At 42.2% G+C, this 71,013-nt stretch overlaps 7 protein-coding genes across 9 annotated transcripts; 5 read left to right on the plus strand and 2 right to left on the minus strand.

Annotated features, from left to right (window-relative positions):
• Positions 1–419: 419 nt before the first annotated feature.
• Positions 420–5,307, plus strand: foxred1 (FAD-dependent oxidoreductase domain containing 1). Its single transcript, XM_083691880.1, has 11 exons — positions 420–778; positions 1,184–1,404; positions 1,519–1,629; positions 1,809–1,927; positions 2,021–2,115; positions 2,743–2,844; positions 3,046–3,122; positions 3,415–3,575; positions 3,874–4,003; positions 4,166–4,270; positions 4,453–5,307. Exons 1-11 carry the CDS (start codon positions 628–630, stop codon positions 4,705–4,707), a joined length of 1,527 nt encoding a protein of 508 aa, XP_083548006.1. The 5' UTR covers positions 420–627; the 3' UTR covers positions 4,708–5,307.
• A 3,867-nt stretch (positions 5,308–9,174) lies between these two features.
• Positions 9,175–13,991, plus strand: dcps (decapping enzyme, scavenger). Its single transcript, XM_083691969.1, has 6 exons — positions 9,175–9,438; positions 9,608–9,758; positions 11,901–12,046; positions 13,008–13,121; positions 13,225–13,335; positions 13,592–13,991. The coding sequence occupies exons 1-6, from the start codon at positions 9,244–9,246 to the stop codon at positions 13,856–13,858; spliced, it is 984 nt and encodes a 327-aa protein (XP_083548095.1). The 5' UTR covers positions 9,175–9,243; the 3' UTR covers positions 13,859–13,991.
• A 500-nt stretch (positions 13,992–14,491) lies between these two features.
• Positions 14,492–27,481, plus strand: LOC310820354 (CMP-N-acetylneuraminate-beta-galactosamide-alpha-2,3-sialyltransferase 4-like). 3 transcript variants are annotated; one of them, XM_083691940.1, is made up of 11 exons: positions 14,492–14,702; positions 19,186–19,263; positions 20,068–20,143; positions 20,654–20,743; positions 22,666–22,769; positions 23,078–23,141; positions 23,404–23,499; positions 23,600–23,789; positions 24,283–24,426; positions 26,229–26,381; positions 26,635–27,481. In XM_083691940.1, exons 2-11 carry the CDS (start codon positions 19,236–19,238, stop codon positions 26,722–26,724), a joined length of 1,035 nt encoding a protein of 344 aa, XP_083548066.1. In that variant the 5' UTR covers positions 14,492–14,702; positions 19,186–19,235; the 3' UTR covers positions 26,725–27,481. The 3 variants fall into 3 exon arrangements, with proteins under 3 accessions (XP_083548066.1, XP_083548068.1, XP_083548067.1); XM_083691942.1 differs by having other exon boundaries at positions 20,657–20,743; XM_083691941.1 differs by lacking the exon at positions 14,492–14,702 and having other exon boundaries at positions 19,154–19,263.
• Positions 27,482–29,609: 2,128 nt separating this feature from the next.
• LOC310801289 (G protein-activated inward rectifier potassium channel 4-like) lies at positions 29,610–31,005 on the minus strand (the record flags this gene model as incomplete). Its single annotated transcript, XM_083665284.1, has 3 exons — positions 29,610–29,857; positions 29,998–30,871; positions 30,979–31,005. 3 exons carry the CDS (start codon positions 31,003–31,005, stop codon positions 29,610–29,612), a joined length of 1,149 nt encoding a protein of 382 aa, XP_083521410.1.
• Positions 31,006–38,883: 7,878 nt separating this feature from the next.
• kcnj1b (potassium inwardly rectifying channel subfamily J member 1b) lies at positions 38,884–40,615 on the plus strand (the record flags this gene model as incomplete). The annotated part of the gene is made up of 1 exon (XM_083688714.1): positions 38,884–40,615. One exon carries the CDS (start codon positions 38,884–38,886, stop codon positions 40,033–40,035), a length of 1,152 nt encoding a protein of 383 aa, XP_083544840.1. The 3' UTR covers positions 40,036–40,615.
• A 3,910-nt stretch (positions 40,616–44,525) lies between these two features.
• LOC310819357 (protein C-ets-1-like) lies at positions 44,526–55,507 on the plus strand. The gene is made up of 8 exons (XM_083690619.1): positions 44,526–44,829; positions 50,608–50,727; positions 51,840–52,040; positions 52,271–52,345; positions 52,489–52,725; positions 53,223–53,483; positions 53,666–53,784; positions 54,014–55,507. Exons 1-8 carry the CDS (start codon positions 44,769–44,771, stop codon positions 54,227–54,229), a joined length of 1,290 nt encoding a protein of 429 aa, XP_083546745.1. The 5' UTR covers positions 44,526–44,768; the 3' UTR covers positions 54,230–55,507.
• Positions 55,508–63,949: 8,442 nt separating this feature from the next.
• Positions 63,950–66,506, minus strand: smtlb (somatolactin beta; the record flags this gene model as incomplete). Its single annotated transcript, XM_083665285.1, has 5 exons — positions 63,950–64,240; positions 64,877–65,056; positions 65,246–65,359; positions 66,016–66,194; positions 66,491–66,506. 5 exons carry the CDS (start codon positions 66,504–66,506, stop codon positions 64,040–64,042), a joined length of 690 nt encoding a protein of 229 aa, XP_083521411.1. The 3' UTR covers positions 63,950–64,039.
• Between the last annotated feature and the right edge of the window lie 4,507 nt (positions 66,507–71,013).

Raw genomic sequence — 71,013 nt, forward strand, 5'->3', positions numbered from 1 at the left:
TAACGTGTGTAATGTCTAGGGTCTTCGATCTCTTAGCCACACAGGACGAAACATGTTAGTCTATCTGTTAAAATATCCTTATTAAAATAGCCTTATAAATAATTGCCAATGGGCATGAATAAAACATTCCTGACGCAACTTAAAATATGTTCCCACTTACTTGCACTTCGTTATCCAAATGTACATTAGGAAATCTGAAACCTATCACTGACAAACCTCTTTGCGCATGCCTGCAGTGGCGTTGCTAGTTTCCGGGGAGGACAACGGCTACCATATTGGATTTCGAGCTACTCAACCATCTTCTAATTATAAACATCTTTGATTTCACTTTACAACGGCTCTGAACTCTTACTGTGAAAATGGTTTGAACTCGAAACCAATATTTTGTTCCGGGTCTCTCCTACAACTCGTGTTGTTTATTTCGGCCAAAGAGGCTCTGCCCTCTGTCATTGAACGAAACTGACAGGTGTGACTAACTTGTAGCATCATATCCAGTGTCATTTAAATCTTCATTTCAAGTTTACATAAAGGTCAGATAAATGCAGGTTAGTCAACACACCCCTTTGAATCTGCGCTTGCAAGACCAGCCAGTTTCCCCAGTGTGAGAGAGGAGATATCAGGTACAGAATGTCAACGTGGCGGGGACTGCATCTGACAGTCCGCTCGGCTGGACGGATCCCTCTTACCTCGCCAGTTCTCCACCAACACACGCGACTCTGCGCACTTGGAGGCAAACACTTCAGTACCGGTACACCTGTCCAAAATGATTTTGGCAAAGGTAGTCTACTTCTTTCACTGTTGTACTCTGTTCATGTTTCATATTTCTGTCCTATTACTACAGTCTTTATATTGTAATATATTCTATTCCTATTTTTGGATGAATGGGAGTTGATAAACCTACATGCATTTTGATGGGCTGAGATTCTGTAGCTGGCTGTGATAATCGGCTTAGGGTTGTTCATATGCTCGTATGACTCCCTCCTTTTGATAGTCTTTATTTTTGTGTTGTAATGTAATGTCAGGTCACCTGTAGGCTACTGTACATGTACTGTTTGTGTCTACTTAGTAGCCTGGCTGTGTTTTATTGTGAGTGAGCATAGAGTGACTTTAGCCTGCACATCATTCATGTTAGGTGACAACATGACAATGACCACAAACTCTCTCTCTCTTTCCTATTGCTCAGACCTGGAGGCGCAGTTCAAAGCCTTCAGGAAGAAGGCGGCAGACGCCATGCCGGGGAGTGACTGGAGTCCCTTTGAGAAGAACCATAAACTTCCCCCAGAAAGGGCTGACATAGTGATCGTAGGAGGGGGTGTGGTGGGCTGGTCCATCGCCTACTGGCTGAAGAAGAAGGAGAGGATTCGGGAAGGGGTGCGGGTTATTGTGGTGGAGAAGGATCCTACTGTGAGTGGCTTCTGCTCCCCCAAACATACAGCTACACAGTGTCTTATTGGCTGATGCCAATTTAAAGCTTAAGTGCTTTGTGCCAACCCGTTCCCCCTCCGTCTGTCTCCCCAGTACTCCCGGGCCTCCACAGTGCTGTCTGCTGGGGGGATTCGACAGCAGTTCTCCCTGGCAGAGAACATCCTTCTCTCCATGGCCTCTGCTGACTTCATGAGGAACATCAATGTAGGTCACTCGCTATGAAGTTCACAAGTTCTGTTCCACCGAATCAGATGAATGGTTATTGGCATGGCTATGAATATATTGGTATGGATTCGACTTCTGGTTGGACTTGCACCTGTTCACGTCCCCGTCCCCGTCCCCCCTGTTCACGGCTGACTATGTTGGTTGTTATGCCTACACAGGAACACCTCAGTGTGTTTAACGACGACCCGGTGGACCTGCAGTTTAACCACTCTGGATACCTCTTTCTTGCCAGTGAAAACGCGGCTCACATAATGGAGGAAAACTACAGCATCCAGAGGTGAACATCTTTCCTTTGGAAAATGTGTTCATGATTGCCCTGTAATTCTTTCCAGTGGACCTTGACCATTCGACATTTCAAATCACTTATTAGGTATGCTGGAGCGAAAGTGTCTCTTCTGTCACCTACACAACTGAAGGAGAGATTCCCATGGATAAATACGGACGGAATAGGGCTGGCATCCTATGGTATGACCCTCCCCTTCTTGTACCTGTGGCATTAGACGGTTACCAAAAACATTATTTGTGATGTGTAATGATTATTGTCTTTTATAAAGCGTATGTGGGGGTTGGTACTGTTACATTCATTTGTAGGAATGAATGAATTATATGAACATTATTGTATAATTGTATAACTTAATGTTGACGTTGCACACACAGACTTACATACTGTACATTAGTTTCTATACACACTCCATGCCAGTTACACATGCTTGCAGTGCTGCTAAGGCAGGCACTTCTCTGTAAATTCACAGCTGGGGAGAGATGTCTTGCTCAACCTTCCTTGTAACAGTGTCTCCATGTTTAGATTAGATTCAACTTTATTGTCATTGTGCAGAGTACAAGTACAGAGACAACGAAATGCAGTTAGCGTCTAACCAGAAGTGCAAAAAGCAGAAAGTGCAATGAACAGTATATACAGGTAGTGCAGTATGTGAGCAGTAAGTAGTGCAGTATAGTATAGTAGTGCAGTATAAGCAGTATATGAATAGCAGTAGCAATGTCAATGTAATCCTACATTATACATCTTCGGCCTGCCCTTTTGAGCAGCTAAGCATAAACTTGCTCTCTTCCCTGCCTGTCTGTCTCACCTAGGGTTGGAGAATGAGGGTTGGTTTGACCCCTGGACACTGTTGAATGCTTTCAGACGCAAGGCCATGTCCATGGGGGTCTACCAGTGTGTTGGAGAGGTCACAGGTCTGTCTATTTGCTCTCTTGGCTTAAAATACTGTTCTCCCTAAATGTAAATAAGCAACTTGAAGAACAAGTTGTGTGTTGAATATTACATCGGACTTCTTGTTTGGTCATTGTCACCCTTCTGTAAGCGTAGCTTAACTCAAGTCGCATTTTAGCATAACTTTGCTGTCTGTTGGCTTGTTGTTGGTGTCTGTGCTTCAGGTTTTAAGTGCGTAGTCAACAAAATGAGGACCATAGAAGGCGATGACGTGAATTTCAAGAGGATTAAATATGCTAATGTAAGAATGACTTTATTATTTTCACTAAGCTATGTTTGTCTGGAAGTTTGCTTACATATTCACTGTGTTACTTTACACCTTGGACGCCATTTTAACCATACAGTAACGTGCGGGTCATGTTTAAATTGGCCACTGTACAGTCTGGTTTGACGTTGGCACTTTTTTTGAATCATCCAAAAGAAGTCAGCTCATACTGTGTTACGGTCCATTGCCTTTAAACATGTTTTCTCTCCTTCAACTCTGTTACGGTCCATTGCCTCAGCCTGTGCCCCTGGTATCTGTCGTTGAATAGGTTCAGATGCCCAACAGCCTGGAGTATCAGCCTGTGGAGTGTGCCATCGTGGTGAACGCGGCGGGGGCCTACTCTGGTAAGGTGGCAGAGATGGTAGGCATCGGCTCCGGAGCCAAAGGGAGCATAGATGGAATCCCGCTACCCGTGGAGCCCAGGAAACGGTATGACAAATCAACTTGCAGACAGATGTTTGAACAACACAATGGTATTTCTCAGATGTACATGTCAGAACCATCCACTTGGCTGATGACGTTATCCATTCCGTATGGATCTTGAGATTGGACTATTGATATTGTAATATCCACACGCTGTGTTTTTGTATAAAAAATACAAATTGTATCGGTCCACAAACAACATAACACTTACGTAGACATCGCACAGAGGTACTCAGTGTCCTGTATGTATATTCAGTGGTGTTAAAATGATCACTATGTAATTTTCCTATGTGTCCCTGAATAGGTACATCTATGTGGTCCACTGTCCAGACGGGCCAGGGTTGGACACTCCTTTCCTGGTGGACAACTCCGGAGTATACTTTAGAAGGGAGGGACTGGGGGGAAACTACATCACTGGGATGTCACCTGAGGAAGTGAGGAACCCCACTTTTTCCTTCTCTGACTGTTGTACAGTACTTGACCTTAATAATGCTAATTTTTGTTTTCTATCGCTAAACATTTCCTCCTGTTTGTTCTTATTGAATGTAAGCATGCAGGAATCTGGGAAGTGTAATCAATCTTTATGTCCCACTCAGGAGGAGGAGCCAGAGATCAGTAACCTGGAGGTGGACCACCAGTTCTTCCAGGATAAGATCTGGCCACATTTGGCCCACCGTGTCCCTGCCTTTGAGAGTCTCAAGGTAGGCTTTGACGTTTGCTTTTAAAACTGACTCATGTAAGAACTTTTTTTTCTGACCGCATACCAGAGGGATTGTTGATAACTCTTAAACTGTCGATTTCACTATCGCCTTGTCCAGTTTGATGCTTTTGAATTGAAACACTTCCCTGATTTTAAACTTTTATCCATCTTTGCTCCTCTCAGGTCACAAGTGCGTGGGCGGGTTTCTATGACTACAACACCTTTGACCAGAACGCCATTGTCGGCATCCACCCACAGGTGAATAACATGTTCTTTGCCACGGGCTTCAGTGGGCACGGGCTTCAGCACTCACCGGCTATTGGGCGCGCCGTGGCAGAGCTTATCCTGGACGGAGGCTTCCAGACCCTGGACCTCAGCGCCATGAACTTCAGACGCATTGTGTCCCAGGAGCCCATGCTGGAGAAGAACATTGTTTGAGAGAAGATGGAGATTCTTGAGGAATGGAAAGAGTGCGTTTCATTTAGAGGGGGGAGACGGAGGAAAGAGGGAGGAATTGTGTAGGAGGAGAAAAGAGAACGGGGTATGGAGGGAGGAGAAATTGGTTGAGAGAGAGAGAGCCTTGTCAGTAGTGATGGACTTCTGAAGGGAAGTCAGCATTCAAGTTTGACTTGCCCTTTATCAGACTGTAGTACTGCTATGCAATCAGTTTGCATAATTGTATATTTAATATCGGAGTCAAATTCATTCGTTAAATGAAAAAATACGTTGTTTTTGTACAGTGGCTACCTTCTGACATTATATTTGCGTCAACAATGATATCTTGTGATATCGTTGATCGGATGTGTTTATGTTATTTGAAGCCATAGGTCAACAAGCCTTTCTGACTGTGATATGAAGTTATGTTTCAATAAGTAACCTCTAAACTTAATGCAACCCATGGTGAAAAGTGTAAATGTCAGGCAGTACTATTTTTACTGCATGTGGTCCTGTTGAAAATAATGATATACATAATTTCACAGATGTGCAGGGTCATTTATGATGATAACATTATTTATAATAAATGATTATTCTATTAAAAGGGACCACTGCTATGGGCGTTGTCTCAATTTACTAGATCGCTGAAATTCTCCTGTTTAAATGTTAGCAATGTGTTCGCACCTCTCTCCATGCAGCCAGATGCTCAGGGTTGCTGTCCCAGTCCACCTGCATACAGACAGGGTTACCCTCCGTATTGTCAAAGTTGGGGATGCCCACCCCAGCTGTGTAGTAGAATTCCCTCCACAGTCGCTGTCCATGCAGGGTTACATGTATGAAATCAGGCAAAATCAGGCAAAAATCTCCCACTGTCATAGATTAAACTTAACACATATGATACACATATTAGTTGAATCATTGATTGTGCGTCCTGAGACTCGCCCCTTGGTAGACCTATTTTAGTCTCCACCACAAGGCGCGCGCAGACAAACATCCAAATCGGATGTAGGGGTTGAGGACAGTGGTGCTGGGGCTCAGGGAATTGGGGATGTCTGGGGTTTCTCAAAGCCACATACCCATTCCTGGAAGACACCAAGTGAAAACAATAGAAAAATAAATAGTCTGAATACTTTCCGAAGGCACTGTCTACTGGTATGGCACCATGCCTGTGTGGTTGTCTGTAAGGATGAACAAATGGATAGGATGGTATGAATTCCATGCGTTATTCAGAAAATCTAAATTTAAGCACTGCTAGAGGTCTGGAATCTCAAATGGGTATAGAGCTTGCCCTAGCCTAGACAGTCACAGGTTCAAGGTCCAGGGAATCAATCGGCCGTCTCGCAGCACGCTGCAAACGCTAGAGGCCACTCTGGTACCGTTGTAGTTCGTATTTGTAGTTCTGCCCCCCAAAATAACTCCCCATACATCATTGCACGGACGTGCACCGTTCATAGGGTTATAGTCTGCCAATATGCAGGTTTTCTCCACCTCACTGCATAACTATTCAATTGATCTCATTCTGCATGCATGCCTGGCCTACTGCAAGAATAATGTTACATGTTACACTGAACGCTATTAGGACTGATACAGTGCATTACATTGAAAGTTGCGACAAGGACTCATCGCCTAAAATCCTCATGATGACATGTAAACAACGTAGCGAGCAGGCTACAAGCGCACAGCATTACTTATTTTGTCGTGTCATGGGCTTTTCAATATAGCCTAAGTTATAACTTACCTCTCCACACTGTTCTTGCCACCACCAAAGAAGAAATTAGTTAAAGTTAGTTTCTCGGTGTTTGTTACGGATGTTTTGTAATCAATCGTTATTACAAAAAGCTTGCTCTAAACGTGTAGTAACTGAGGAGCCAATGAATGGAAAGCCGATGGTGAATCTGGCCAATGAGGCAGTCTGAGTGCATTCCACTACCAACTTGTAGGTGGCTACTCCCACCACTGGGTGGCACTGGTGATATTGTCCATGAGTGATCATATAGCCAAAAGTGAGTTTGTTGTTCATTATTGCCTTAGCCATCATTATAATGCTTGAATAACAGACCACATCTGGAATAGTGGAATTCAATCAACTTTATTTGAAGATTGATGATGCATATCACTGGTGAACTCAAAGGGAGTTAAAAAAAAAATCACTTTTTTTGTGTGTGCATGTGTGTGTGAGAGAGACAGAGAGAAAGGGGGCGTGTGTGTGTGTGTGTGAGAGAGAGATTGTGTTCTCACCATTTACTCAGACTTTCTCTTTTTGTCTTTCTCACTTCCCCTGCTGACTTCCTCCTTTTGACTTCCTCCTTTTCACTTGCCTGCCTTGGCCTTCGTTTTTCCCATTGCAAGTAATCTTTGCCTCAACATGCTGAGAGGGGTAAGTTGTTATAATGCCAATGAAGCTTACTTGACAGATAACCTACAAAGAGCCTCTCATTCATGCATCCAGCTGGCTCTGTCCTTTCCTCTGCCTCTCCATTTCCTGGCAAAGCTCTGTGTTGCAGGCTCTCTCTCTGAGGCGGCGACTGGAGTTCAGGCCAACACCCGTCTTCTCCAGGCCTTCCTCCAGCTCCTGCCGCAGGGCCAACACGTGTTCCACAGTCACCCTCAAGCTATCCTCCTTGACCTTGGGCTATGGAGCGTCCTTGTCAGGCTGACCCCTGCAAGGTAGGATGGTAGGGGCCACCTCCATCAAAATGGGAGCGGCTGACCCCACTGGTGTGGGACTCAGAGTCAAAGCACCTTGATATCTTAATGAGGACATTCCTCACAGCCTGAGTTGCCCTCTTCTTAAACCTATCAAACGTCAGCTCTATAATAACCTAACTTGACTCGGAGGAGGAAATGTCCTTGAGCCAGCCAATAATACTCTCAACAAATTGTGAAATCACTAGGGATTCATTTGACCATGCCATTGACACAAAGGAGAACCCCTCCTCCTTTGATACATCAGACCTAGCCAATACCACAAGCCTGCGGACCACCTCTTTAGTCTGGGTGTCCAGGAACACCTGACTGACCTGGGAGGACCCTCTGAGAGGCTTGCAATGACCCCTATGGAGCACCGCTCCCAATGACCCCTATGGAGCACCGCTCCCAATGACCCCTGACAGAATAGACTGGCTCATGCTAGACTGAGGAGACTGTATTTACCAACGCCAGAGGCTCTTCTCCCTGAAGTGGGACCAAATCTTGAATCATAATCTGTATAAAACCGTTTTATCCTGTAATGAGACTCTTTAGCAGCCGGTAAAGATTTGATCTTTTTACAACACCAAGCTGACTGCGAAACCGACTTCAAATCAGAGACGAACGTCTGAAAGATTTTCAAAGCTCCACATCTCAAACTGGTCTGACTGAGCAGACGGATTGACGGCTCAGACCTAAGCGTGAACACATAAGCGGATACATCTCTGGAAGATCTAAGAAGCACCTTGCTCACAGCCTTAGTGGCCTTAGTTTTGAACCCCTCACTACAAAGTCTATTAATAGCTTTTATCAAAGTGGCTTTGTATTGGAGTTTGGTGCTGGTAAAACTCTGCTTTGCACTGAGTTCGGGATACGATCTGTAAGAGAATACCATATCAGTTTTTTTATTTTATATGTTTCTTTGAAACTATTAAATTGGTTAATTTGTTGATACTATTCTCATTCTTCCTAGTTGCATTCATGTGATGTTGTGTATGAGATAAAGGTTCTGTTAAAACAGCATGATATAATCGTGACCAGGTTATCACACTGAGTTCACCATTATTATTATTCACCATTCCGTGAGTTCCACCCCGTATACATTATTGGTGCACAACCTGAAATGCAACGTTCCACCTGAATTAATGCCAAGTACAGTGTGTAGTAGTCTAGTCTATAGCCACAGTCTTTAGACAGTCTATAGCCACAGTCTTTAGACATAGTCTATAGCCACAAGGGGCGCTAACGTAATCCGAATCGAAACACACTGTGTCCATTCGATTAGACTGACCTGGGCGATGGCCAGCATGTGATGGGAAGGGCGGAGCGGTTCAAAACGGTTCAATTTGAAACGCACTTCAGCGTCACTACTGTAATGACCTCTAACCTTAGAGTGTCAACAAACGAATGGCGCGGGTAGCGTTCGAGCAAGATGACTACAGTTCATTACTGCCTCAAATAATTAGTATTATCAAGATTACAGTGTGTTATCTAGTTCGATTAGGCTGAACTGGACAATGGCCAACATGTGACGGGAAGGGCGGAGCGGCCGGCGCAAATCGAAGATAAATGTACGCCGGCTTGTCATATTGTAAACAAAGCAGCATGATGACCAGAAACATAATAACATAATCCTTCACATTAAATTAATGTTTGAATTTCCTCTCTAGTTTTCCTTCGGAAGGCACATAGCAATATGATTGTGGTGGTGTACGTTTTCATCAACAACAAACACTTTTGAATCTAATGAATGAAACTTAAAATCGAATGAAATCAGGGCCTAACCCGCTGCACCTCCCGGGCGAACTAAACGAACGCTCTTCCAGCCAGAGAGCCCCGGTCTAAACAAACATGGCGGACACGACGAGTCAGCGTGATAATAACAATGGAACCGATGAATCAACTCAACATGCCAAGAGACGAAAGAGTGAGAAAGGAGGTGGAGGTGGCGATGGAACCGCATCTGAAAGTGTTTTGTCCGGATTCAAAACGACGACGGTTCTGCGGGACTCTGCACGAGAGAAAAATATTTTCATTCATGGACAGGTAGCTTTGATGTATTTTAGCGAGTCGTTAAAACCATACCTCTATCTATAGTTCATGCATGCACACAGATTCACCTTAGCTAATCATAACGTTGCTAGCTAGCTCAGTCAACTTTGAATGACTGCTCTTCTTGTTGCATTGCAATAACAATGTTCCCTCCTAATCTCAGTTGGATGACCAAGAGGCGGTCATCATTCTGGAAAAGACTCCCATCACAGAGGACACCCTGTCTGAGCTGTTCCACGGCTCCAGACTGAAGCTGGAGATGAGAAATGATATCTACAGCACTTATAAACTACAACCTCCTGCTCATTTGAATGGTATTATTATCCAAGCCTATTATCCAAAATACATGTTCCAAGAACTAGCCTGTCTGTGACCCTTCAGAACTAAGCACCTCAGTCATAAAAGCATCCACACATATTTCCTGAATCAAATGTTATTTTTTTATCCTTGACACATTGTCCAAGGTGAACTGATTGATTAGGTTAACAGCCTACTTGCTGCTGCAATAGTGTCTGCAATTCAAAACAACCTGTGTTGTTCTAGGCAAGTAAACATGGCTACACACTATGGGAGCTCCACTGTTTCTAGCCTTCTTACATGGATTAAAAAGATTGCCTAACCTCTTGACCAAGCTCATATAAACATCCCACAAAACTATATTATATGCATCACATGGCACGTAGCTTATAACGATGAGTACAATCTTAAAAAGACAGATGCTCAAAGAACATTTCTATGTTTATTATTCCTTTTCTGAAGTGGAACATTTACTCCTCGTAATGGTCTGAGTGGGTTTGGTCCAAAACTCAAAGATCAGACTGAAGGTTTGGCAGTTTGCCTTCACCGCCAGGTTCTGGTAGAGAAATGATGCAAATGTGAAAAGAGCAAATGTGAAAAGAGCATCCCCTTCATCCAAACTGTAATTGTACCATGGATGGGGAGTAGACGTGGGATTAGGTGACATGTCTTGTTGGTATTGCAGAAATTTATGGTGAAATTAGATTCACCAGATCAGAATTTCTTTAACTTATTTCTGATTGTCAATTCAGATGGCATTCAGACCACTGTCTGGTTGTGTGCTGTATTGCGATGTTACTGTATTATTGTGCTTCATTGTTGTGTTACTACTGTATTCTATGCCACTAATGTTCTATTGTGTTTTTGAAGAGGAGAGCTGGCGAGTAAGAAATTAATTGTGCTGTCATACACTCCTTCCCCAGTCTTCCAGTACCCAATCCATGCTGTTATCTCCTCATGACTGGATTACTGTAACTCTGTATACCTGTCTAGGGTCCAACAGAAACGATGGCCCGGGGCCAATAAAAAGATGCGTCTTGACCATGGATCCAGGCCTGGCCCAGTCATCTTGGGGGCCCTAGGTGTGATCTTTACTTGGGGCCAGTGTTTAAGGCCATCCACATTGGGGTCAGGGTTTCCAACTTTCACATGTAGCAAAGAGTGAGGTATTAAAATTCCACCACCTCATTGAAAGTCTATATCTGTGTTCCTGTTAATATCCCAGTATTTACATTAGCTTGATAACGTTTGTGTATTTTAACATCACGTGTTCCAAGATTAAGTTCTTGTGAATATCCAAACCTTCTCCTACGTTGGAAAATATGTATTCATCCACCTAATGCAAATTGACACAAATGAATGCAAAGTCAGTGATGATAACAAATACTTTTATGGAGGTTATACATTTGCATAAGATTGAATACGTCTTTTCCAAGGTAGGAGAAGGTTTAGATGTTCACAAGAGCTTAATCTGTGATGTTAATATAAACGAATGTTATCAAGCTAATGTAAATACTGGGATATTAACAGGAATACAGGTATAGACTTATACAGGTATAGACTTATACAGGTGTAGACTCAATGGTAGCTGGGGCGGTGACATTTTTATATCTCACTCTTTGCTACATGTGAAAGTTGGAAACCCTGACCCTAAGTTGGAAACCCTGACCCTAAGTTGGAAACACTGGCCCCAAGTTAAGATCTCGCCTAGGGCCTCCAAGATGACTGGGCCAGGCCTGGAGGGAGGGGGGGGGGGGGGGGGGTTACATGTGAAAAATTTAGCGTTAAGTCTTGAGAGCCTAGACTATGAGACAGAAGAATCTATTTGGAGAGCTGTTGAGCGGTTGTACCTGAAGAGCTTGTACATGAGACAGGAGGCCACTTAGGAGTTGAGAAACTCACAGGTAAAATCAGATGTGTTATTACTCGCCAGGCTGCCAGAGAGCCATAAAACAGTGGTGTAAGGGCACTGCATACAAGTTACAAGAAAAAGAAGGGGTAGTTAACCAAACTGAGGAGAAAATTCAAGGGTCCTTTCAAAATTGCAAAGAAACTGTCAGATGTGTACCCTGCTGTTGTATACTATAACAGACTCAAAACATTGGTTTGAAAAGTGTTATATAAATAACAACTTTGAAACTTGTTGTTTTGCCCCACAGAGATCAAAACGACAGTGGTGTGTCCAGCCACAGAGAAGCATGTGAAGAAGTACCTACGCCAGGAGACCTATCTGGCAAAGGAGACGGGGGAGGACTACCGCTCCATCACTCTACCTTACATTCAGAGCCAGAGCTTCAGTGTACAGGTATGCATCTGTTATAGCTTTTGAATGAAAATATATCTGCTTGTTTGAACAGTGGACATCACTCTTTCTGATCTTAAATGACACACACTAACACTAACACTAACATCCGGAATGCATAGTAAAGGCATTGAGTTATTTCAGAACATGTAGGGTAGGTCAAACCACAGACATAACTGCTATTGGGGAACTTGGTGGACCACATCGCACTCGGATTCTGGTGAAAGCCCATCTGACGTTTTAGAATGTCTCATGTGGTTAGGGTTGAAAATGAAAACACTTGAGCACAAAAGACACCAATGTCAACAGACCTTTTCAGGCATACAGTCATGTGTTTTTTCACATTCTAGTATCCAATAGGTTAAATAACATCACAGGTGCATACAATCATGGAAATGTGACTGCATGTCCCACATAGCAGTGCACACAAGCAGAGGCTATTATTTACAATATATCCAGAAAACAAATGGCAATATACAGTATAGCGAATAGCCTAGGCAATATCAAAAATACATGATTGAAATAGATTGCTTAGGAAAAAAATTAAAAAAAAGAGCGATTAAAGAACGCATGAACCCCACAATAATATATAATACTGTATATTATACATAAGACCATCGAATAGTTCTGAAAGGGCATTTCTCGCATTCATAGACTCATAACATGATGTTGAGCAACAGTTAATCATTCAGACCATGAGGTACCATGATCTGACTACAGCAGGTCGTGGAACCCCATGATCTGACTCCCACAATAAAGGTAAAAGGTTTTCAATAACCATGACTACGAGGCCTGGTTTGTTGTTGTTATTCCAGGCTTAGATGCGCTGTGCGCAACAGCCTGGGGACGAGGTTATATGTTTTATGCTTGTGTTTAAATTAGATTTTGTCCATAGTAGTCTCTGCAAATCTACTCAAACCTATTCAAACCTGTCTAATATTGTCTCTGTGGTTTTGTCCTTCAGTGGGTTTACAACATCTTAGAGAAGAAAGCTGAGGTGGACCGCATCGTTTATGAGGATTCAGACCCGGACGTTGGCTTTGTCCTGCTCCCAGACTTCAAGTGGGACCAAAAGCAGGTAAGAGACCTCAGAGGAGCAAAGTAGATGACTGATGCCATTTTGAACTGATGAAGCTTCGTATTGAGCACATGACTTATGGCCACTTACCTCCTCCTTATAGGTGGACGATTTATATCTGATTGCCATCGTTCATCGAAGGGACATCAAGAGTTTAAGGGACCTGACGTCGCAGCATCTGCCACTGCTGAGGAACATCTGCAGGAAGGGAGAGGTGGGGAACATTCATATCAATCCATATTATTCTTGTATAATTGAAATTGACTAAATCCTTCGCTGTTGTTAGGAGTGACGATTAGAATAACCTATTTATAGAGGGTATTCTAATCATGTTTTAAGCACCGGATAGGCCGAGCGCTGGCCCTGTTGGAGCCCGGGAGTGACTGGAAAAGCAATTGGCCTTGATCCGTGCGGTGTAAGCCCCGCTGTGGAAAGCTGGCTATTGTGTCAATCCATTTTGCTTTTCACAGGAGAACATTCTAAAGCGATACAGCATGCCAGCCAGTAAGCTGAGGGTGTACCTCCACTATCAGCCCTCCTACTACCACCTCCACGTCCACTTCACGGCGCTAAGCTACGAGGCCCCGGGCTGCGGGGTGGAGAGGGCCCACCTGCTCTCCGACGTCATCCAAAACCTGGAGGCAGACCCCCAGTACTACCACACCCGCTGCCTCGCCTTCCCCCTGCGGGCAGATGATGGACTGCACAGCAAGTTCAAGGATGCCGGCAGGCTGTAGGGTTCCTCATGTTGCACTAGAGTGTAATGTACTTCCTAAGTGGATTCCGATTTTGCAGTTAAACTACTTTTCATTTTGTCTCTGTATGATTGTTTTTATATTCAACAACAATAAAGATTGTTGGCCAATTGGAGTTGTCTTCAATTATGAAAGTGACCAATTGCCACTTTGGTTTGAGGTATATAAGATTTTGGAGGTGGAGAGTGTTGGGAGTGCTGTACTATTTATGATTGTTATGTTCAGGTAGTTTCATATCAGGAGTATAGTGATTTGCCCTTTGTAAAATAATACAAAGTAATACTTTTTTTATGGTGGTAAAAGTCTTGGTACAACGAAGTAGGCACAGAAAGAGGCTGAGGAAAACCTGTGATTCCAACCTCAACTTGTGTGCACCTGTAGTGTAGGCTAGAAGATATGGAGATAGAGGATCTATCACTTACATCATTCTCAACACATTAGAAGCTCCATTCCCAAATGACATGTGTTTACACAATTCCACAGTTGCACAATGTTTTGCACAGTTGATGCTAGCCAGTAAAATTAAAATGAAATCCTCTGTAGTGCAAACTTCCTCATTTGAAGATAGTGCACAAGCGTTTGCAAGCGCATGCGTTACATAGTGGAAGTGTTCGGATGTCGTGTCCTCCAACGTGCGCACACTGACAGAGGGTCAGGCAGACACGGTCCTAGAACGTGTATAACGGCGGATTCATCATCTGACTATTGTGTTAAATGTTGTCGACACCGTCAGGTTTCGGAAGAAGAGAAAGAGACCAGAACGAAGTATACGGCCACCATTCTTGCATTTACGATTTTGTTTTTCAGAAATACAAAAGTCCGAACGGTAAGTAGGATAAAACGCCTTTTCTGTTCCATTTCATGCTTCGACCTTCATGAGCAGAGTGTACGGTAGTTACTCATTTGTTTTATGGCATGTTGTGTATTCGTCTTGATCCGTCAGAAATATTGGGCTTTAGGAACAAAACATTGGTTACCGGATGACAGACACAAGTGGATGTGAATCAATGAATTTAAAAATATTGATTACATTTGCCTTTGATAAAGTTGTTTTTACAGGATAAACTGGAATGTGGAGCAAATAGGCTATATGTATACATATTAAATATCCCTTATACGCCAAGTCATTGTCAAGGCAGAGAGTTATTTTGATAATTGGAATTTAGAAGTAGGCCTAGTGTCAGCTAATTGCATGTGAAGTGCCATAGAGAAAACATTACATATATATTGGTGTGTAGAAGAATACCAAGAAGAAGAGGGATGCCCAGTCCAGATGCTGTATGTATGTTGGGACAAGGCTCCCACCAGATGTTAACCTCTCTCCCAGAAAGCATACCTTTCATAGGTTTTCCACATTTGGTAATTTTATACATCGAACTCTATTCAACCTGAACTCTCAGAAGGATTGTTCTTACAAATTAATTACCTGGAGAAATTCCTTCACTTCTGACTCCCATATATGACTGCCAAATTTCAGTCAAGAAGATTTTGCCCATGAAGGAGAATTGAGGTGGAGGCCAGCAGCTTTCCTTTGAAGTGAAATCAAGTGTAGGCTTGAAGATTTAGAATAGAAATTCCTAAGAATGACACACTTCCTTGATACTGGATGATGCAACGAGGTCTATCTGTTCTCTTGACATGTATTGACATGTATTGACATGTATTGTAAAGCCTAATCAACAATGTTTGTTGATTAGGCGATACAAAAAGCCTACAATCTGTCCACTGCAGCTTCAATATGGGTTAGTTCCATGCGTTACAGTTTACAGCTCTTCCTCCAGGTCTTCAATGCTCTCTTGAAAGCCGTCAGGTCTGCTATTGGCATGGAGGAGTATGGAAGCTCCTACATATTATAATGGAAGTTTGACTCACATGCTCCTATCAAACAGAGACATACTGTGTGATTTGTTGAAGTGAAACTAGGTCTTACTCACAGTTTTCCTACTAGATTCACACACTAGTTCTGTGTCAAGTTCCTAGAAATAGTTTAACCATTAATGTAGCCCAGCAAATGTGTGCCCATGTCTGTATTTATGAGTTTGTACAATCAGTAGTTCATCTCATAGAAGGTAGTCTATCAACCGGTGAGGAATCGTGTGATACCAAGCAAAGAGGGCATTAGGGTAACAACAGTTTTGCTTCATAGAGGACCTTTATATGCTCCACATCTTAAAAAGACATGATAAATCACGTTTTGTTTTCCCTTTCATACTGTCAACCATAAAGATTCATATAAAACCACCAACCAATTGGATCAAGTGAGAGATTGATGCTGACATCTCAGCTGTGTATGTCTTTCTTGAGTGACTCCATTACCAAATTGGCTAAGTGGTTTGAGTGGCTTGCAGTCCCATACTGGTTGGCTGGGGAAGGGAAATGCCACTTACCGTTTTAGTCATGTCCTCCTCTATCTGTGATTGACAGCAATCTGATACGGATTGTGGCAAATCTGGAGGCAACATTTTAGGTGTTTATCTGATGCATTTTCAAGAGATAAACACATCTTGACAATACACCAAGAGTGTTTCACATCGCATATCAAAGCTTTTACCCTGTTTACTTTGAATATTAGGGAGGCTAATCTCACAAGGCCCAATCAGCAATTTCAACGGCTTGACAGGCTGTGCACATTCTCTTTGAGTGTGTTCAGTGGTGCGAAGCAGAAAACAATGGCAGCCCATATCCTGTTGAATGATTAATAAAAGGTGTGTCACACTGTATTAAGAATTTAAAAAAAAACATAGTGTGCACATTATCCTCTGTGGATCAATGAAGGTGTTAAGATGATTTATACAAGACTGCCTTCTGATCTGCCACATTAAGTGTTCTCTCAGTGAGAAGATTACCATCTGCTTAATGGAGAAGGAAGTCCATATAAACAGCCCATATAAATAGTTTGTTTCCTGGATAGGGCAGTTCTCTTGGTTACAGAGTAACGTAACTGGTAAAGTACCTTTAATTTCCATCTTCAGATTGTGTACTGGAATTGTACTGGGTGAGGTTGTGAGCATATGTAGCATGCCTAAGAAGGGATTTTGAAGTTGTTCCGTGTTGTAGCAAAGAACAATCGTGCATATTGTTTAATGCAAACAGGTGTCTTTGGAGCCAATTATGCTAATTAAATCAAACTGCATTTCCATTACACCAAAGTATTAATTTATCGCTTATACTCACTCACAACTTGAATACAGAATATATTCTTATAGGAGGATATGTGTAATTCACCAATAAAGCATAGGCCTACATTTAATTTGGTTGGCTTGGTTTTCTTGTGTCTTGGCATACGGCATACCGTCGATGTCCCTGATGAATTACGTGGGGGAAACCCAGTGAATGGACACCCTAATCCCAATCCAGGACAGTAATCTGTATGAAGCCAACCGCCATGAGTGACATCAATAACACTATTAATCCCAACTAATCTTTCATCTAACCGCTCTCTAAAGCAGAACTGAAGGGAATCCGATCATTTTTCTATATAGGTCTATGCTTTTTGGTGATTTACACTTATCCTATCCTAGGTTTAGAAAAACATCAAACCTCATTCATGTTCAAGTACAGACCTCAGTCAACTAATATCAACAGTTATATTTTGTTTTGTAGAAATGGTTTGGCTTCTGTAAATTTAAGAATCATTGCCCAGTCACTGGGTCATTCTGTTACCAAAAACCCACATAAGTGTAAGATATTTTCTCTCTGCCTCATGAGGAGCAAGGATAATGAAAGTGAACAAAGTAAGAAGTATAGGTAGACCTACCAAATACTTGTACATACTAGTGTTTTTACTGATATCGATTTAGTTCATAAATTAATAGGTGATTAAAACTGGTCATTCTGTTACCAAATCGTGCATTCTCTTACCGTTTTTACATTTTCAGTCGGAATTGTTAGAACTAGTCCTTGTGCATAGAGTTGTATGCTTTGTTAAACTTTGCTATCAAGGGTTTTTGTCTGGCATATGTTTGAAGGTGAAAATTCTAGTTCCAACAGTCATTCTGTTACTCTGGAATTTTCCATATACAGTACTGTACGTCACACCGGCAGTAAGACAAATAACATGTTTTCAAACACGTCTTATTACAGTGTTATTGTCCAACTGTGGGACTGGTAGATAAAGGGAAGTACTGGGAGAGACATTGGACAGTATTGGAGAGGATACTTAGATCTAGGAGGATAAATTCAAGATTCAAGATTCAAGATTCTTTGTCACGTGCATACAAGTATACAGTGAAATGCAAAAGTGACAGTGCCACAGAGTAGTGCAACAATACAATAAGTTTTAAAATAGAATAAAATAAAATAGAAGTACTAAAAAATATACAGTATGGACAGTATAAACAGTATAAACAATATGAACAGTATAAGCAGTAAGCAATATAAACAGCAGATGGATGATTATGTGTGTGCATATGTGTTATGATGTCAGTGAGTGTGTGAGTGACTTGAGGGGGGCACTGGTGGGGTCATCGTTGTTCATGATTCTGATGGCGTGGGGGAAGAAACTCAGCCTTAGCCTCTCTGTTCTTGCTTCATGACAGCGGAGGCGTTTGCCTGACCGCAGCGGCTGGAACAGTCCGTTTTTCGGGTGGTGAGGGTCCTTCATAATCCTGTAGGCTCTGGTCCTACACCTCCTGGTGTACAGGACATGGAGAGGGGGGGTTGGAACTCCCATGGACTTTTCTGCCAGGCGTACCACCCTTTGCAGAGCTCGACTGTCCTGGGCTGTGCTGTTACCGTACCAATGAGAATGGGGATAGTTTTAATTAAGTGGGTTTGTTTTGCTGATGCATGTGGTTGTATGCTTGTGATAGTTAGGCCTAACAGGCCTAACAGGATCTGACAGTTGTTTCACTTCTCTTGAAGAAGCTTCCACTCCATACTTCTTCAGTTTCACTTAACCCTACCAGCTTACCAGTAAAGGAATTGCTTAGCAAGTCTCAAATGTCTAAGCATACAATTGAAATTGGTCACGTGTCTCTAAAAACAAGTGCTGTTTCAGATGTTAAAGCCACCACCACACCACAAACCATAAAAGGATCATGCAAGTGGATCTACAAAGACCTGTCCTGTACGATATCATCACGTTGGTAGTACTGTAGTATGACCGTAGAGTATGTACATCTGTACAGTTGTATATTGAGAGTTGCAAATATAAATGCCTTTCAACTTGTGAGACGTCAGAGGAAGACATCGACTGATAGTGCTTTAATCTGTGAGGAGGAGGAAAGAGAAGGTGTGGTCACAGTTACTGGTAACTGATTAGACAAATAACAGTTACTCAAAGAGAACATGTTTCCTCTCTTTACAAGGGTGACTTATTCACCACAAACAGTCCAGAAATGAGAAGGAGAAGGAGCAGATGAAGATGTCCCTGAAGACAGCCAAAGGTAAGCATCTCTCAATTTGAGGAATATTTTAGGAGGGGGTTAAATTAGTAGTCTTTGTATGTTATTTCTCATGACATGCTGTAAGCTTGAGATAAGATTGGTGCCAAGTAGTGGGAATAACTTAACACTAACTTCAAGTTCATTCATGTTTTAAGGTTTTCCTTTGTATTCATCTTAGACAGCCCAAGGTGAAGTAGATTAGTAGAAGTAGTCAATTTGGATGAAGATATTTCTTGTGATTATTTTGAAATGTGCCTACTTTAACTTTATCCTGTTGCTTTTCTGCTGTTGTGAAATAAAGATGTTGAAATAGGAGAAAAGGGAGGCATACCAGATTAATCATTTAGTCACTGTACAGAGTTCCAGGAAGTTTAAATTTTTCACGATAAGTGGGCCTTAGTTATTTTTTGTTTCCTTATAATGGACTTTGCAAGACAACTGTTCCATTTGCATTTAGCTGAAAATGAAGGTTGCAGATTTTCAGTTACCACACTCATAAACGGCTACTATACAACACAGTGTACACATTAAGCAGTGGTCTCCAAAACATGTATCGACAGTTATTTTACTCTATGGCCACCTAATCTGAGAATAGCAGCTTCTAACTGTCAACAAGGACTGAAATACAACATACATAAAGATCCCAAGGGCCATTTTTCTCTCCAAAGTCAGTTTTGAGCTACGTTTCATATAGTATTCAAATGATCAAATGAACTATTTCCTTCTGCTAAGGCCATGACTACACAACCTTACTGTAAAGAGTTTGACCCTACTGTGAAGTACCCCTCCTGTATGTATTTGTAGCATGGTCCATACGACTTCTTCTGCCTGTGCTGCTCGTCTGTGTGTCCTACTACTACTCCGATGTTTTTCTTCAGAGGTAAGTCTCCCCTTCTTCTACAGACTGCTGGTCCCTCTAGAGTTTCTCTGTATTTGACTGGTTCAAGTGCTCAATAGCATGGTAGAGTCTATGCAATAGCAAGGTATAGTTTATAAGAGAACACTGTAGCGCAGTTGGGGAGAGCGAGATAAAGTGTGGGTAAATGTTGTTTGGTAAGCAGCTGGTTGAAGAAGACTGTGCTTGAGAGACTGTGAGACCAATCCAAAGAAAGTGTTGCTCAGACCACCCTGTCAAAAACGAACATTTAAGAGATCAGGAGGATAACTAACTGATACACATAGTAGTAATTTTCAGGAACATTTCTGCGATGGTTGGTGAGGTCTGTGTAGTTTCACCATGTCTCATTTTGGGATCCAATATTCAGTAGGCAGGTATTGTTTCCCAGGAGAGACCTTGAACCACTCAGGCCTTTTACTGTATGTCCTGTGTTGGTTTCAATATCTATTACGGTTTATTTTGAGTTAAGTATTTATGTGTTGTCTGTTTCAGTAGTGGAGGAGTGTTCAGGTCTCCTGGCCATAATAAAAGTCTCTGTAACAGCTGGGCCATGTCTCAGAAGTGGGAGAGCCTCCACTTCAAGTGAGTAATTAAGCCTGTTTAATGAGGAATATTGAGGAGAGGAGTGTGTGTTTGCTCTCTCTCTCTCTCTCTCTCTCTCTCTCTCTCTTGCTCTCTCTCTCTCCCTCTCTCTCTCTCTCTCCCCCTCTCTCTCTCTCTTCTTCTTCTGCTCTCAAACCGATAAAATTGTGGTTGAGATTGGAGCTTAATTCTGAAAGGGATCCTTCACTATGCTGACACTTTAATGTTGATGATTGACCCAGATCGTTTTTAAATGCTTACCTTTGTTATTTAGTTATGTCCAGCAGCTGTGAAGCTTGGAGAGAATGGAATTAAGGGGCAAGCAGCTTCTTGCTCCATTAAACAACAAGACTTTCTTTTAGGAATTCAAAGCTACTTTAGGATATCAGCAATCTAGATATTTCACATATAACCAATGTTTCTCTCTGCTAGTGTTCTCTGGCAATGCTGAGCTTTGTTGACAAAGTTTGAGTTCTGACAAGAATATTGACTGGGGATTTCTGTAAAGTCATCAGGTGACCTCCTTACTACCTATCAAAGTGTTACATTGAAAATATGCTCACTGTCTTCATAAAACACAATTTTCGAAGTGGGTCATGCTTCTTCCGCATTACTTCCATAAGGGTTACACAGCGTTCAGCCTGTTAATCAGTTTGCCCAAAATAAAAATATAAAATCAAAAGTGATGCTTACTGAACAAGGAGCCATTCACGCGGAAGTAACGCGGAAGAAGCATGACCCACTTCGAAAATTGTGTTTTATGAAGACAGTCTGTCTAGTCACAAATTGGGGCTAGTATCTACAGTGACCTCTACGAGCCAGTCAGGCTAGACAGTACTTGCTACACAAGTAGCTGTGGAATATCTAAAAGGACGTTTTGGTGCTTAATGGAGCAAGAAGCTACTTGCCTCATTTAATCCCATTCTATCTCCGAGGTCACGGGTGCTGGACATAAAACCATCTGGGTCTATCATGAGAGAGTCACCATGAGAGATAAACTGTATCTAAAGACAACTGGAAGTGTCAAAATAGTAACCATCCCTTTAATGGTTCTTAGTCATCTTTTCAAGAAGAGACAAGAAGAAGAAAAGAAGAAAATATAACTATATAGATGAATGTATTATGAACTAAAACTATGGTTTTTCACACCAACAACCACCAAATCTTTCTTTCATCAGCTTTTTTCCCTCACCTTGAGCTTATTAGAAATATAATATGGCTTACTAGTGAGGTGGGCCATGTTTTTTTTCCTGTCTGAAAAGGATAGAATTTCTCCAACATTGCCCAACCTGAAATTACAGTACATGATGCAGTGAGTCTAAGTTGATCTCAGCAGAAATGTAACCCTAAAAGTCCAGTATGCAACATTCAAGCTTTCTAAAACCTTCCCTAATGGTTGTAATGACATTCTGTCTCTGGTGTCTGCCTCTTCGAATCGTTAAAGGAGCAATCTGGAATTTAATTCATGAAATATAGCCATATACTTGATATATAGCCAGATACTTCATGAGCTTAGTTCAACATTCTTACCCATCAGAACCCAAAATATAATCTTGTTTTACTCCATTGTTTGTAAACAATGTAATTTTAAAACATAGCTTCAACACATATTTATAACTAAAATGTAAACTAATGGATGATCCATCCTTGCATCCATAGCTCTACCTATGAATTTGAGAGTGGTGACATTTCTTCAGCCCCATTCTCAGCTGTGTGACCCAAAAAGTGTGTGTTTGGGGGATGGGACGGGACTGCTTTGTTGTTGTTTGAATCCCAGATTGCCTCATTAAAGTAGTAGTATTGTCATTTGACTCACCTCCATAATGATAGTTGTTTTATTGGCCTATGGCACTAGGATATCTTTTTCTAATCAGCAGTGTATTTATTTCTTCTTTCCTACTTGTATTAATGTTCCCTACTAGTGTGAGCAGAAAAACTCAACTCTTTTTGAAACTGGAGGATTTCTTCTGGAGACCCTACTGGTCATCAAGCTTGTTACCCTTGCCTTATGGTGTGAAGGGCAGTGGTACGTTCTCACAACGGATGCTGTTTATGTGCTCTTATGTGCATGTTCTTCTTCATTTTTGAACTACTGCATGTTATGCCATTCCTATTACGACAGTATGTCATTGTAGACACCATGTTATCTAAATAATATATGCCATTTAGCTGACGCTTTTAGCTGACGCTTTTATCCAAAGTGACTTACATTGCAGTGAGTGCATACATTTCAGTATATATGGTCCCAGCAGGAATCAAACTGAGCCAAAGAGGACCAGTTATGTTATGTGAGTGGACCATGACTGTGTCTGATATGTATATTTGGTTTTTCAGAGTTTTTCCTTGTGAAGGCATTGGCGGCCATAGCCAGCTATGACATGCCAGAGAATATAAAAAAGTAAGGAAAATTGGTCACCCCTTGACAGTTGGGCCTCTCTATAGTTATTGGATGAAATAATAATCTTTTGGAAAAATCTATGGAGGCTTATGATTTAATCGTAATCAGGATCAGTGTGTGTCATTTTTCTGCTTTGTATTGTGACTGAGTTTCTAAATGCAATACATATATTGACAAATTCATCCCTCTGTGTCTGAAATCTGTCTGTGCTATGATGCCTTTCTTGAGTTTAGACATGAACTGTATTGTTCTCTGCCTGTAGCTTGCCTTGCAGAACCTGTGTAGTGGTTGGGAATGGCTTCGCCATCAGGAACACCTCCCTAGGAAGTGCCATTAACAATCACGACGTAGTGATCAGGTGAGAGACTGTCGCTGCACTCTGCCTGGTCACCTCATGTTCATACAGTAACAGCTCTATGATGACTATGACTGCTGGTCTTATTATGTGTTACACCCAGGCTGAATAATGCCCCAGTTCGGGGGTATGAGGACGATGTGGGAAGCAAGACCACCATGCGCCTCTTCTACCCAGAGTCAGCCTCCTACAATCCCAGTGTCCATAATGACCCTGACACCCTCATGGTCCTAGTGCCTTTCAAACAGCAGGACGTTCGCTGGCTCAAAGAGATCCTGTACAATGAGAAAAGGGTACTGTGCTACATCTATACACAATAGATAAGGATGTTTACTCGTGAAACATCTCTGGCTTCTCTCTTTTGCTCTTTCTCCCTCCCTCCCTCCCTCCGTCTCCCTCTCTCTCTCTCTCTCTCCTCTCTCTCCTCTATCTCATTCTTGTGACATTTCTCTCAATTTTCTCCCGCTTCTGTATTAAAGCCACTAATCAGTTTAAAGCTGCAGCTGCTAAAAAAAAAAACTAATTTCCCACACTATCTCTCAACTCCGAGGCACTGTTTATGTTTAACCAGTGTCTAATAATAACATTTGCAAGAGTGGCCTTGCGGCTTAAGCTCATGCCACCCTCCTTAACACAGAACTTTTCTAATTCCAAAAGGGAAGAATAGGCTTTTATGTGATCAGCCACTGAGGACAGGAGGAGCAAATGGAGATGTCTGATGTGATGAGCTGCTTTCTTATGTAATCTTTCTTATGTGACCCCACTGTGTCTGTGACCTCTCTGCAGATCAGAAACGGTTTCTGGAAACCCCCTCCCCAGATCTGGCTGGGTGAGAGCAGCCACATCCGCATCCTGGACCCCTGCTTCCTCCAGCAAACAGCCAGCCGTCTGCTCCAGCTACCACTCAAAAAACCGCCTAGGAGCAACCAGGTGAGAGCTGCTCAGAATAGTAGTTCAACACCGTTCTCATATCAACAGGCGTCAACAAGGGGTCAAGAGGGTTCAAAGGTCAACGTTACAAATAATGTATTTTTGTGTCTTATGATGTTGTTTTAGCAGTCAAGGCGAAGTCAATATACTTGAATGTATAGAATGGGAATAATAACACATAAGTGTAATTTTCTCATGAAAAGCATAGTTGGCTTGGTCTCTTTGGAGATTTAACAGTTAACAACTCTCCTAATTCTGTCAGTGCCTTGAATTCAACCTCAAACGTACACATTGACGCGTACCTCAGTAACATATTTCTGTATGCTGACCTTGTAGTGTGCCAGCTTCCTAAGGTGCCCTGTCTTCCTCTGTGCATAGGGGTGCCATTCAGCCCTGAATGAGGACTCATGGCTCTAACAATAGTGCTTTGTTCACCTTCACTCATGAAGAGCTCTTCCAGTTCAAACTGTGGCATACCTCTGGTCTCAGAGGATGTGTTGGAAACTTAAGATAACAGACTTAAAATGGAAATGAGTGTGAGAAAGGAGAGCTACAGAGAGGTTCAAGGTTAGGGTGATGAGCCTCAAGAGAGGGTGCTCTCTGTAATGACTATGAACCTGACTATTGAACCTGACTGGCTGTCCTAACTTGTTTGAACACTGCGAAATTAAAGTGCATAGTTGAAGAAGTCTAAATTTGTTCCTCTCAGGAAGTAGTTTCTGAACCAGAGCTTCTCACAGTCAGAATGGTCAGACTTTGGCACCACAAAGCTGCAGCTAAAGTACACAGCCCACAGTGTCATCGCCCCTGAGTATTTCCATGAACTTGCATGAACTTCCTGTGAATGTGATTTCGAGACCTTGATATTGAGGTCGCCATGAGGTTTTCCTCCCTACTGTATTTGTTGTTGTTGAGTTGGGTGGCTGATGCTCTCCTTCCGCTTTCCTCTTCTCCTTTCACTGGAAGGAGTGACTAAGATAACACATATCATTTAAGCAAATCTACTGTGCTTTGCACACATCTAGACCTCCACTTTGTTTGAAAAATCCTCTTTAATTAGACTACAGATACTCACACTATCAACAAACTGTAAATGGCAACACTGCTGACATGCAATCATTTTTAAAATATATTTTTAGGGTATTTCTGCTTTATTGGGATAGAGACAGTAGAGATTGACGGGAAGGATGGGTGAGAGAGAGAGAGGAGGGATGACATGCAAGAAATGTCAAGGGTTGGAATTGAACCAGGAACCTTGTGATGATATGGTATGAGCATTAACTACGCCACTGAGTGCCCCAGACATGCAACAATTTGCAAGAGTTGGGGATAAGTGGTTAAGGGTTATGGTTTGGCTTGTACTAAGGGTTAGGTTTAAGCTGGTCTAGTGTGGGTAAGGGTTCAACAACCCTAATAGGGTAAAGGCTATCAGGGTCAGGGTTAGGGTTATGGTTATGATTAGGATTAGGGTTAAGGTTAAACCATCTGTAGGGCTCCACCCATAGACCTTGGAGTCTAGACGTTTTGTACACAGTACATTCTGTTTTTCCTCCAAGCAGTCAGACTGGTAGCAGGGACGGGTACCCTTTCAATGAGAGTGATACGTTTAGTTCCCCTTGATTGCATCATTTAATACAGTATTTGTGTAGTTGTGTGTTGTGTAGTTGTGTGTTGTGTAAGTGGGAAGCTGATGTTGCAAGGATGCTGAAAGCTGCTCATCCCTCTGTGTTGGTGAGTTGTGTTAATGCTGGTGGAATATAGTATCACATCTCTCACAGGTCTCAATGATCTTTTCCTTGTAGATTCTTGCTCACCCTACTACTGGAATTCTGGCCATCTATGTGGCGCTAAACTACTGTGACGTGGTTCACATCGCTGGATTCGGGTACCCACAGCTTAAAGATCAAAAGCACCCTATTCACTATTATGGGTATGACACCATGAAGTCCATGGCGGTAAGGAAGGAATCTTAAATTGACTTTCGTCTTGACAGTCCATTTAATAATAATATAGTATTATCTTGACTTGATATCCAAGAATGTAAAATGATGCAGATATGACACTTTTATATGTTTTATGGAGAGATTCCAATTATTTGTATCTGTTTGTTTGAAAGTGTAAAACATTTTTCAGTCATTCTAAATGTTACATATGTAGTTGAAAGTGAGTTGATGAGGGTCGATTGAACTGCTCTTGTTTCCCTTTCAGAGTTCTTACCACAATCTCTCCTACGAGGCGAATGCTCTGAAGAGACTGGAGGACTCTGGTGCCATTGAATACCTCCACCCTCACTCCTGACGAAGGCTATTGCACCTTGTATCCTGACTCATCTCACCCCGACCACACACACTCCTTACCTCCCCCCCGAGGCCAGGACAGCTTCATCGTTTGTCCCAGAAACACTCCACCTCCGCCCAAAGTCATGCCAAGGACTTTGCCCACTCACACACCTCCATCCAAATGTTAGCAATATGCATTCAATACCCACCCTCTCTTCCCCTTATAGAGACACTGGGCTCTGTTTAGGGCTATGCACAAAATGGACGTAGGTCCAAATGGAGGCGTATTGGCAATTTGTATCAGCGGTAACTGGTGAAAATACCACAGCGCTGAAGCACTGTCTCACCTACGCTCAGGTGGGTGGAGTAGAGGTAATAGAGATGTGTTTATGACCATGAGCAGGTCAAGTCCCATCAGGTGCGCTGAAAGATTCTGGCTTTGAAAATACCACTCATTTCAGACACACCCCATAGCGCCAGCGCCCGCGCCCGCGCCCGCATTTGCGCTAAGACTGTTGCATTGTTTTGTTTTTTTAAATTACAGTTGAGTTTAACTTTGTAAATGCATTGTGACAAAACAAAAACAATGTAGTGTTGGGGGAAAGACTAGAGAGCAATGCTCTTTAAGAGGGAGACAGTCTCATCAGGCGATGTGTAAATATTGTGAGAAAAGTATTCCCAGATGTCGATTTATTTTTGTAATAACAAAACAAGTAATGTTTATCTTAAAGTATTTTATTGTTCTTAAAATAAAAAAGATGATGTAGCCTACAGTATTTGTGGATGGCAGTTGATGGTAATTTCTCTCTCATGGGTTATGCTATATGTTTCATATGTTTTATTAATAGTTAGTTAGTTAAATTTGTTTAATGCATTTTACATTAAATGGAGGGGAAGAACCACTAAGTGCCTAACCAACTGATTTAACTGGTTCCTCAGGTGGCTCCTGTCCATTGGGCAGTTGCAATATTGTGCCGTAATCAAAGGTGTCCTCTAGTGGCCAAGGGAGGTAGAAGAATGCTGTCACACACTGGAATGAGTTACATAATGGTTTTGCTGTGGCAATGTTGTCAATGTTTATGAAAGCATCACACAAGGTTTACATAATGCTCAACATCAACAAATGCATTCTGCATGTGAAAAGGATCATGGCATTGGACTGCTAAAGATATGGGCCATTTGCCTCCCCCCCTTCCCACAAGGCCTTTATGACTAAGCAGTTCTATTTTAGCAGTACAGTATGCGCATTATATTATGTAACAAATGTACTCTATAAAGGAGGATTTATTCAGCGATTTATCAGTGTAGCCGACAGAAAGGGGTTGTGTGAATTTGAAGGATTTTACTGTAAAACCCTATTTCTGTGTTTTGGTATCTTAAAGCAGCTTATTATAATGTGTTAGATCTGAACATGTAAGCCTCAGGGTCTAAACATATTCATAACAGAGAGGGCAGAGAGTCATGGAGCATAAGGAGACATACAGTGTCACATATCACAGCCTCTGCCTATATTGCTATGAATTGTTTTTCACACTTTGATATGAATTCACATTCCATTTACTGCACATTTTAATACAGTTACTTGAAAAATATTTTATCCAAAATTGAATATGAGGCAATAGGCTTCTGTTGTTTTAACTGCACTTACGCAGCCTATACCAGTGATGGTATTTCAAACACAATTCAAAATGTAAAAAGCATAGACCTCATCACCAAAGAGAAATGCCTCTGTAGTGAGTGCTGTATTATGGGTTAGGATTGAAGGCTGTTATTTTACTCAGTGCTTTCTTTCTTTTTTAATGTTACAAACTGTTAATTTTGGTAAGTCTAAGGTTTTGGCTATGTATCTATCAGAAGATTTTTCAGATATTTCAGTCTCATAATGGCTTCCTTGACTTTCATTGACGTCTCTTTGGTCCTCATGTTGACAGACACCAATAGCAGACTCCAAAGGCAAGTGCAAAGCCTTGAATCAATACTAGACATTGACAGCTCTCTTATGCCTGCACAAATTATGTGACGGAACACACCTGACTAAGCAGAAACTCTTGTCAAGCCAATTTTCCAATACCTTTGGTGCCCAGAAATAGGAGAACTATGTATAAGGACTATGGATTTTTTCGAAATGGTAAACCAATTTGAAAAAAATAAAACATTGAATTGAAGTTGAGAATCTATACTTTAACCTCATAGCAATTGTTGAAGTATAGAGCTAAAAGAAGACCAATGCTTCCTCTTTCCAATACTCTATATGAGCACAATAACAGGCTCAACTGATATGAATTGAGATCTATCTATCACAAACACACTGTTTCTATCACAAACACACTGTTTCTATCACAAACACACTGTATCAATCACAAACACACTGTTTCTTCACAAACACTGGCCACGCTGAGTACATGATACCTGTTCACTCTGTCCGTGGATTTCATTACCAACTGTAGGATGAGGTGTAGTGCCCTCCACTCTTGACAAATGGGATCCTTCAATAACAGAAATCAATCGCTCACAGGATAGGCAGCAAACAACTGTCTCTTTTTCATCATTCTTGAGGTCCTATAACAACCTTCATCTATTCATCATTATTTGTGGTCAAGCTTTTGATTGTGTCCCTTCAAGAGACTGAGGCATGCATAAGGCTGCAACCTTGGAACTGCACCCAGGTATCCTTAAAGTCAATGATAATGAACAGCTCATGAGGAAACATAGCTCGAGAGTATTGAAGAGATACTTCAGATTTCCCACAGATTCTACCCTGACCTGCAACTGACCTTTGAGTGACATACTATTATGCCATATCTTTACCGTATTGTTAGGGGGTTTAGTTTTTCATTCATTCACGTAGCATCTGAATTATGTGATAATTACATCAAAACACATAGACATCATACAAAGAGGCCATCACACTGATGACACAGACTGTCTGGGAGTTGGTAATGACACCAGCCCTGGTTTGAACTGTTTCTTCCTTGCTGTGGTCGCTGCCAGGTCTTTGGCACTGCAGCATGGGGTGTTGGTCTGGTAGATGTCATGGAAGCTGTTATAGTCCACCTCGTAGAAGCCCTTCTCCAGGGAGAGGACTGGGGTGAAGCGGTAACCCCACAGCACTTCAGTGTCCAAATAAGAGCTCCGGGCCTGACAAGTCATACCTGCAAAAAGAAGGAGATGAACAAACTGAAATCTTTCAGAGAGCAATTCTCAGACTAAACAAAAACAATATCTCCTTTGCAAACAAAATAAAAACACTCTTCAGAGTTCAAAGGTGTCTCAAGTGTCTTATAGCACCCACCTGTGGCCTCCACCATACCCTCCAGAATCACCACAATCTCAAACTCCTCGGACTCCATCTTGGCCCGGCTCCACTCCCAGAAAGGGCTCCTCTTGTTGATCTCGTGGCAGATGATGAGTGGTGACACCAGGAAGAGCCTGTCATCCCCCGTGTCAAAGCCAATGTTGATGTCCGTCTGGTTGAGCGGGATGAACTCCCCTTCCTTGGTCTGCTTGGACTTGATCAGCTTGGCCCTGATGGAAGCCTCCACGATGTGTGAGTTCCGGAGGTCTCCGACCCTGAACATCAGGCACAGCTGGCCGTCCCTCATGGAGATGACCGCACTGGTGGAGAACACCAGTGTCTCTGCCCGCTTCTTGGGCTGCGCGATCTTGACAAACATGCAGCCCACCATCATAGCGTTAACAACTGAGCCCAGGATGGCTTGAATGAGGAGCAGGACAATCCCTTCAGGGCAAGCATCGGTGATGACGCGATAGCCGTACCCTATGGTGGTCTCTGTCTCAATGGAGAACAGGAAAGCAGAGACGAAGCTGTCTAGATTCTCCACGCAGGGTGTCCAGTTTTTGTCGTGGCCGTGGACGAGGTCGCCGCGGACCAGCGCTATGAGCCACCACAGGAGGCCGAAAGAGAGCCATGTGAGGCAGTAGACGAAGGTGAAGATGAGGAGGCTGAACCTCCATTCGAGGTCTACCAGAGTGGTGAAGAGGTCGCTCAGGTAGCGGTAGGTCTCGGTGACGTTGCCGTGGTGGACATTGCACTTGCCCTCCTTCTGAACGTAGCGCTGCCTCAGCCTCTTGCTCGTCTCGGAGATGAGACGTGTACGATCCGTGGAGATCCGGGACTCTGTGATGTGCTTAGGGAGTCCCTTCGACTGAATGGAGATGACATGCTGGGTTAGAAGCTAATATACTGATAGACAAATTTATTTATTTATTTATTTATTTTTTCATCACCACTGACCTTCAATTAATCACTAACCTCTTTGGGAAGCACTCCTATCTCCATGGCATAATTCATAAACTACAGGAGCTGTGGTCCAAGCAGGGAGAGAGAAATGGTGATACAGAGCAAGGGACAAAGAAATACAGGCAAGCGCAGGCAGGCTACTGTTGTACCAAGAACATACTGTACAGAGGCACTGAGTTCTAAAAGCCTAACCCTAACCCTAACCCTAACCCTAACCCTAACCCTAACCCAATCTCAATGAACAGAGGATGGGCAGTAAGGTTTCCTATTTGCATTAATTTCACCTCTAAACATGGGTGGCTTTGTCCTCTCTGCATGCAGACCAAAAGTGTATGTAATTCTAATTGTGTGTGGCTGTGATTCCTTACCACTCCTACATGGTAGTTTGCCTCTAAAACAGGTGCCCCCTGCCACCCCAGACCCAGGGTTCACCTTTAAAATTTCCCTTGAGTAGATGTTCACTGAAGAGCGGCCTTGATGACTCAGTCCTATTGGCAACATTACACAACACAGCCCACGGTTGGAGGAGAGAAACGCATTGGAGAGATGTTTCTGTCCAGGAGCCTCTGCAGAAGATTGAATCAAACAGATGCGTTTAGCCTAGCATTTGGCAAAACTCACATATGTCATGAAAAATAAAATCATCTTGTAGAAACTGCCACATATTACTGACATTTTCTGGGGGGGGGGTTTCCAAGAAAGATCTAAATAATGTATTTGAAAATATCTATGTGAGAGAATTTGCCTTCAATGCCTCTGTTCACATATCTACGTTAAGCACTCAGAGATTAAGAGGTCTTTAGTGTCAACAGAGAAGTCAAATGAGCAGCACTACACCCTGTCACTGATATGTTTTAGTGGTTTTGCCTTGTGGTGCGGATGGCTCCACAGATTTACTGTGTCTAGTCATGTGTAATGCAGGGTCGCAAAGACAGCAATAAATACTAGTCCAACAAAGGTGATCAGTTTTTTGGGGTTTGCAAGTACATACATACATATAGGACCAACATACTGACAGTGTTATTGAAATGTCCTCAAACTAATTCTGTTTGAATTCACAAGTGCCTGTGTATTGCAACAACATACACAATATTTCACTAACCACTAAGTAATTTTTTTATAGAATTAGACTGCAATTAAACAAGCGTTTCAGGTCAGATAGTCAAACAAATCAAAACAACTCAAACTTGGCACCATGAGAGTTATTGTCACAGTTCACCCTCTGGCAATATCTCAATGGGTAATGAGATAACTACTGCCATTACATTGAGATAGCATGTAATGAAGGTTAATGAAGGACGTGGCTGCTGTTCAGCAAAAGGAATCAGCATCAGAATCTCCCCTCTGTTCACTCTCTGTTGCGACTCACAGTGGGCACTGTTAAGCTATGAGAGAAAATGCATTGAAAGTTGTCAATTGTATTTTTGTTATACGTTTTGTGTGTGTTGTGCAATTCAGAGGTGTATCAGTTGTGCACTTAAGTCTATTTTTAGGTATATCAAACCTCCACCAGCCTCCAGAGGGTTGGCACTGGCCGATCTCATCAGAGCCCATTTGTAATTTTCTGTTTATTTTAATCATTTTAATTTTAACAGGACCATTATCTTAGAGGCAATTGGTGTAACCATTAATATCCTTCTGTATTCCATCCCCCGAGATGTACATCTGTATTTCATGATTTGAGCCATAATCGAATTTCAGGTTCTCTTTTGAGACAATTTGAATTTCAAAACAAATGCTCTTTGTTTGGTTCTAAACAATTGTCTACATCAAGGTTTGAGCAATTGGGTTTAGATGAAAAAGCGCTGTCCTCTAGATAGGGAAAGTGAATTTATGGCATTTCAAATGAGGGTGCTTTAACTATAATGCAGTTACAGGGCATCTGTCTGGATAGTGCTGCAACAAGATTAGATCTGGCCATAGTACTTTCACATCTGATTAGAATGAGAAATATATATTGAAAAAAATTATACTGTGGGTGGGTGTACTTGCTGCAGACTCATACTGTCAAGAATCAACCTAACTTAGGCAACAACTATACACAAGAAGCAAGAGAGAGAGAGAGAGAGAGAGAGAGTGTGTGTAATGCTCTCAAGTTTAAATGCTTCTGGATAGGAAAGAAAAGAGGAAAGTGATGTCATCATCATCATCTGCCTCACCATCTCCCAGTGACCCATCAAGAAGGCAATACTTCTTCCTGAACATCAAGACATCAACACTCTGCCGGTTTCTATTGCCTGATGTGTCAATGTACACACACTTAGCCGGTAACTACAATCATATGAAAACACGCATATCTTTTAAACAACTGGTCTGTGACTGTATGACCTATTGCTTATTGAACAATCTGAGTGCAGCAGGTCACTCTAAGCTTTGGTGGCGAGAGAGAAATAGAGAAATAGAGAAGAGAGAGAAATAGAGAAATAGAGAACATAAAAGGTAATCTTACATTTGGAAGAACTCTGCTAGATTGGTGTGTACAGGGGGTACTTATACAATACAGAAGCTTTACAACACATAGGAGATTATAATCATGGACTAACTCATATAACTGTACTACCTCATGTAACTGAACCCGACTGTCAAATTTTCAGTTTGCACATGCATAATTGCACTGTTTACATTTGCACTGTTTTATTATTATTATTGTTGCTTTTTTATTATCACATGCTGCCTTAAATGTTGTTATCTTGTACATTTTGTTTAGTATATATTGTATATTTTTTAGTATTGTACATTTTACATTGGTTGGCATTCTGCGGACAGCAAAGCAAGAATTTCATTGTACAGGGAAACATGTTTTCTACTGTGCATATGATAATAAACACTTTGAATCTTGAATCTTGAATCTTGAATCTTGAATCTTTATTTGATTTTGCTATAGGAGAACAATCAGTATCTGTTTTGATTGTTTAGATGGAGGTCGCAGCACTGACGCTCTGTAAGATCCCATAGAGGATTGGTTTAGTTTCAGTAACACTTTACAATAATTAACATGAAATAATGCAGGAGTGTATAAACCGTTTAGTAATGCATTTACAAAGCATAACACATTATAATATATGTCTACTACACTATTAATATAGACACTTAAACATACTATTTGTTCACATGAATAAAGAGTTGAAATAGTATTTAATGGTCTTAAAGATGCAATCTGTCATTCAAACAACAACAAAGCAGACTTCCCGCCACCTTTTTTGGGAAACAGCTGAGGGATGGGATTGGAAGAATGTGACCACTTTCAATTTCATAGACAGAGCTATAGATGCAAGGACTGACCATTCATGAGATCAAAATGATAGTTTTAACCATGTTTTGAAGCTATACATTGTTTATAATTGCATTATAAGTTATATTCGTCAAGAATCAATGGCTATATATCATTAATTAAAAAGTAAACTTTTATATCTTTATCAAATAACTGTTTTTGTGATCCTTATTGTAAAGCAAGAACACTTTATTGATGTGATAACTAGAGTTTACTAAGCATGTACAAGGTGTTGTGAATGCATTAAGTCATGTTTACAATGGCATTAATTGATGTTTATTAAGGTATCCTTATTGTAAAGTATTACTGAAGTTTCTATACCCAATAAGCAGTGTCAAATATCACTAACACGAAACAAACAGAGGGACTCTCTGTCTTTCCTAGTCCTTCAAATAAATCTGTTGCCCGGTAAACACTGGAAGATCTACCTCTCTGATTTCTGGGCAACATTTTCATTAAATTATGTTGTGATACAGTCTAGTGCAAAATCCCAGATACACTATATCAATGTAATAAATTAATACATCACAAAATACAGTAATCAACCAGTTTATCACACACATTATATCATAATAGTGAATGCAGAGAAGAGTGCCTCAAGCACCACATAGTTCATCTGCACAGAAAGGTTCTTACCTTTAAGTTCCAGAGGAAGTAGCATCGATGGTGGCACCCGGGCATTTCTCAACTACTAACCCAGCTCAAGGGCTATTTACCAGCAGTAGACATCTCTCCTGTTTATATCACATCCCCGCTCTACCGCTTCTTTCTGGCTTTCTCTCTCTCTCTCTCTCTCTCTCTCTCTCTCTCTCTCTCTCTCTCTCTCTCTCTACTCCCACCTCTACATCTCTTCCTGCCTCTATCTCTCCTAGACAGAAGTATTATTCCCTCTCTTCAATGTGTGTGTGTGCGTGCGTGCGTGCGTGTGTGTGTGTGTGTGTGTAAAGCACATGGATTGGCTCGCTATCTGCAGAATAAGGGGGAATGAGAGATTGAGAGAGATCTGGCCCAGTATAGATGCAGAATCACCTGATCAGTTCTGAGTTAGGTAGGCGGTGGAATGCAAGTGGGCAATGAGGCGTTAGAAATAGAGAGGACGAAAAAACAGGGAATCTGTTTTTGACCCAGGCCACATTTGATATTCAAGATAACATAACAATTATGTATTATTCCTTGAACAAGTTTTGGCAAAAATTGCATTTGTCAAATCATGATAACTCAAAACTGTTGCGTAATGAGTGAATGGACAGAAGAACACTGCAGCATGTGCACTTCTCAGAAATGCAGAGATTTCCAGTGAAAGAAAACATGGTTTAATCACACCTCCACACCCAATGAAAACTCCCCACAAAACCCATCCTCCCACAAAAAAAAAAACGTTTTACTTCCCATTTTCTCTCACTGATTTCTCTCACTTATTTTTTCTTTACTTACATCCTCATACATTACATATTTTTTTTATATTTTTGAATAAGGTGTGGCTGGACTAAACTATACCTGCATATACCTGACATAGGGTAACCTTTCTTCCACAATTTGTATGGTTGTGAATCAAAAAAGAGTGACTCACTTTGAATGTTTGTAGTTCTTGAATGGTATTTTGTATGTGTCGTTTTGTTATTGTGTAAATATTGTGGACAGGGTGCACCTGCAAAAGAGGCCTTGGTCCCAGTGTGTTTCCCCTGTATAAATAAAGGTTAAATAAAGAAATATACTGTTCATTTGTTAAGTCACACGATCATATATTGTGCATTTGGAAAGTGAGTTGATGGTAAATGTACTGTAGAAGTGGGTGTGTCCCAGCTTTTCATTATCAAGGATGGGTTGGCATTTATATGTAAATATCAGCTATATAGGTTTCTAAAATCCAGTGTCCCAGTCTCATTGCTACAGCAGGTTGCAGCTGACAGAACACCTTGTCTAGTTTTGCTCCTACTACCACTTCATCTTGGGGAGGTAAGTGTATTGTTTTAGTTGTAGCACTGTCTGGCTGTTCTCGTGCAGCTTATTACTACAACTGAAAATGTATTTGAGTAGTTAGTATCATTTTTGGGTAGGTAATGTTCTTTTTTTTAAGTTGTGTTTTTTCCTTTTATTTCCCCCCCTTGTTCCTATGGTATTGCATAGTAATAAATAATAAACAGTGTGTCAGACATTTGTTTACTTGTGTTCATTACAGTAAGAGTTGGATTAAAGGAGTCTATGAAAGAAAAACCTTCATCAGAGTTTATCAATTGAATATTAATATGGTTATAGTTGCTCCCTTCAGAATAAAATGACTGACCTATGACAAGTAGCACAACTGTATTTGATATCATCAATAATATAAACCATGTAATCTGTCATTAAAATAGAGAAAAAGATCAAATCTTTCCAACACAGTCAACCATATGTCAAACTTGAATTGTATTAGTTATACAGTACTGTTTGACATGATCTTGAACCTGTCTGAGACAAAAGCAACACACCAACCTTTTAAGCAAACCAACAAGGACTAGCAAGTATCTACATAACATAGATAATCAAATTATCTTAGATAAAAATGTGACACAAAATTAAGCAAAAACATTATCTAGGGCAAACTGAAGACTTTAGTCAAAGGAAGTGGTGAAGTTACAGCAGGATGAGTAAATAATGAGGGTTTTCTCATTACAACTATGCTTTCCTGTTTCCTTTCTACTCATTAACTTTCATTTTTGATGTTCTGCATAAAGATGCGCTTAGTATGTTTTTTTCAGTATGGTAGAGCTACCATCATAGGAAAGAGGAAACAGGGTCAGATTGAAACAGTCCCTGAAACCAATGACACCCTTTCTAATGGAGTCTGCAGCATTTGAACAACAACTGAAAGGAATAGCCATGAATGTGTCATGTCCTTTCCCGGTACCTCTTGGTCAGTTGATACTAATGGTTTCACCTTGAAAGTCATGTGACTTAATTCTCTAGTCCCCCTGATTTACATGCAACTAATGTGTCTCCTGCCAAGGGTCAGCATGCTAGGCTCTCTTTGGAGGGACTGCTCCATTGCAAGCACTGAAACCTCCTTCTCATCCTATTGTAAAAAGAGAATAGTGAACAAATTGAATGACAATAATAGTCCACTGATAGGAAATTTCTACTTTTCAAACTAGTTTGAAGGTCTCTACCACTGCAGCACTTCATTCTAATGCAAATGCTAAACAGGCTGAAGTTTTGAGGGGGAGGGGAGGTTGAGGACCAGGGAAAAGAAAGGAGAAACGCAATTCAAGGATTTCTTTGTCCGGCCTGACGCAAAGCCCAAATGTTCTCAGGGTGGAAAACAAAAACAGCATGGGTGCTGCACTAGTCACGTTGTCCCCCTCAATAGGTGCACCTTCTGCCTGCACAACAGTATTGTGCGCTTTCTGGCTAACTGTGCAGCCATGGAATCCAGAATATTCCACTCCTGAACTTGAGTCTTCATGTGTGTTCGTGTAGAGACCATTCTCTTGTCCAATGGGCCACCATGTCAGGGAGACCGAGAGGCATCCATGACACCCTGAGTAGGAATGATGTGAGTGGCTGGACTGGGGGCAGGAGAGTGTGGTGGGGTGTTGATGGGCGTATAATGAGGCTAAAAAAGTTACGCACAGTTGGAACATTCTGGCCTGCTTCTCTGTCTGTCTGTATGAGGCCAGTATACACCATGGCATGTGGCTGGGATTAGGAAATTTCACTGTGGATTAAAATCTTTGCAACGCCTTCATGGCAACTTGCTAGGAGAAAGGAGTTAAGAGTTCCCAAACTGATCTTGTCTGAAGTTTGGCCCATGGTTTCACTTAGCAGGTATGTAAAGTGTTTTTACATATTCAGTGTTGTTCAAATGGAACTGAGGTGTGAGAGTTATTTATTTATTATTTTATTGGAAGTATTGTGGGTTTTTTAAAACAATAGAGATGTTTTCTTTGTGTGAGCTGAATAGGACCGTGGTAGTGTTAGTTTTTCTAGGTGTAAAAAAGAATAGCTGTTGTTTGATAGCAGAGATTGTGTTACCTCATTGGTTTTATTAGAGGGCCAGTGACCTATGTTAAACAGTTACTTATGAAAGGGTTGCCATAGCTATTTAAGATCGTAAAGTGCAAGGACATAACTTTTGTCTGGTTTTCCCTCAGTGGAACGGCTGTCAGGGATTAGTGTTGGCCAATTACATAAGAGTGGAACTCTTAAGGACACAAATGTACCGATGATGTTTGGAGTGTATCTACAAAATATCTTATTTAACTTTTATCAAGTGGCACTTAAAAACTAAATTGAAAAGAATCCTCTTCTTAGATACAATAGATCTCAGAGCTCTAAGTTGAATTGAGTATGTCTTGTTGCAAACAATGTTGAATGGCATATCAAAGATCTATAAATGCATTGCATCTGTCTTGTCAAAAAATATCAGAGCTAGCAAAACATTTATAGGAGGAAAATAGATTTTCTCTTTGAGGAGGATGTTTTGGGGAGTTTAAATAGGTTATTGGCTATATCTAAAGGTCTTAACCTTTCACATACACTATTGACTTACATTATTGTAACCAAAAAAACCATACTTTGTCTGGTAGTTGTTTAGTATATGGCGTTCCTCCATTTAATTTTAACCTAGCCTAATATCTGTGTTACTGTTCTGTTCCCAAAGCTCCAGGATGTTCCAGTTCATCCAGAGACACTTCCATGACCACCTGGCAGAGCGCAGGACCCACCGCTCCCGACTGGTAACCAAAGATGGCCGCTGTAACATTGAATTTGGCAACATTGAATACCACAACCACTTAGCCTTCCTGCTGGACTTCTGGACCACGTTTGTAGAGATCCGCTGGCGTTTCGTCATTCTCCTCTTCATTGCCTCCTTCACAGGCAGCTGGTTCGTCTTCAGCCTGCTTTGGTACTGGATTGCCAAGAGCAACGGAGATCTGATTGGACAGAACATCACCGAGGGACACGTTCGATGCATAGACAATGTTAATGGGCTCACCACAGCTTTCCTGTACTCCCTGGAGACCCAAACTACAATTGGATATGGTGGACGGGCACCCACTGGGCACTGCACTGGTACTGTGGTCCTCATCATCATTCAGTCCCTCATTGGAGTCTTCATTAATTGCTTCATGTGTGGGGTTATCCTGGCCAAGATCTCCCTACCCAAGAAGAGGGCAAAGACAGTGACCTTCAGTGATACAGCAGTCATATGCCTGAAGAAGGGCAGTCTGTGCCTGCTGATCAGAGTGGCCAACTTGCGCAAGACCCTGCTCGTTGGGAGCCAAATCTATGGCAAGCTGCTGAGGACAACAGTCATGCCAGACGGTGAAACTATGATTCTCGACCAGGTCGGGATTAACTTCGTAGTGGACGCTGGCAAGGATAACCTGTTCTTTGTCTGTCCACTGATGCTATACCATGTCATTGACAATGACAGCCCGTTTTACGAAATGTCGGCAGACACCCTACAGCAGCAGGACTTTGAGCTGGTGGTGTTCCTGGATGGGACGGCTGAGTCCACCAGCTCAGCTTGTCAGGTCCGGACCTCCTTCATCCCCGAGGAGATCCAGTGGGGATACAGCTTCCTGCCCATCATCTCCCGCACCAAGCATGGCAAATACAGAGTGGACTTCTCCAACTTCTCTAAAACTGTGCCAGTGAGTGCACCACATTGTGCCTATTGCTTTCAAACAGACGTAGGCCAACTCAACTGCAACAACCACAATCATTACAACGACCATCACAAGAAGCACGGCATTGACAACCCCGGATTTGAGGTGATTGACATTCAAGACTCAATGGATGTCACAAAAATGTGAGACAGAGGATCTGAAAAAGAACGTTTCCCCTGGTTACGCACAGCAGCCCAGGATGTGGGATAATACACCTGTGAAGGAATGTGGGTTTAGCACTTCATGCTGTAATGAAACTAGTCTGGTCCTCTCTAAAGACCAACATACCAACATATTTACTATCTATCTAAACATCAGTATGTGTGTTGTTTTAGGAAGCTAAATCCAAAGGGCAGACACAACAAGGCACACAATGTTAAAGGAAGACATCCCATGATCAAAGAGAGTTGGATATGCAAAAATATTGTTTGTCAAACTTGAACCTGTTCTCAGGTCCCTGTAGGAGATAAGCTGCTGCATAGTGAGAACAGCTTATTATTGTGCACCTTTGTGACATGGTACAGTAACTATGGTAAAGGGCTTTGGTCATGACAGAGAAAGCCATAGAGCGATAGAGCACGAAAAAACACAGTGGGTATCCATGAGAAGATTATGACCTGAGCCTGTTTTAATGAAATGCTGTATGTAGCTTAAAACAGTAGCTTAAAGCTTCCCTTGTTTTTTTCCTTTTAAGAACAAGCTGAAATGAAAATGTTTAAAATGTGTATTTTGTGTCAAGCTACAGGTACATGTTTTATGCCTTAATTAATTTAGAATACTGTGAATATAGCTGCTAACTGCACTGTCTGAAAATATGAATGTGACTAATCTACATTTTGTAGAGATTATTTTGTAACTTGTTCTCAGGGAAAGCAGCATCCTTGGTTACAATAAATATATGTTTTTGACATTACCTTGACCTCCTTCCTTCTGGACACTGGACTTTTTGGCTGGGATATTACCAAAATGTGTTGTGGAAATTCTTTCAAAATACCATGAGGGGGCAATATTGATCATCTGATTTGATCCCCATCGCTTATCCATGGTAATGAATTACTAAAAGTTGTGTGAAAGAAAAGTAATTTAGTAATTTTTAGTAATTTTTATAAGAGCCTTATTCATCAATTTTACAGGACCTACAGAATGATGCGACTACTCACAAAACATTGAATATTTGACATTCAGAAATGCATTTCAGCTTTTAAATGCAGAAATGCATTGATGGTGTTTGCTGATAAATAAGTGAGTAAACCATTTGACAAAATCGTAGAAAGGGATGTGGCTCAATTGCAATGGGTTAGCGATAGAGCGTGGACGCATTCAGTAATGATCCTGTTGAAACGTAACTCTTAAACCTATAATGTCATCTGCATATGTTTCTCTGCTGGAGACTAAGCGTGGTTTAACAACCGTTACCTCCAAACATATGCTGGATCATATGCCTCTAACGCTACCTAGGGAGACAACAAATGCCCCCACGGACTCTGATGGATCGTGGTACGCAGCTTTGAGAGTGAGCCAAGACCCAGTCAAGCAGGTAATTGGCCAATAGGTGCATATTGTGAGAATCAATTACCTATTCATTTTTTCTTCATGGAGATGCAATTCAAACATATTTTCACCAGCAGTAGATGTAGACAAAACATGGATACAGTATACCTGACATGCAGTGGCATGATAATACAACTCAATTCCAGTGCTCAGGGAGGCATTACCTACAATAAAAGATTGGGTATAAGCTTGAACACTAAAGATGGAAAGAAGTTTTCCACTACACCCCCACTACCAATTACAATACATTGAACCTGTCTGAAGGGCGGGGAAACCAAGTCAGAATGCGGATGTGCTATATTTGGGACCCTCTCTACACATTAACCCGGAACTGGGCACTCTGTGGGCTAGCCTGGTCTCCTATTGCGACTTCATCAGTGCTGTCTCTCTGCTTAATATAGCTCCACTGTAGTACACAATTTCTTCACCAGGTGGTGTAGCAGCTCTGTGTTTTCAACATACCAACTTTATCACGCAAAAGGATCATTTGTTTTCCCTTCCAGCCTAGACACTGCTTCTCTCTGTGTGTCTCAGCTATGGCTGGGGCTTGTGGACCCTCATCAGTGGAAGCAAGCCTACCATCATGGGAACACATTGAGGACTGGGTGGCATTTCTTTCCACACACTCTGGTCTCCTATATTGTTTTCATTTAGACAATGCTTTAGACAATAATGAACACAGTTACTCCGACACCTGGAGCCCTGGAGCCCTTGAGAGCAGGGTTTATCATACTCATACATCCTGTACAGTACATTCACACTAATGAGGGCTCATGAACTCCAGCCTTAGGTGAACCCTGCCATGCTGCAAGTCTGCACTTTGGGCACTGCAGCAGAGTGTTGCCACTGCAGAGTGTTGCGTGTGCACTTGGGAGTAGTGTGAGTGTGTATGCATGCATGCAATTGAATGTGAAGTTCTCTTTACCACTTGTGATAAACAGATATTTTGGGCACGTAGGGTTGACTGTAAGTGACACCCTATTATAACCCCTATTAGCCTCTTGCTTCATAAGCACTTTTATTTCCCAAACATGACTAATAGACCTTGACCAAAATAGTTTTGGACTCTATGGGTGCTTTTTCTTAGCTGAATGTTGTATTAGAGGGGGCACCATTCATTTAGATATGTCTACACACATTTACTGTATATACTGTACAAACTCTTCAGTGTTTCCATCAGTATACAGAAATCATTCATTTACCTTCAAATGCAGCAATGATAATCTATATCAATCCTTGAAAACAAGAATAACATCAGTTGATAGATACAATGTGTGTGTGGTGTGTCTGTGTGTGTGTGTGTGAGAGAGAGAAAGAGAGAGAAAGAGAGAGAGAGAGAGGAGAGAGAGTGGGCAGAGCAGGCCACAGGCAACTCTGACCCCAAAATAATAATTTCCCCCAGCTGTGGCTACATACCCTACATATTTGTTTTTTTTTAGCTGGACCATAGGCCGGGGGGGGACGATGACACATGCTCTGTTCTGTAGGTACTGGCATCTCTCGTTTTGATGCTTGTCACTTGACGCTTGACAGCCTGAGTGCAGTCTTTTTCTCTCTCAGACATGTGGGCCTTGTCTGACACACAACCCCCACTCACAAACACATGGAGTACAGGAATGAAATCTCATGTGAAATGACAGAAACTCATTCAAACACACAGACTAGCCTAAGTTTGCGCTCACCTAACCTCAGAGCCGTAGTTGAAAGCAGACACACATGTATGAATAGTACACTTACTATAGGTATAGACTTCCACATTTGGCACGGGCTGTTACATAAGAGAAACCCTTCTGCTGTTCTCTTTTGTTCAACATGATGTTTTGATCTGTTTGAACGGCTTAACAATGAGGGCATGATGTTACAGGAACACTTTGGGGACAGGGTGGGGGTTCAGTCCTATTTCCGTTGCTCTTTTCTGTAAACAGATCCGCCAATGGTCTAGGGGCACTGGGGGAGGGAGGAAATGGTGATACACATCAGGCTAGAGCACATTTCCCTCTGTCATAAAGCATAAGACAGACCAAAGCCTGTCACTCCCAATGATGTAAGTTAGCCCTGGCATTGTGCCACGCCTTACCATCAATCTCAATGTACCATTTATAGGGCTAAATTCCCATTTTGATGCCAAGTCCGTTGATGGGAAACTCTTTGGTAACGTAGGGCCAAAGACTAGATAAGTTCCAGCTGTGTACATACATGAGGGACAACAGCCAATGTGCAAGGGCTTCAGTTAAGAAAGCTACATTGAGGGCGGTCATGTTGAACAGTTTCTGAGTTGTATCATCATAAAGGTTGGCCATTTGTCTTGTCTGTGCAGAACAATACTCTATTCACTAAAGCCTATATACTAATTCAGTCAGTCCTAACAGAACAGGCTCTGGTTGGCCAGTTCATGATTGAGCGCGTAGACAGCATTAAGAAAGGCTGGGGAAGGTTAATTAAATGAACAGCAGCATGGATTGATGGAGGGCACATGGTGGTAGTAATGGGATGAGCTGGCTCTTTGACAGGGTTAATTGGTTGGAATGAGCAGGGGCTTTGTTTACCATGACCCCCTGTTGGTCCCTCCCTCTCTTCAGGGGTCCCTGTGATCTCTGCAGTTCAGGACACTGCTTCAGTGCATTGTCTGTCCCCGCTCCCCACATGTGAAGGACAGTAGACTAAGATGGACAGGCCAGGGCGAAGGACAAGAGATGCATTGTGTGCAACGAGGTGTAAGTGTGTGCTCATAAGTATAGCTGCAATCAAACATTCCTATTAAAAGTGAATGTAAACTGTTTTGAGCAACTGTGTACTACTGATTACTGAGTAATAACTTTTCAATAGGTTTAGTCAACAATATTGGTCCATAGCTCGTGTATTAAAATTATGTTAGCAAGGATTTACACATTTTGTTCACCATTTACACTTTACTATAAGAATTCAATTTACCCGAAGTTACTCTGATTATGAGTAAGCTGATTGGCATCACGAAGTACATTGCCACGCCTCTATACTGCGTCATGTGTCATGTCCAGCCCCTCTCAACTGAAGGAGTACAGCAAAACCATCAAGAATGTTTTTAATAGTTTACCATACTAACACAGCTTTGAGCGATTGGGAAAGTGGATTTATTCCGTTTTTAACAGACTAAATTGTGTTTTACCAATGTTTTAATGAGAATGGGGAACAATGACATACTGATTTGAGGGAATTGCAATACAAAGACTCGCCCGGGAAGTTTCGAACAAAAATATATAAATTGAACAACCCATCAATCGATAGTGGCAGGAACATATTATATCAAGTTGAAATTTGGATCAACGTTCTGTGGAATCTATCGGACGGAGATGACGGCAGCCTTTGATATAAAACCAACTTTGACTTTGATAAAGTCCGAGAAATTGGAGGGTATGTAGTCCAGCTCTACTACAAAAATATTGACAACATTTATATTGTAAAATGCATTTAAATGGTGGTTTGGATGTGACAAGTTAGTTACAAGTGTGTCATGTTGTCCTAGATGATCGCATGGATGCAACGGTTGAAACTCAAACTAGCAGAATGTGTCTGACTACAAAATATTTCATTTGTAGCATGGTATGAGGTTTTATCTAAAGTTCATATAATGCATTAGATCAAGTGACACGACGGTACGGAATAGAATACACTCTATTGTTTTGAGGCATTGGTTTTCATTGTGATTACAGCAAATAACTCATTTCATCTACTGTAGGGCTGTTACGCTTAAAACGACAATAGGTAATTAATTGGGCAGGTGCGCAATCAGAGAAATTGTGCACACCTGTGTCAACATGTCATTTCGATTCATTTGCTGTCACTACAGCTGGGGACTCAAAATGTAAAACTCACTAGATGTTCTAAGTAGACTCAATTTCGCACTTTCAATGAATGCTGATTTGCGTTGAATTCATCAATGCATGCAGTATGACATATTGTAACGAGCCTGGGAAAGGCCCGTTAGCAGCTCCGCCAAAGGAATTAACTGTCTTGGTGTTGTAGCCGGTTTGTGAGCGGAGGATGGTGAGTTCGATTCCCGCTTGGGGCAAGCTTCTCTACCCCGCCGTTCGCAACAATATATTAGGAAAAGTCAGAATATACACTATACTAAAATATATTAGGAAAGTCATCCTCATAATGAACTCGATGATATGAATGCCTCTCTCACCAAGACCTTTCAACAATCCAATATGAGATCTCCTGTCAGACACATTAGCTTAGGAAACTCTTGTACGTATTTCTCTCAATGAATCAAAAATAATCACAATAGTTGTGTAGCAATAGTTTTCTAGCCATCTGATGTAAGCCAGTAGAAACATTCTCAAATGTTTTTCCTGTGTTGTCCTGTAAGTTCTCTTCACATCTGCTCACAGTGACGCTGACGTCATGGAAACTAACTAAACATTCACACATTTGTCAACCACATTAAACGGAGTATAGGTAAGATGACGCCCACGTACTAAAAGAGAGCTGTGTGTGTGTGTCTGTCTGCGTGCACACAAACACCCACAGAGACACCTGCAGAATGTGCATGGTCATGTGATCACCATAGCGTGAAAGCAAACGTGAAAGACAGTTGCAGCATTGTCTGCAGAAGCTCACACCACCCTACTAACTCCTAACAGCCAGCCTCTTCACCACAGGCGAAGAGCTCCCATACTCAGGAGTAACACAACCATGCCACTGAAGTCCTTAACTTGCTTTTATGGCACTCTTGTCTCTGTGACAATGACATTGTGACCTAACCTAAGGAGGCTGAGATGAAAGAAACGCGTTTGAAAGGGGTCTCATTTATGCTGTGGTACGTCTACAACTGAACGAGAAAACGTACGTCCCCTGAGATGTACTTTTGAAAGGAGCCGGGAATATTCAGTGAATATTGTATGTGATGGCAAGACACTGACAGGTGCTCTAAAGCTTGACAGTGATCACCTCCAGGTGTTCCTGACACGAAAATGACTCTCAGTTATAAGCATTACTTTCCTGGTCCTGATGTGTCTACCTCAGGATGTGTGCAGTCACTCGATTATAGTATCTGTGTCAGTCTGATACATGCCTATGATCAGTACTGTTGCTTGTCTGAGCTGGCCAGATCAAGTCAGCAGGACATTCGCATGTTTAAACATCAGCTGTCAAAATAAAGGCAACAGTGGTGAATATGGGCCCACACCTGCCTGCGCAGAGAGACGTGTGAGGGCTTTTACAGTGATGAAAGGAGACACTGGGAGTTGAAACACCCGTAGACTGTGACTTTGATGCATTGTCGGCCACCATGTGACCCGCTCACATCCCGTGGGTTTAATGAATACCTCTACTCCTCAAAGAAGTGGACAGTATGTTCTGAAAGATGGTGCTTGCATAATATATCGTTGTCAATCAATGTAACATACTGCTTTCATTGGTCTTCCCCTCGCTGTGGTCTTCCCTTCCCAGATGGAGGTGTTAGTCAACAGATTGGCAGGCTGACACATTTTTTAACTTGGATGTTTAAAGCCTTTGTGGTGGGTGTCCGGAGGCAAAGGGTGGGGGAGGTATTGTCCAGGGTGGCTAGACTGTGTATGGTGAGCCATTTCCAGGTCGTGGATGGGAGCGTGGGCCACATTCCATTCCCGCTGCTTGGCACTCCCCTGCCCTTTGCGTGCTCTCTCTAAATTGTTTAGCTCCCTTGGCATGCCGGCACACTGACTGGTCTGCCCCGTCATGCCTTGTACACACTTAGTCATAACACACACACACACACACACAGTCCCATAATCAGAGATACATCACCAGCTCATTGAATGACTGCCATGTTAGAGAATAATTAGGGTGTTGAGTGATCACAGAAACCAGGCTTACTCGTAACTGTCATAATGGGTATGGGTCTTTTTGATCTTCTAACCAGACCACCGGGAAAACATGGCACGCGTGTGTGTGCGTGTGTGTGTGTGTGTGTGTGTGTTGCAGAGGGTGTGTCCTCAGGCATGACTCAATTGTCAGCTTGTGTGTGTGTGCGTGCGTGCGTGCAGTTCTTGTGTAGTTGTCCTCATTGCCTTCTCCCAGCATGTGCTGACACATGGATGAGTCAGGCTTAGAGGGGCATGAAATCCAGCAGTGTCATAGAGGTGGTCATACTGTATTAATTCAGTATTTTTCCATCCCCTTAAGTCCTTTGGGTATTCATGCTCATTTGTTCCTCAGAATCTCTTTTATGGGAGCTGTTAGCCACATTAGCTAGCATAGACCTGTGGAAAAGAGGAGAACATGGATGGTTTAGGTTTCACAACGTCAAGTCATTTCAACAAAAACTGATGAGACAGAATGAAGTCTGTTTTACATTGCCTGGGTCAAGTCACTGATGACATGTAGGAGGTTTTAGAGTAATGTTAAGAGTTTAGGCTCTCATGTTTTTATTTTGTCCAAACAGACATGAGAGTTTCTTAAACAGAAATGATGGATGTGTCTATTCGGAGACTTATCTCTTAACTGTTTACTTAGGAGAGGGTAAGAAAAACAGCTTGGTATAAACTACACTACTCCATTCACTTATACTGAGATGCAGCGAGACAGTAGTAATGACATCTACTTTAGCGCTTAAAACAGAAAATGTACATGTGCTAAACAAGAAAATGTCTTATTGACAATTTAAAGCATCTACTTGGACATTATTCATTGTTAATTATGTCTGGCCTAGGGCATGCAGTGGGAATCTCCCAGCTCAGAGCCATATTGTTTTGGGAATCATGACCGGAGATTCCCGTTTGGCCTTGTGACTTCCCCCAGTGTCGCATTTGGCGGAAGGGCCTGGATTATCCTTGTGACATCACAGCAGGATATCCCACATGTGGTTCCCATTCCCGCTCTCTCCCTCTGCCCACTGATTCCAGGGAATTTCCATAAGTGCCCAAATGGGAATTTGTGAGGCTGGATTGTTTTGCTGGACTGTCTCTCTTTAATATTTCAGTTATTTTTCTTTTACAAAAACCACTAAAGTCAGTGGCTGGGTTGAATCATGTTTATGTACTCCTCCATAGATGGCTGCATGGTGGTCAACATCAATGCCCTCTGGGTGTCTTTGCAACATATAAACAAGCTTCGGAAATAATAAAAATAGTCCTGCTAGTCACTTTTTGAGCACAGAAGTTCCCCGTTTCCTCTCCATTTCCCCTCCACAACCACTCGCTCCGTAGTGATGCATTCTGTTGGTAAGCAACATTATCCTGATTTCACACCCCCTGCCTCCCGGGATGTTCAAAAGAGGGACTGTGTTAATTGGGTTAATGTGTTCTGTTGACAACTCTGGGTGTTCTGGCTGTCTCTGGGCGGGCTCACATCACAGTGGATTAGATAGTTAGCGCCCCTACACTGTCAGTCAAAGCGGCTTCCTCTTTCTTAGAGGGCTCTCTTCCTTACCAGCCTATGGTAATTTCTAACACTGATACATGCATGCATATACACACGAGCACACATTGCTGTCATTAATATCTCCAGCTATCTATCTCTCCCCCTTGTACACCATTCCCTTATTAAGTCAATGGTAGTCATAAGGCTCTGATTAAGCCATTAAAGACCACTTGGGGTGCAGCTGACTGCCCTAAGAGTGTGTGTGTGTGCGTGTGTGCGCACGCGCCCCAGACATCAGACAGACACCATGCTGGCAGTGCACAGGGTTACATTACTGCCTTGACCTTTGCCCTCTGACCAGGCCAGGAATGCCCCTGCTGGGGTCCAGCCACAGTACTCCCTCTGTCTCTTTGGCTGGGTTGATTGTTGACAGCTGCTGTGGTGCACTCAATCATCTGGAGCGCTTTGTGTTGTTTGTGGGTATAAAGCTGTGTGAGTTGTGGCTGGAACGTGTTGTTAGGCAACAGACATTGAGACATACCAGTGCCCTCCATACGCAATGGAAAGAGGAAGCATTTTGTCTTCTATTACCTCTATACTCTAACAGTTTGGATAAAATAATTACGATCAATTTGGTTTCACCATTTATAAATTACAACCCTTTTTATACATAGCCCCTCTACTTCAGGGAAACAGTAGTATTGGAAAATTGGCTTGACAGGTGTTCTGTCACATCATTTGTGAAACATAAGAGAGCTGTCAGTGTATAGTATTGGTTTTAGGCCTTGTGTTTGCCTTCGCAGTCTGCTATTGGTGTCTGTCAACATGAGGACCAAAGAGTTGTGAATGAAAGTCAAGGAGGGCATTGTTAGGCTGAAATACTATATCAGAAACATAGCCAAAACCTTGAACATTATCATGTACCAGGGTGATTGCAAGTGGAAAGAGAAAAACGCATCTGTCCAAGATTTACAGCACACCACCTCATCTATGAAACATGGTCGAAGGAGGTGTTATGGTTTGGGCATTCATGTATAGCTGCCACTACAACTGGCTAACTTGTCTTAATTGATGATGTAAATGCTGATGGCAGCAGCAGAATGTATTCTGAAATGTACAGAAACATCTTGTCTGCTTAAGAACAAGCAAATGCCTCCAAATTCATTGAATGGTGTTTCATCATACAGTAAGACAATGACCCAAAACATACTGCCATAGCAACTACAGAGTCAAAAAATGGAAGGTTTTGATTCGGACAGGGCAATACGGGACAATACTTTTGGAACCCTGAAATAGAGGGAGTATGTTTAAAAAATGTACTTTCTAAATGGTGAAACCAATCTGAAAGAAAAAAACATTGAATTAAAGCTGAGAATCTCTACTTTGACCCCGTATTAATTGTTTGATTTCAAATCCAAACTGTTGGAGTGTAAAGCTAAAAGAAGACAAAATGCTTCCTCTTCACAATACGTATGGAGGGCACTGTAGCTTTGGCGAACTAACTATTGAGGTAACATGCTTCAGGCAGAAGCAGAAATAGACTGGCACAATCTGGCAACCAGGCAAAATCAGAAACCGACTGGCACCCATGCTAGTATTGAGGCAGCGTTGCTGAACTGTGTCCCTTTGTTCTTATTGTTGGGGTATAGAGCTGAAAGAAGACAAAATGCTCCCTCTTACAATGCTCTTACAATGCTCTCTCTTACCTCTTCCCTCTTACGCCCTGTAGCTTTGGTGAAGTAAGTATTGAGGTAACATGCTTGAGGCAGAAGCAGAAGCAGACTGGCACCCATGCTAGTATTGAGGCAGCGTTGCTAAACTGTGTCCCTTTGTTCTTATTGGCAGATGTGGAATTCAACGACGTGCCCCTGCTGACCCCGGGGAGCAAGGAGATGATGTCACAGGCCCTGAGGGACACATTCAGCGGCTTCACAAAAGAGCAACAGAGACTGGGCATCCCCAGAGGTAAGGCCACAACAATCCTGCCTACAGCACTCAGAAACACATGGCTTGTTGACGGGGAAATGTACTGTTAAGTTGTCATCTGTGTGGCCTTCATGTGGCAACCCAAAAGCTTGAAACAGAACTAACGTAGGTTCAATGCACATTTCAAATTGATGAAGCTTAGTTTCAAACCACTGTTGTCAAAGCCAACCCTATTAGTTTTGCATGTGGCTTCCAGACACTTTCCAACAGGAATGTGCTGCCTCAACATTGTTTACAAGTGCTCGAGGGCACAGTTTGTCAGAGCCAAAACTTGTAAAACAGTATGCAAAAATCCCTAGACGCCCCATTCACTCCCTATAGCGCAGACATGAAACCACATGACCTGGTAGGGGAGTCAGAGTGGCCTGTTTAGAGCCAGACGGTGAACGTACGTGACGTTGACAGACATTGACTCACCCCTGGAGGGCGGCTGTTAAAATGCTCGTATCAGTTTTGGCAGTCGCTGAGGAATTTCTGTCAAGGGAGGTATGGAGTCGGACAAAAAATTAAGGTGGGAGGATCTCTTAAACGCTACAGTACACTAAGTGTCTTGTCTTTGCTGAGGACTAAACTGTTAGGGATGAGGTATGCTGCGTAAGCATACACAGAGACTAAATGTCCGTTTTGGTTTAGACTCTGCTAACCTCAAGCTGACCTATTCCCAATTCCCATGGAAATCGGATTGTCAGATGTTTAAATTGTCATTTATTAGCTGGTGCAAGTGATAATTCACCAGGAATAACATGTCAGGAAAACAACCCATTATTTCTTACCTTGTTTGGGCTTGTATTGGAGAAGGAATGTTGTGATTGAGAGACGTAGCCTACTGTGAAGTGACTCCTCCTGCAGGGGATACATGTGGTGACTATGTACAGGGACACCACTACCCTGATCCTAACCGTGCTGAGCTGAGCTGAGCTGAGCTGTGCTGTGCTGTTTACACATCCACCGTAGTCGCGGTAACAGCGCTGGAGAGAACAGTGTGAAAAGACAATGTCAGAGCCAGCACGTTACAGTTTGAGTCGGCCCTGTTTTGTCTAAAGCTCCCTAGGAGAACAACGTCTTGACAACGCCTCCCACTATCTGTATAGATCCCCGGCAGTGGTCTGAGAGCCAGGTGAGCGAGTGGCTGATGTGGACCGTGAATGAGTTCAGTCTGAAGAGCGTGCAGCTGCAGCGATTCTGTATGAGCGGGGCCGGCCTCTGTGCCCTGGGGAAAGAGCGCTTCTTGGACCTGGCTCCTGATTTTGTAGGAGACATCTTGTGGGAACATCTGGAGATGATGCTGCGAGGTAGGACCTGTCTGTTAATGCTAGTTAGCAACATATGGCTATCGTCAACTTATGTCACTGTAACGGCAAGCAAAATTGATAGTACAACATGTTTATCTTGAAGGCAGCTCACAAACATGATCTTGCCTGTGTCCCTCTTTTACGTCGCTAAATTGTTATTAATGTTTAACCAGAAATACTTCAGCACATTTGTGTACCATGCTAATCATCACTTATCTTCCTTCGTGAAGATGTTCGACATTTCCCAGTCAATGGGTTAACGTCCACGTTTCAGGAATCCCGGCTTACATCAGACTACTTTGCTAGTGAGTATAGCTGCTCTTTCTTGGATGAAAACGTACCACTCACACATTTACCCAAGTTCAAAATTGGAAAGCAATCTCATGAATGTTCATCTCGATGTTCCTCATCTCTTACTTCCCTCTCGTCTCCTCTCTGCTCTCTGTAGACTATGGCATTGAGCGTGCCCAGTGCGTCCCTCCAACCGAGTACTCAGAGTCAGGCTTCATCACAGAGTCCTATCAGACGCTTCTACCAATCAACTGTGAGGACCTGCTGTCGATGAAGAGTGAGAATGGACATCCTAATGGGATCACACGGGACAGCCCGCAGCGGCGGGACTACCTCTCTATCAAACAGGAAGTTGTCTCCCATGACAACATGTGCATGGGCCGTGTTAGTCATGGTAAGACCACTAGAACCCCCTCTTTAAAGGGGCAATCTGGGATTCAAACAACAAAAAAGCGGTCACCCCGCCACCTTTTTGGTTATTAGCTGAGGGATGTGGCTGGAGACAGGGAACCACTTTCATAAATTCATAGACTGAGCTATGGATGCAAGGACTGACCTCCATGACATCAAAATTATATTAAATTACAAGTCTTGAAGCTCTGCATTGTTTGTTTACAGTTATGTTGTTTACTAACAAAGGAGTAAACAAGCTTTTATGATGGAGTAAGACAGTTGAATTCAGCTCGAGGCATTTCTAAGTATATATCACTAATTTCAAAATCCCAAAAGTGATGTACCAATCCCAGATTGCCCCTTTAACTACTTGTAATCAGATTGGTTTGAGATGTCTTACAAGGACGATGACAGGGATGATGCGTATGACAATGATTAGTGTTATTACATTTGTATATGCCATTATAGAGGGACTTATACCCCTTTCTGTCCTCCAAGGTAAACTCGGAGGCCAGGAGTCCTTTGAGAGCATTGAAAGCCTCGAGGGCTGTGATCGCCTCACCCAGTCTTGGGGTAGCCACTCATCCTTCAGCAGCTTGCAGCGCGTTCCCTCCTACGACAGCTTTGACTCTGAGGACTACCCCGTCATGCTGCACCGCCACCAGGCCAAAGGCACATTTAAAGACTATGTGAAGGAGCGCACAGACTTGAGCAGAGACAAGTCTGTCATCCCAGCAGCGGCTCTCGCAGGATATACAGGTGTGGTTGTGGTTGTGTGGGTGTGTGTGTGTGTGTGTGCGTGTGCGTGTGCGTGTGTGCGTGTGCGTGTGCGTGTGCGCGCGCGCGCGTGTGTCCGTGTGTGCATGCCAATAAAGACGAAGTTGATGAGACTCGTAAACAGCAAGATAAACACATTATGTCCATGGTTGTGATTCACACAGGAAGTGGTCCTATCCAGCTGTGGCAGTTCCTGCTAGAGCTCCTGACCGACACATCCTGTCAGTCCGTCATCAGCTGGACAGGAGACGGCTGGGAGTTCAAACTCACTGACCCCGATGAGGTAAGAATGACCTCACACTGGAGCAAACAGTAGGGGTTCTTGATACTTTATTGATTCGTCTGATGATTGGTCCAGCTAGCATCTTTACATGTCTGTACATACATGACTTGGCATTAGTAAACATGACATGAGGAAAGAGACACATGTTTGAACTATACTTGCTTGAACTTGCCGCAGGAGCAGGGGAATGATAAAGAACAGGCTAATTTCACCTCCTGTCTTCTGTCAGGTGGCTCGGCGCTGGGGCCGCAGGAAGAACAAGCCCAAGATGAACTACGAGAAGCTGAGTCGCGGCCTGCGCTATTACTACGACAAGAACATCATTCACAAGACCTCGGGCAAGCGCTACGTCTACCGCTTCGTCTGCGACCTGAAGGGGCTGCTGGGATACAGCCCAGAGGAGATCCACAACATGTTGGATGTTACACCTGACACTGGAGAGTGAAGAAATGGACCTCTCTGTGTGTGTGTGTGTGTGTGCGCGTGTGAGTGAGCGAGCGTGCGTGCATGTTTGTTTATGTGTGTGTGTGTGTGTGCATGTTTGTTTATGTGGTCTGGGACCAAGATGCAGCTTGTTGGCGACAATATTTGGAGGCATTCAATATTGCTAAAAAGACTTGGAGAGTGGGTCTCATACAGTTGTACCAAGTATGTTAGTAAGTGCAACAATCAGGGACATTTCATAATTATTTCTTGAATACGTCATGTGACTGAAAGTCCAATGGCTGAAGACAATGGGACTGAGTCACTTGGACATGACCACCACATGTGTAACAAAATTGTGCATGGTCAAAATGTTACTCTTCGGGACCAAAGACTTTTATAAGATGTTTTTTTTTTTCTTTCTTTTATTACCAGTCATGCCCTCCAGACTTGCAACAGAATCTGCGTTGTCAATCCAACAGCATTGTTGCGGTATAGCATCCGACTTTTAGTGTTGAAGTCTCAAAGCAATGAATGTACTTTTACACAATGACTGTCTGAAAGACTTTGGAACTGTTGATTGTCATCTGAAGACTGCCATCACAGTTATCCAGTCTATGTTCTTATATATCCACAGTACCTGACATATGTACAGTGCCAGACCAAAGACATGGAGGCCTTTTGAATAGCTCACAAGCTTAATTCATCCTCACTGCATGCTTTTTATTAGGGACCTGAGAAATACTTTACTTGTTTTTTCTCTCGTACTTCCGTCTCCCAGCACCAAGAGGACAACATGGAACAGTCTCATACCACGTGTTGCCTGGAATGTGGAGGCACATTGCCTTGAGGATAAGCTTTGAGTTTCATGTTGATAATGTGACCGGTCAGGTGGTCAAGAATTTCTCAGGTCCTAATGGATTGCCTTAGAAATACTGCTACCCAGATGCCCGGTCAGAAAGGTGTTCTAAATTCTAACACCAAGTAAAATTGAAGTCAAGAATTGTATGATGTTTTTTTTTTTTTATCTTTGTGTACATGATTTTTTTAAAAACATTTTTTCAAGTAAGTTATGTTTTATTAACTTTGACATAAGAAGGCATAGACAGCTGGTGCTATACCAGCCATAAATGGCAACAATATTCTCTTTTTTATACAGGCACCAGATGTCTTGTCTTTGTGGAGTGAAATAGAGGAGAGGAGAGGCTGATGCTGGCCCATCACTTTTATAGAGCTGCGCTTTTATCACTATTGGAATTGAGAATGTTGTATTTTATAATGTATAAACATGTTTCAGAAAACCCTGCTCTTGTGTGTCCATCATATTTTCTCTAACACCTCCCACGCAGAGCCCTTCAGAATGGCTTTTGAGATGCTTGTCACACACACACACACACACACTGCTACAGTGCTATCTTTAGCCACAGTTTATAAAAGACAGAGAGGTCAGACAGATGTTACGGCCAATCATTCAGAATTCCCCTGTCCCATGGTTTTAATCTAGCTGTTGAAGTGATTTAGTGTCCATTGTTTTGCTTCCTCCCCTCTACATGTCACAAGTGCTATGACAGGGGTTGGAACACAGACGGATCAGGGCCACGTTCAGTTGGCACAACGTTCAGTTGGCACAACGTTGTGATCAACGCTTTTTTCAACAACTTGCTGAAACGCACGTTCTCTTAACGGTGCGCAGCTTTAAGCTAAATGGCGTATAACGGAGACTCTGCTACCTCTGCTACCTTTCGGTGGTTGTGGTGGGTGTAACGGGCTGGCGTTCATACATGGTGCAGCTCACACGCCAGCACCGATCAGCATCGATCGTTACCACCTTTTCTCAACTGGTCGCTCAAAACACTTACGTTTTTGTTAAATTAAAGGCAAAGTTCACCCAAATTACAAAATCACATTCTTGGTTCCTTAGTCTATGGATAAAGACAGACTTCAATCCACACGTTGGTTCTGTTTATCTGGGCACTGTCACTAACTGCTAATGGGTAGCATTTTAAACCTAAAACCAATGGAGGTCAAATTTCTTTGAAATTTCTTGAGTAATCTCGAACTCATTTCTTTTCAGAGAATTTGGCATGGTTTGTAATTTTGGTGAGCTTTCCCTTTAAATGTTGCACAACATTGTGGCTTGCTGAATTCCCCACCCAGATTCATTGTAGAGTTTGGAATAAACACTGTCTGATGTTGGATTAATGCCGATCATAATCTCTTTATGCCTTTGAAGAAATGCCAATAGTGCTATAGTTAGTCCTTCTTAAGGAAAATCTCAATTATATTTGAAATTAAAGCACCTATAAAACCATGCATAGTGAACAGAACTTTGGTGTAAGTCGAGTGTGTGGGTGCAAGTTGTGGTGTCGTTATATTGCTCTAAAAACTAAAACCACAAAACTCCTCTGCATGCAAAAAAAGTGATGCATTTACTTTTAGCTCCTTAGCTGTAACCTGAATTTAGAATATCTACACGGATATCACACGTTGCTCTCATCCATCCTCGTCTCAACATGCCGCTTACTCATCCCCTCTCCCCTCCCCCGCAAGAGTGTCTGCAAAAGACAACATGTTCTCCGTCAACTTACTTACCTTTGTGAAATAAGGGATACATTAAAAAAAAGTTTGAATAGAAAAATCAAACATGGATTATAATTCCTGTTCTGAATAAGAGGCACAAGCACACGTCCTCACAAGGATGACTAGTCCCAGTTGGGCTTCGGACTGGAAACAGTTAACAATCCAGGTCACGACCTCAACCCCATTAGATAATGCCCCCCGGGGATTTGTGGGATTTATGGGATCGTGATAACAAAACAGATTATGTTTTTTTTTTTTTGTAAAACCAAGCCACCCTGGAGAAGAGGCAGACAGGTCAAGGGAATCAGGTCTCAAATGACACCCCTGTACCATTCAGCTGGAACTAGCTCATGCCCTGCATCGCAGATTTAACTTTTGACCTTAAGTGAGTGGGGCAGACCAAGGTGGGAGGATCACTCTGGCTTATTACGAGAGAGGCTTTGTCTCTGGTGGAGGAGGCAGTGTTGAGAGGCCTGTCTGAATGTAATACAGAGAGCAATAAGAAAAGGGGGAAAAACAAGTCTTGGGTGGAGAGATAAGGTGTGTGTAAAGTGTCTGTCTGATGATGCTGTCGATTGAAACAGGGCCCAGTGCATAATACGCAAAGTCATCTCAGATGCATCACATACCAATGGTTGTAATGATTTACTTCATCATTGCAATTTAGCGATTTGATCAACACTACACTGGGGGCTTTCAGAATGTGGATTGAGGCAGAGTGAGTTGAGGCCCAAGTAAATCAGAGATAATGCGTTTCATTTCAATCACACATTTCATTACAGTTGTGTCATTGCTTTATATGGTCACTTGAAACTGGAGTCTTAGGGCCCCATTTTCCGTTGTGAGCAAAGTTTCCCAAAATAAGTGCTCAAGGAAAATGGGACCATAGTTTCTTATCTGATGGTGACACACAGTAGGCCTATTGTTACCACAATGACTCAATATATCACCAATACACTGGTATGAGAATCTCACAATAATTATATTTCAGCCTCAAAGGTGATAAAACCTGTGAAAGAGGAGAGCTATTTAATGAATTAATATATCAACAGGCGTGTGTTTTAACCACACTGTGGTAGACATAACCACACACAGACATATGGGTTCAGCATGTCATACTATGGGTTCTGAATTGGACTGGGACTGGGATTGGCTATATTGTGGGTAGGACATTAATGAACCATGCAGCAATGTTCCTATGAGGGCTCCTCAGGGAGACTGGGGAGTGGGACACACACACACTCACACACACACACACACACACACACCCACACCCACACCCACACACCCACACACACACACACACACACACACACAGCCACGCCTCAGTCATTTTACGGTTGTAGTTGTGTGTGTGTGTGTGTGTGTGTGTGTGTGTGTGTGTGTGTGTGTGTGTGTGTTTGCGTGTTTGCCCTAAAGTGTTTTCCGTTGCCATGTGTTGGGGACCCAGACAGGGGGAGTGTACTGTACAGTAGACTGCTCACTCTGTCATCTACCCAATCCCACCACACAACAGCAGTTTATCATTAAGTCCATAATCACCGTTCTCTGACAATTCATTGGCAAGTTATAAGATGAGGAGTGAGATCTGAAATTTAGCAAGAAAAGAGGGGGACTTGGGTTTGATTGAGGCTAGAATAGGCTAATGTAGTATGGAATGTGACTGTGAAGTAATGCCACAATGACAAAATAGTTTGTATTTTTTTAAATGACGGGTTGGCATGCTTGTATACTGAACTTGCCATGGAGTTTTGCTCATTTTATTTGGTTGTGGATCAAGGTCATTTCTTTCCCCTTTGATCAAGCTGTACTGCCCCCTTGTGACAGTCATTTTATGTGTCAAACAAACTCAGTACAATCTAGCTGCTGCACTGTCTATGGTGTTATCTCACAGTGGATAATGCAAGAGAATACAATGATTGAAGTTGATTGGACGTGATATATTCTCAATGTTCAGTATTTTGTAGGGATATGATTATGATATTAAGTTAAATATCATGTCCAGTCAACTTCAATCATAGACTTTATAGAGGATACAGGCATTAAAGGGAACAGCATGTTTCATTGTTTGTTAAATCCCATTTATACACAACATTCATACTAAATTATAGCTTGTCATGTTTCTCGCCAGAGTGAGAAGCCGTTCCCATATATTATGTTGTGAGTAACCACGGGCCTCCCACAGTGCAGGCCTAGGTAGGCTTAGCCTACTTTCTTTAGTGCAGCCTACTGCCTAGAGCCCGCCAGTGATGTTATGCTTTCATTTCAAGATTTTTAAATTTGGAAAGGTTACTTACTTACAGTGCCCTGCGTAAGTAATGTGACAGTGAAGCATTTTTTTTTCTTCTTTTGGCTCTATACTGCAAAAGTTTTGGATTTGAAATCAAACTATTACAATGAGGTTAAAGTAGAGATGGTCAGCTTTTTGTACATGTTGGTTTCACCATTCAGAAATTACAAAACTGCTTATATATAATCCCACTATTTCAGAGCATCAAAAGCAATTGGACAGATTCATATGATGTCCAAATTAAGCACTCATGTTTAGTATTTGGTCGACAATCCTTTGCATACAACATCTGCCTGAAGTCTGCGACCCATTGTCCCCACCAGATGCTGAGTATCTTCTCTGGTGATGCTCTGCCATTTCCTGTACTGCAGCCCTCTTCAGTTGTTGTTTGTTTTGAGGTCTTTTTGCCTAAAATCTTATCATTATCTGTGAAATACTCCCTAGTTGCTATAGCAGTATGTTTTGGTTCATTATCTTTCTGTGGAGGCATTTGCTTGCACTCGAGCAGACAAGGATCTGCTGATCCTTTTTTTCTCCAAAGTTTCCTCTTGCAATCACTCATGATACATGATACAATGCAATATTTGTCTTATCTGTACACAAGACCATTTTTCAGACCTCTGCAGGCTTTTAAGGTCTTTTTTTTTTTTTAGCAAACTGTAATCTGACCATCCCTTTTGAAGATAACTAGTGGTTTGCACCTTCCAGCTAAGCCTTTATAGTTTGGCTGGTGACGTATTCTGTGGATAGTAGTCTCTGACACATTCATGCCTACCTCATGGAGAGTTTTCCTGATCTGTCACTTGTTTTGGGTTTTCTCTTAATTATGGTAAGCATTATTCTGTCAGAAATCTTCCTTAGCCTACCAGCCTGTTTGCGATTGATTTTTTTTTTTTCCTTTTTAACGATGTTCCTGTTGATTGAATCAACTGTTGATTCAGATTTTTCAGCCTAATAATGGCTTGCTTGACTTTCATTGACACCTTTTTGGTCCTCATGTTGTCAGACATCAATAGCAGACTCCAAAGGCAAACACAAAGCCTAAACAAACACACCTGACTAACCCCTGTCAAGCCTATTGTCCCATTACTTTTGGTGCCCTGAAATAGGGGGAATATGTATACAAAGTATACAATATGTATCCCTCCTAAAGACCGCTTCACCCTCACTACCCCCCCTATACTAACCCTAACCCCAACCCTAGAGACCTCTTCATCCCCGCTACCCCCCCTGTATAAGTTCTCTCCTGCTAATAAAAAAAATAGCCTACTGACATTACGACTGCCTATGGCCCCTGGTGTGAGCATAGATTACTTTGTCTTATGATGACTGTTGGACAGATGATTCACTTACTTAAACAAATATATTTGTTGTAAGTCGCTTCGGATAAAGGCGTCTGCTAAATGCCATAAATGTAAATGTAAATGTAAACAAAGTGTTGTCATTTCTATGGTGGAACCAATATGTACACAAATACCATCAAATAAAAGCTGAGAATCTTTACTCAAACCACCACAACAATAACGCTCGGATAATAGAGACAAGCTTCCCTGTCCCATTACTTATGCAGGGCACTGTGTGTAATGTCCCATTACTTATGCAGGGCACTGTGTGTAACACAGTTTCCAGTCTGACTAAAAGTTGATGAACATGTATTCTCCTACTCAACGCCATGGCTTTAGGAGATTCATTATTCATTTATCTAAGGTTTCAAGATACAATATTCACCACATGGGAGTGCCTGGCTCCAAAAGATAGCCATGTGACCAATCATCCTTGCATATATTTAAGGTGGCCTGCGGTTGATCTCTGTAGTTTCAGCTCTGTATGGGCTTAGCTCACAATGAAGGACTTCATAACCCAATGTCTGTGCTGGTTGCATGGCAAAGCATGCTAGCTCTTCATTCTGTATTCTTTTCAAAATATGTTTTTCGGGTATTTCTGCTTTATTGGGATAGAGACAGTAGAGATTGACAGGAAGGATGGGGGAGATACAGAGAGGAGGGATGACATGCAGGATATGTCGAGGGTCGGAATCGAAGCCGGAACCTTACGGTTATGTGCTACGCCACTAAGCACTCCCCCATTCTGTATTTTGTGTTGGAAAACAATAGTGTCGTGTTGAACCAGTGTATTCTGCAGTCTTTTGAGAGATGTGTGGTGGAACAACAGTGGCCCCTAGTGAATTTTAACATGGTGAAGGAGAAGGCAAGGCAAGTGGTGTGATAGGAGAAAGCAATTATACAGCAGTATCAGAAATGCTGTATTGGCAGTTACTCATATCTATACGTTTTGTTTCATGCCAATATATTCCTTAGCTTCCCTAGAGCAGCGTTTCCCAACCGCTGTGCCGCGGCACACTAGTGTGCCGTGAGAGATCGTTGGGTGTGCCGTGAGAAATTATCCAATTTCACTTTTTTTGAATTAACATTTATTAATTATTATCTGCAAATAATATGCCATTGTCGAGTGTCTGTGCTGTAATATAGTGACTGGCAGAGTAATGTAATATTCGTCCGGGTGGCAGCAGGTAGCTAATTGCCTCGTTCCTTCTTAGAGACAAGATAATTAGTGACGCATGCGACAGGTCGTGGTGACAGTGATGGAGAAGTTTTTAAAAAGGAAAAATGCAAACTCCGAACTGGGCCCTGGACAAGATTCTGACCCAGGTGAAGGCCCTAGTATGAGTGGTGGTAACAAGAACGCAAAGACGGTGAGCTTGAGGCAATACAGCGAAAGCTATCTTTCGTTCGGATTTACTTTCACCGGGGATGAGACGACACCGACTCCATTATGCTTGGTGTGTGGCGAGAAGCTGTTCAACAGCGCCATGGTGCCAAGCAAGCTTAAACGCCATCTCCAAATGAAACACCCGTCGCTTCAAAACAAGCCGAAGGACTATTTTGTTCGCCTGCGTGAAAACACAGAGAAACAGGCAACTTTTATGAGGAAAAACCACAAAGGTAAATGAGAAAGCACTCAAAGCTAGTTACCTAGTTGCTGAGCTAAATCAAAAAAGTCCCACTCTGTGGCGGAGACATTAATACTACCTGCCTGCAAAGCCATTGTCAACAAGATGCTCGGCCCTGACGCGGTTAAAGACATAGCTAAAGTCCCGCTCTCAGATAACACAATTGCCAGGCGTATTGATGACATGTCTACAGACATCGAAAGTCATGTTTTGGGAAAGATACGCATCAGTAGGAAATTTGCGTTGCAACTTGATGAGTCTACGGATATTATTGTATCAGGCTACAGAGTGTCATTTTGTAACATTTTTGGTTGGTGGTGTGCCGCAAGATTCTTTCAATGTAAAAAATGTGCCGTGGCTCAAAAAAGGTTGAAAAATACTGCCCTAGAGTATGTCATGGTGTGTGTGTGTGTGTGTGTGTGTGTGTGTGTGTGTGTGTGTGTGTGTGTGTGTGTGTGTGTGTGTGTGTGTGTGTGTTCAAGATTGAATACAGGATGAAATAGAGTGTTTTTTCCCCCAAGACATTACCCACTAACCCTTATGTAACTGTGGACTATTTGCAGTCGTGATTACATCAAAGTGTAAAATGTTGTATCACTGTTGCCAAATCCTCTTGTGAATTCAGCATGATGGACGCACAAACACTGTTAGAGAGAGGATGAAGTGTAATGATCAACAAATCATTCAAACAGTATCATTTCATGTTATAATGTTGTCACGTTTTATTCCCAATAAAGCATTTGAAATAAATACATCCCTGACTACCATTGAAATGTCTCCCTATTTACCGGCATAGAAAATTATTGGACAGTGGTTACAATGAGACAAATAACACTATCATACACTATACCCTAAACAGTAAATATACTATAACTCTGATGTTCAGAAGTTGGAGAATTCCTTCGTCTGTCCTTGCTGTCATGACTGTCCAATTTTACAATCTGACACATAATCATTAGTTCTTGTCATGCAGGTTTCTCAAATCTATCTATTTTCTTACAGATGAGAGGAGGATTGTGAGTTTATCACATACATCGTGGGAAAAAAGAAATCAGTGTGCTGTTCTTACATTCACTCTTCTAATCTTTTCTCTCTTGCCTCGTTAGAAGAGGTGGCTCGAGTTTGAGCTCTGGCTACTTTTTTAATGAGGATATAATTGGGACGACATGGTGCTAATTGAATCAGAACGGTACTTCTCCATCATCATGCAGTCACAGGTGATGGAGGACACGGACCAACTACTTTAAAGTTTGGAACTGTCAAATCAGTCTGAAAGGAGAACTTATCCTATTATGCACACTGACAGCATATAAAAGCAATGTGTTGACATTATTTCCCGTGGTTCTTACCTTTGTTGAACGGTACAGTATGCCATCAAGTTGTACAGGTATTAGTGCACAATGAAGTGATTTGCAATAAACGCATTTCGAATTCACCTCTTTCCCTCCGACCTCCACTAAACTATGACACAACTCAACTCCTTCTGTTTTTTGGTCATAAACAAGCATTATTGAGGTGGATGATTCAGCCTACTTTCATGTTTTCCTGAAGTTGTCCTCATAGGCCAGTAGTGAAGGGTGCTCCGGTTCTCTGTTCTCCGCTTCGCTACAGCAGCCAAGGCTAACTTTGTTTGAAAGTTTCTCTGAGGAGATTTTGGCATGTAATTACAACAATGCTAACTTAATGCCATTGGAATCCTGTCTGTTGGAGAAGACGCTGCTAACGACCTCTGCTGCGGTTACAAGAGAAGCTTTCATTACTGGCCTATGAGGACAGCTCAGGCTAAGATGATAATTCACTTAAACATGAAAATAGGCCAAACCGTCCCTTTAAGTAATTTACAAGGCATATTTGTTGAACTTTAGAATGCAGTATAGAAAGCAGATTAAGCTTTTGGGGGAAGAAGAGCATTATGCTTGTAGGGGACAGTGTTCATTCCAGGCGGTTAGGTAAGGGCATAAATTGAGTACTGGGGAGCCTCTCCCTATCTGTTATAAGAGAGAGCAGTCAAGTCCATTTGTCCTCCGACACTTGAGCTGTTTCAGGAAGGTCTCTATCTTGTGGGTGTCTTTTTTGAAGCAGGCCAGTAGGCTGTAGTCCCTGAGCACTGACTCCACCATGTCAGAGTGCACTGGGTAGTCAGCCAGGCTCTCGTTGTTCTGCACCAACGTGATGGTACCATCTTGAAACATCTGGAGGAGAAGAGAAACGACAGGTTAACAATAGAGAGATAGAGGGATAGAGCGAGGGAGAGAGAGATGGACAGAGAGAGAGAGAAAGAGAAAGAAAGAGAGAGGGGGAGTGAGATAGAGAGGGAGCGAGAGAGAGAGAGAGAGAGAAAGAAAGAGAGAGAGGGGGAGAGAGATAGAGAGGGAGAGAGAGAGAAAGAATGAGAGAGGGGGAGAAAGAGAGAGAGAGAGGGAGAGAGAGATGGAGAGAGAGGGAGAGAGAGAAGGAGAAAGAGACATGGAGTGATAGAGTGAGAAATAGAGAGATGGAGAGATAGGGAGAGAGAGAGGGAGAGAGAGTGAGAGAGAAAGAAAGAGAGAGAGAGGGGGAGAGAGATAGAAAGGGAGAGAGAGAAAGGGAGATAGTGAAAGAAACAGAGAGAGGGGGAGAGAGATGGAGAGAGCGGGAGAGAGAGAGAGTGAGAGAGAAAGAAAGAGAGAGAGGGGGAGAGAAATAGAGAGGGAGAGAGAGAGAGAGAAAAGGAGATGGACGACAATCAAGTGTGAGACGTAACCCAGTGTGTTGTGACAGTGATTCACTGTATTGTGTTAAGACCTTGCACACAATTGGACAGTATTGTGTTGGATGTTCTGACTGACCTTTTTGATAAGGACTATCACTCCTTGTTCCAGGTTCATCAGCTTGCTTAACATCCACTTGGTCTTGGTGATCAGTGCCAGGGGAGAGTTGTCATAGCGATCCAACGAAGTCTGCAGGTTGACTAAAGGATCAATCCAGAACCTGATTAGGAACAGGATGGTGTGAAGAAGCCACTGGTCCTGCAGTTTTACAAGAGAGATCCAAGCAACATGACATTCAGCTCTTACAGTGTATTATGAACTATGCAGTAATACAAAAAACATATAAAGGAGATTGTAGATTGTGGATTTATTTTATTTTCATACAAAAGTCAGCATACACATACAGTAACACATCCCTCGCTTCCCTGTCAGTTCCCTGTCACTTACAGAGTTTTGTTGGACCTCACTTCTTGAGGTGGGGAAGGATAGGGTGCTGCTAGTACAGACGTTTCCTGTGCGAGTCAGTGATGTTCGCACATTGAAGGGAATGAACATATCCTCCTACGCAGAGCCGGAGAAAGAGAACAAAGTAAGCAAACAGTAACAAAGACTGCCACGTAGCAAGACTCTTCCAGCGAAAGCCATCTGTTGACGACGAGACGCATTTGCGTTCCGATCGGTTTTCATCTCAGGTTCACACACCTCCTTCTTGACAGTACACCATACTGAGCTTTCTAAATGGGACATTTTTGACTGAATTGTTACAGCGGAAGCATATGTCTGTCTCTTTTTTTTTCTCTCTCTTCACATCCTATGAAATTGCTTTTTTGATTCAGAAAATAGCAATAGCAACATAGTATAATTGCACAAATCTAACATTACTCATCAATCTCTCAGCAACACTAACCTTACGACAATCAATGTTTGAATATCTTTCGGAAAATATGATTCATATCCATCATCAAATAATCAATCAATGGATCATATGGGAAGGTTGGAGAGAAAGGCTGCTCTGGCCCTTCCAGGGCATTATGGGATACCCGTGGGTTGTGACTCTGTTTATTTACATCATCTCAATGCACCATTTGATTAGACTGATGGCAAAATAGGAGTGTGTAACATCCATTTGTGAGAACTAAATGTTTTTAGTGAGGGCACGTTCAAGGCTGCATCGATGGGGGTCCTTGAAGAACCGTAGGTCTATCTGCTCTACTTACAAAAAAGGCGAGAGATTCCTCTGAGACCATGTAGATGAGCTCCGCATGTTGGATGGCCCGGTCCAGGAGCTTCTCCAAGGATATTGTGCAGTGTACACTTCCTGGATCATGGCACTCCACCGGGTATCCCATAATGCCCTGGAAGGGCCAGAGCAGCAGTAGCATACAGCCTTGCAGAGCTGGGAGACACACAACACACAGGAAAAAACAGAATATTGCCATTCGTCATGACAACATAGTGATACACGTGCATCTTTGAACTCTCTGTGTTTCCATGCTCTGGCTAGGTTAATAGACAGCAACCCTTTCATGCACACATGCATTTGTTTGTTTTGACTAATCTAGCTGAGAGTCATTGTAAGTACTTCGAGAGAATTAGCAGTTGTTTTCAATTTCCGTTTCCTTTTTTTAGATTCTGAGGACACTCAGAGTTTGTAATCATTTCCATAGTGCTTTGGAGGATGGAGTAGCCTACCTTTGTTCTTGTTCATTTTGTTGGTTTAGAAGCAAAAGTACACTCCGGCTAACCTACCTTGTTTTGTCTGAAGGTTCCCATGGTCGTTTTATACCATCCTAGACATTATGAATGATACAGAGGGGCCCGGTGGTACGCAAGAGGGGGTAAGCTGATCTTTACTCTTGATTTCATGCATTGTCTTAACCTGGAATAAAAGAGCGGACAATGAATACCAATGATACTAGACAGAAGAGTCTTGCTTTAATGTACTATGATAGGTGGACCACTTAATGCTTTCAATGCAACCACGGGTTGTGACTCTGTTTATTTACATCGTCTCAATGCACCATTTGATTAGACTGATGGCAAAATAGGAGTGTGTAACGTCCGTTTGTGAGAACTAGATGTTTTTAGCGAGGGCACGTTCATAGAGTCATACTTTTGGAGAGAGAAAACTGCTAAAACGCAAGCTTTACACGTGGGATCTACACGACACATGGTTGTGCTTCCTTATTCACAGTGGGCCGTCAAGACACCTGCTGCCAGGGTGGGCGGGGGACAGGATGTCCCTGCATGTGGCCTTTGGGGGAGATTAAGTTTCTGTCTCTCCCACTTGGTTGACCATTGCCTCATGTCATTGTGACGTAATAGCAGGAGAACCATCGGCCATTGTGACAACCTCAATCACTGACATCCGTACATTACTCAAAACAAAATGACACGATAGGGTCAAAGGACATGCTAATTGACTCACGCTATGACTGAGCTATTCAACAGTTATATTATCAGATTGTTGCTGTGCTGGTATTGCCCATGAGTGGAGAATGGAAATAAAAGCAATGTGAAAAAAGTTGTTTAAGTTGGAACACTGTATTTGTTGAGTGAACAGTTGTTTTTTCATCTCTGTTCTCTGAGCTCCAATAGTGGAACTCTGCCCACCTACTTCCGGTGAATGTAAATGTGTGCAAATGAGGATTCGTGTGGTGTGCCCGCCAGACGGCCGATTGATCCCCCTGATTCGCACAGGACTAAAATTACGGAGATGCTCAAGTAATGGTTAAATTACCACGCCTCCCTTTCTAAGACTAATCCCGTCCGAATAGGGTTTCGAGTCTTAGGCATAGTCTAGTTTCTCTTGACAGACTCGAGCGCCTCACACAATACAGCAGCTGTGAGGACAGGTTTTGCCCAGATTTTAAAATGATGCCAGTAGCACCACACATTGAAAGACGACTTTCAGCCTTTTTGTCAGTGTCAGACACTCTTGTGTGGAAGAAGTTGGGGGACGCAGATCATCAACATTGTTTTCTTCCCTCAGCTGAGCAGCTTGTGTGCAGTGCAGACTAGCAGCAATGCCTTTGAGATTGATTGAGTTGCGAAAAAGAAGCATTCTAAAAGTATTTATGTATTCTTATTTGCCCCTTCCGGAGTCTAGACTGAGGAAGAAAGGTGACCGTGCCTTTACCATTAGGGCCCCTAGACTCTGGTAAACCTACTTGAGGATATTAGGCGAGCAAGATCAGCATTCTCTTTTAAATCTCTTCTTAAGAGTCATTTTTATAGGCTAGCCTTTAATTGATGCTGGCCTTATTCTTTTTAATGTGTTGTGTTTTACTGTTTTTTCTACTTACATTTTTTGTTTTTGATGCTGCTCTTATTCTTTTTAATGTATCTGTTTTATCTATTTGTAAAGCACTTTGTAACATTGTTTTAAAAGGGTGCTATATCAATAAAGTTTATTGTTATTATTATTATTATTTATGAAAGTATCTGTATTCTGAATACCCATTTTTAAAATGTATCTACCAGAATATGTAATACTTCAATTCTCACACAAAGCTGGATCAGACAGCATCTATCTGGTTCTGGTGCCAATGATGGATATCCTTAACAGAAGGATGTTTTCTTGCTCTCAGAACCCATTGAAAGATCATCTTCTATCCCTCTGAAGGAGTCATATAAGAACGCAAGCCATCAGAAAGGCAGCAGCATACGGCTTGAACTGAGGGCCATTTGGCTCTAATGCAATGGAGAGGATGACTCAGTCAGCCTGAGGTCATAGGCGGTCAACTTACACTGGCAAATGTATGACATTATGCTGTGCCTGGAAGTTCGGATTGGTATTATGAATATGCATGTTTTATAAATCACTTTTTTCTGTCTTTTAATCTTGTTCTGTTAGAACTGTTAGCATGCATTTTTTTCTCCTGTTTTTCTTTCTTGGGGGGGGGGGGGGCGGGGGGGGGGTCAACAAACATTATAGCTGGAGGTTTATTCTGTTATGTCTTGTTAATTAATATAATGTATGAAACTAAAATGGTATAGTGTGTTTAAAGCAGATGTGTAGAGCATATTAGATTTTTACAGGCTTCAGGCAGCTTATGAAACATTCACAATATCCTGGTTAGTTTATGACCTCCTTTTAAGAGACAGTGCTAACATTTCAGTTACAATAGTTGAATTCCCTTATTTTACATACAAAAAAAAATTATGCATAACAAACACATTCAAATATCCAGATAGTCTACGAGTTCAAATTACATGTATGAAAGGGAGAAATGCATTGCATTAGTAAAGGTGTTATTGACCCTTGAAGATTTGCTTTTGGATCTAACTATAAATCTGTCTTTAAAGGGATAGTTTGACATTTTGGCAATACTTTCTTTCTGCTTACCGAGAGTCAGATGAACTCATTGATAACATTTGTATGTCTCTGCGTGCGGTATGAATGTAGTTGTGGAGCTAAATGCCTTAGCACAATGAATGGAAGTCTACAAGAATAACTACCTAGCTCCTCTCAAAAGCAGGTATATAGACCTTCTAACTACTCCAAAGCTGGTTGGTTAGCACCCTCTGTTGACTGGGTTAGGGTTAGGGTTAGGGTTAGCGCACAGCTAGTGCGCTAACCCTAGTTTGGAGAAAATAGCTGCTTCTAAAACAATGACAATATTATTATTTCACATACGAAGTGCAAACCACCCAGCTTTAGTAGTTGAAAGGTCTATTTCTACAGTTGTTCCTTTAGACTTTCATTCATTTGCTTCCGTTCGTGCCCTCAGGCATTTAGCAACGGCTTGGTAACCACCGTCAAACTGAACGCACAGAAAATGGTATGGATGAGTTCATCTGAGTCTGGGTAAGTAAATAAATTAATTGCCAAAATGTTGAACTATCCCTTTAACATTACTGCATGACTTATGCAACAGTCATCTGTTGAAGCTGCAGTTTGTTACAGCCACCCCGCAGGAATCACACTTTGTAACTCACATTTACTGTGCCCTCTACAACCATTTTGCTTTGTACTTTGCCCCCATTTTGCTGTGTACTTGGCTGAAAACATTTAAAAGAATGGAGAAATTAGTAAGATGAGAGGTTTGTATTTTGTATCTAAATTTACATTTAATAACACCTACAGCAGTTTCTTTTTTAAAAAAAAATGGGTACAAGTGGCTATTTCATATTTGCATAGATTACTGTGTATCCTGCAGCATATTTTTAAATACTTGAAAGAAAATATGGTGTGTATGAATAATAATGTGTTATTATACATTATTTATAATACATTTCAAATCATGGATATATTCACCTCCTGTTATTATTCATTTACTCTTAGAGGAAGTAGCACGACACTTACTCACATTGTCAGTTTGACCATATGATGACCACACCACAGCGTTGCTGTTCACTGGGAAACAAAAGCTTGTACCATATTTTTGACCTACGGATAGATCTTTCAAAACTATAAAATCACTCACTCTTTCTCTCTTTCTCTCTCTCTCTCTCTCTCTCTCTCACACACACACACACACACACACACACACACACACACACACACACACACACACACACACACACACACACACACACGCACACACACACTCCTGTGTAAGTTAATGTTGAACAGATCCCAGCTGGTTTTCCCTGAGTGTGAGATGGCTGATAAGCGGCGTCTTTGCTGCTACCTGCTTTCCTCCGCACAGAGATAACTCCAAACACATGAATATGGATGAGATTAGTCTACAGTGAGGGTTCTACCCCTCCAGCATTGGAATAGAAGGCTCTCTCTCTCTCTGTCGTTCTCACTCTCTCATTCTCTCTCTGTCATTCTCTCTATCCCCCCTCTCTCCCTCCCTCCCTCTCCCTCTCTCATACACCACCCATCTCCTTTTTCCTCTTTCTTCAATCAATGTCTTTACCCCCCTCTCCTCCCCCTCACATACACACACACACACACACACACACACACACACACACACACACGCACACACACGCACACACACACACACACACACACACACACACTCACACACACACATCTACCTCCCCAGCCTACCTGTCCCAGAGGAGGCCCAGTCAGCTAAATGAGAGCATATCAAAGCCAACAGCTCTGTAAGAGGCATAGGAGGCTGATATCCACGAGGGAGAAATTACAGGTAGTGTCGTCTAATTGGGAGTAATTGGATTCATCTAAAGGCCACTTCGTTGTATAGCCCACTAATCTTCATTACAGGAGCACAGGTGCTGAGTGATCAACACCGAAG

Source organism: Argentina silus (genome assembly GCF_951799395.1).
Source record: "Argentina silus genome assembly, chromosome: 2".
In the NCBI taxonomy this organism is placed as follows: Eukaryota; Metazoa; Chordata; class Actinopteri; order Argentiniformes; family Argentinidae; genus Argentina; species Argentina silus.

Coding starts and splice junctions, on each gene's coding strand:
- LOC310819357 (XM_083690619.1), top strand. CDS start 44,769: ATGACGGCAGCCTTTGATATAAAACCAACTTTGACTTTGATAAAGTCC. Junction 52,346..52,488: donor TACATCAGACTACTTTGCTA/GTGAGTATAGCT, acceptor TGCTCTCTGTAG/ACTATGGCATTGAGCGTGCC. Junction 53,785..54,013: donor AACTCACTGACCCCGATGAG/GTAAGAATGACC, acceptor GTCTTCTGTCAG/GTGGCTCGGCGCTGGGGCCG.
- LOC310820354 (XM_083691940.1), top strand. CDS start 19,236: ATGAAGATGTCCCTGAAGACAGCCAAAG. Junction 19,264..20,067: donor GTCCCTGAAGACAGCCAAAG/GTAAGCATCTCT, acceptor ATGTATTTGTAG/CATGGTCCATACGACTTCTT. Junction 26,382..26,634: donor ACACCATGAAGTCCATGGCG/GTAAGGAAGGAA, acceptor TTTCCCTTTCAG/AGTTCTTACCACAATCTCTC.
- dcps (XM_083691969.1), top strand. CDS start 9,244: ATGGCGGACACGACGAGTCAGCGTGATAATAACAATGGAACCGATGAA. Junction 9,759..11,900: donor ACCTCCTGCTCATTTGAATG/GTATTATTATCC, acceptor TTTGCCCCACAG/AGATCAAAACGACAGTGGTG. Junction 13,336..13,591: donor ACATCTGCAGGAAGGGAGAG/GTGGGGAACATT, acceptor TGCTTTTCACAG/GAGAACATTCTAAAGCGATA.
- foxred1 (XM_083691880.1), top strand. CDS start 628: ATGTCAACGTGGCGGGGACTGCATCTGACAGTCCGCTCGGCTGGACGG. Junction 1,405..1,518: donor TGGTGGAGAAGGATCCTACT/GTGAGTGGCTTC, acceptor CTGTCTCCCCAG/TACTCCCGGGCCTCCACAGT. Junction 1,630..1,808: donor ACTTCATGAGGAACATCAAT/GTAGGTCACTCG, acceptor ATGCCTACACAG/GAACACCTCAGTGTGTTTAA.